The sequence below is a fragment of the Lactuca saligna genome, chromosome 8 (assembly GCF_052625555.1).
Source record: "Lactuca saligna cultivar CGN05327 chromosome 8, ASM5262555v1, whole genome shotgun sequence".
Taxonomy (NCBI): Eukaryota; Viridiplantae; Streptophyta; class Magnoliopsida; order Asterales; family Asteraceae; genus Lactuca; species Lactuca saligna.
In genome coordinates this window covers 12,330,464-12,402,552 of record NC_136424.1, presented here as the reverse complement: position 1 = coordinate 12,402,552, position 72,089 = coordinate 12,330,464, and the positions used below count along the sequence as shown (strand labels likewise).

The window sequence follows — 72,089 nt, the reverse complement described above, 5'->3', positions numbered from 1 at the left end:
GCTTGCAATAAATATAATTTTGTGCTCCTTACCATCGTGCTATGATCAATTCTGCATGACATATCACATGAATAAGGAAGAGGTCACACTCAGCAAACTTCAGGGACTTCTCAAGACCGCAGAATCAGGTCTTAAGGGGAAGTCGGTTGTTAACTCTCCTACTCCAAACTCCACTCCGGTTTTGGTAATCGGGAAAAGTCGAGGAAAGAAGAGAAAGAGTTCTTCGAAGGGTACCAAGGTTAGGACCCTTGATGGCTCTTCTTCAAGTGGAACCAAGAAAGGTTTCGTCACTCCTTCTGACCCAAAAGAGGCTGAATGCTTCTATTGCCATGAAAAATCACATTGGAAGCGGAACTGCCCAAAATACTAGCAAGATGTGAAGGATGGGAAAGCTAAACCCAACCATGCAGGTATTTACACTATCATTTCTAATAACTCACCCATTCGAAATCTTGGGTCCTTGATACCGGTTGTGGTATTCACATTTGTTGTGAATTGCAGGGACTAAGAAGAAGTGAGAATGTGGAGCAAGGAAGAATAAACTTAATCATGGGGAATAGGAAAGTTACACCTGTCACGAAGATTGGAGTTTATACTTTATCGCTAAGTAGTGGGTTAAATTTAGATTTGAATAATGTTGTTATTCGCCAGAAATGGCAAGAAATATTATTTCCTTTCATGCATTGTATAAACAAGGTTTCACCTTTTCATTTGATAATGAAGCTGGTTCGATTAATGCTTTCTTTAATAATGTTCTTTATTTTAAAGCATTACCTTGTGATGGTGTGTATGAAGTTGTATCTGTTGTAGATAACTTAGGAAATAATGTTTTGTGTATTGATTCTCTTAATAATAATAACTTGGATAAAGCATCATTATGGCATTGTCGTCTTGGACATATAAGCAAGAAACGCATAGGCCAACTCCAAAAGGGTGGAGTCTTGGAGTCGTTTGACCTAAAGTCAAATGATAGTTGTGAATCATGCTTACTTGGAAAAATGACGAAGTCACCCTTCACAGGCTCGTGTGAGAGGGGTGAAGGTTTGTTGGACCTTGTACACACGGATGTGTGTGGACCATTCAAACATGCTACAAGGGATGCTAATCGTTATTATTTGACTTTTACTGATGATTACATTAGATATGGATATGTCTACTTAATCAAGATTAAGTCAGAGACTTTCAAAAGGTTTAAGGAATTTAAACAGGAAGTCGAGAATCAATTGGGCAGGAACATTAAGATGCTTCGATCCGATCGAGGTGGTGAGTATCTTAGCTCAGAGTTCCTCGACTATCTAAGGGAATGTGGGATTGTCTAACAATTGACACCTCACAGGACACCGCAGTTGAATGGTGTGGCTGAGAGGCGTAATCGAACCTTGTTAGACATGGTTCGTTCCATGATGAGTCGAGCTTCGCTACCAATCTCATTCTGGGGGTATGCCTTAGAGACTGCCTCCCATATCCTTAATCTAGTCCCTACAAAGAAAGTTACCAAAACTCCTCACGAGATGTGGACTGGTAAAGTACCCAAACTAGACCACATCAAGATTTGGGGTTGCGAGGCTTTCGTGAGACGCGAGACTCATGATAAGCTCGAACCTTAAAGCGAGAGATGTATTTTCATCGGCTACCCACAGCAATCCTTTGGTTACCTCTTCTACAGACCTAGTGATAATGTGGTCTTTGTAGCAAGAAGAGGAGTCTTTCGAGAAAGAGAGTTTATAAGCCAAGGAGATAGTGGGAGGCAAATTGATCTTGAAGAAGTTCAAGAGTCAAGTGGTGAAGGAACTTCAAACTCTAGCCCTCAACTTGAGGAGGAAACTCCTGTTGAGCCAATTGACGAATCTGTACCTCTGAGGCGTTCCACGAGAGTTAGGAGTGCACCTGAGCATTACTATGGATTCCATATTACTGCAGAAGGTGAGACACTTATTAGTGATGGGACACTAGTAAGTCAAGATGACCCTAACAGCTACGAGGAAGCCATGGCAGGCCCCGAGTTTGCTAAATGAAAAGAGGCTATGGATAGCGAGATACAATCCATGTATGACAATCAAGTTTGGAACTTGGTTGAGAATGTACCAGGTCGGAAGACAGTAGGGTGCAAATGGATGTTCAAGAAGAAGATCGACATGGACGGTAATGTACACACTTATAAGGCTCGATTGGTCGCAAAGGGATTCTCTCAAATTCCTAAAGTGGATTATGATGAGACATTTTCTCCAGTAGCCAAGATTAAGTCTATTAGGGTTATGTTAGCCATAGCCGCATTTCATGACTATGAAATTTGGCAAATGGATGTCAAAACCGTTTTCCTTAATGGAAAGTTGGCTGAAGATGTTTACATGAGTCAGCCAGAAGGTTTTGTCAGCAGCGAGTACCCTAATAGAGTGTGTAAGCTTGAGAAATCCATCTATGGATTAAAGCAAGCACCTCGCAGATGGAATCTTTGCTTTGATGAAAAGGTCAAGGAATTTGGCTTTTCTAGGAGTGAAGATGAATCTTGTGTGTATGTCAAGGCTAGTGGGAGTATAGTTAGCTTTTTGGTATTGTATGTGGATGACATACAACTCATAGGAAACGACATTCCAACCCTGCAGGAAGTAAAGTCCTGGCTTGGGAAGCGTTTCGCTATGAAGGACCTTGGTGAAGCTGCCTATATTTTAGGGATAAGGATCTTGAGAGATCAGAGTAAAAGACTAATTGGACTTAGTCAGAGTACCTACTTGGATAAGGTGCTGAAGAGATTCAACATGCAGGACTCCAAGAAAGGAGAGTTACCCATCCAGAGTAACGCCAAATTGAGTAAGACACAAAGCCCTAGCACTGAGGCTGAGATAGCAGAAATGAGTCGAATACCTTATGCTTCGGCTGTAGGATCGATCATGTATGCTATAACGTGTACTCGACCTGATGTAGCCTTTGCCCTGAGCATGGTTAGCAGGTTTCAGGGGAACCCTGGCAAGGCACACTGGACTGCGGTAAAGAATATTCTCAAGTACCTACGAAGGACTAAGGATTGGGTCCTTACCCTCGGTGGGAGTGATGACTTGAGAGTTGCAGGGTATAGTGATGCTAGCTTTCAGACTAATAGGGATAATTTCCGCTCTCAGTCGGGCTGGGTCTTTACCCTAAACGGAGGAGCAATTTCTTGGAAGAGTTCCAAGCAAGAGACAGTGGCTGATTCAACTTGCGAATCAGAGTATATTGCAGCGAGCGAGGCGGCAAAGGAGGCTATATGGCTAAAGAACTTTATCGGAGACCTTGGAGTTGTACCGGCTATTAAAGAGCCAATGGAATTTTTCTGTGATAGTGAAAGCGCTGTTGCCTTAGCCAAGGAACCAAGGGATCACGGGAGATCCAGACACATCGATAGAAAATACCATTTTATTAGACATCGAATAGAAGAAGGACTCATCGTGGCAAAGAGGGTATCATCGGATGAGAACCCAGCAGATCCCCTCACAAAGGGACTGACTCGGGTTAAGCATCTCCAGCATGCTCGGAGCATAGGGCTGAAGGATGAAATTAGATTTAGTAGTTAGATAACCTCGAAATTTGTAAAGTGTAATTGACATTAGATGATGAATAAAAGGTGTTTTATTTATGAGTAAAGTGTTGCTATCTCTTGTCAATCGTTTACTATATTTCTTTTGCATGTTTTGACTTCCAGAATAATTTTTTTTGGTATAACATATTATTCAAACCTCCACAGTCGGTCGTATGTCGGAAGTAGGTATGAATCAAGACTGTCATGATTGGTTGCAGAGGTCTAAGGTGTTAGATAAGGCTACAACAATCAGGAGTGCTCATAAGCTCTGAGCATTGGACTCAACCCACACTCACTGGAATCACTTCATGGAATTCTATCTCGAGTGATCGTGAGACGGTAATATCATATAAGTCTTCAAACCTAGAGATATGATTTGTTACTTACAAGTTGGTTATGCATTGATTGTACGAAAATGCATTGGTAACTCGATGTTATAAATCGTGCTCTTGTGTGTAATTCAATGAGTGGTAGAACAAACATATGAGTCGAAGTTTATCTATTCCTTCTTGGATTAGAAGCTGATATTTGGGCCCCTCGATGATTTTGTTTTGACCTATGTACCGGGCCCGGTTAGAACTAAGTTGATGTGTTCAATTAAGTTCTTTGTCAAACAAATCGGACATCGGGAAACAAACTGTTGGACAATAAGTAAGACATTGTTCCATGTATTTGTCCGACTAATATCTAGAACAGAGGATTATATGATCACTTATCTTAAATGGCGTACCATCATCTTCTCAGTTCCGAGAAACCTTGAAAAGAGCTACGATTGCCGATCGGTTCCTGAAGTCATACTTGCAGTAATAGTTATTAGACTTATCCAAGTGGGAGACTGTTGGATAAGGTGTCTAAGTCCATAACTATTTCTGGTATGTACTTGACCCGACCTGGCATGGTCCATTTGGGTTGCATGGCACCATTCAATTGGATAGACTAAATGAGAGAAATAACACTTGGAGATTATTAATATATTATAAGTTCTAATATATTAATAATACTATTTGATTAGTTTGATCAAGAATTAATTAAGTGATCAAAAGAGAACTAATTAAATATATGGGTTGATTATGTAAATCATCCATATCTTGTATAGTGGGTTAAGAGGCTCCATGGATTATCAAGTTGGGTTCCACCCATAGGATGCTCCATGGGAGTTACAAACCCATGGGTCATGGAAATGAAGAGTCATGACACATTAGGGTTTACATGGTGTAACCCTAGATGTGTCAACACTATATAAGAATCATATTCTCCACCAAAATCGGTTACACTAAGGAAACAAGAGGGCTAGGCCGATTTCAAGAAGTGTGTATTCGCTCAAAAGGCTTTCGAAGAGCATTTGGTGTTGTGTGAAGCATTTGAGGCATCACACTTGGGGTGCTAGGCTCATAAGGTTTCAAGGAACACAAGCAACAACAAGGTAAGTTATTCTATCTATCATTCAAGTTAAAATTGTTCCCCATGTATGCTAGATAGGAATATAGCCTTGGAATTCAACTTTGCATGATAATTAGACAAACATAGATCTAAGGTTATTAGGGTTGCATGTACACTTAGGAAGTGTTAGAATGCTCAAAACCCAACATGAACAACACGTCAAGTCCGTCTTCATGGGTTGGGCGATTGTTTTGGACTCGCCGAGTGCGTTCGTACACTCGCCGAGTCCCATGGTTTCCAGGTCCATAGCTATGTCTATTTCCTTGAGTCCTTCTTCTGGACTCGTCCAGATCCCTTCTAAACTCAACTGGATTCCTTCGAATCAGAAAAGGTTGGGGAACCAAACCTCCGGCTCGTTGAGTCCCAAGAACGACTCGCCGAGTCGACTAATGTCCATGTCCATAACTCGTTTTTTGTTGTGAAAAACTCATATGAAAGGTAGATATAGGCTCCTAAGGTCGATATAACATGTAAAGTTATGAAATTGGGTTTATTACATGCATGGGGTTCTCATGACCATAAAGATGGCACATTTATGCCATGAGGACCCTTCAAGGTTCCAGATATGAAGGTGTAACAACTTGGGACGTTTAAGTCCCAAGAATCAAACTTCTTGGCCCAAAACTACATAAAAATAACCACAAGGAGATCTAAGAAACCACAAGTCAAATGTGAAACTTGATTACCAGAAAGTGAAGATAAGATGATGTTGTTCCTGGATCTGCAACCTTCTCTTGAAGCCTTCCTTCTTCCTTTTTTTTCACACAAGCTTCAAATTACACAAGATACTCAAAATGGCACTAAATAGCTTAAAGATGCTCATAACTGCTTAGGGTTTCGAAGACAAAGCTTGGGGAGATGGAGGCTAGGATGGAAGCCTCATAAGTTGTTTAAATAGGGTGCAAACCCTCCGATTTAGGGTTTCACTCAGACAGCTCCTACTCGCCGAGTCGGCCTTCCGACTCGTCGTGTAAGTCACTTAATCCCCCGACCCGGAGTCGATCCTACTCGACGAATTGAGCCCCCAACTCGCCGATTCCAAGAGTAAAATATGAAGTTTGACTTAAATTTAAATGTGTACCTGAGACCGGGTATTACAATATAAGTGACCTCTTTGATCCATGCATGAAGATAAGTACATTTTGGTCACTTTTGAGACCTAGTGTTCTAGATGTAGCTTGTTTGGACCATCAAAATGGATAAAGTTGGAAGCTTTCTGCATTAATACACTAAAGAGATTCAAATATGAGAATTTAGACTTTTGACTTAATGCAATAAGTCATTATTTAAGTTGAATAAGTCATAGGTGCGATACGCCTGGTAAGAGCATTGGGCGCCTCTGAATTTTTTTGTTTGCCCAATTAATTTTCCCATGTAGTGGATGTTGGTTGCCTGGGAGGGGTGTGGAGCTCTTTTAACCGAATATGTTGACCTTTTGACTTTTTTTACAAAGTTTGACTTTTGCTCAAACTTGTAACATTCCGTTAAAAATAAATTAATAATTATAAATAAATAATAATCCATAAAACCTCGAGATGTATTATATATATATATATATATATATATATATATATATATATAAGACCTAAATCCATAATAATTTAATAATGCTAGCCAACAGGAGCTAAATGTTATAATTTCCAGAGATTAGGATCTATATTGTAACTTTTGGACTTGGATTGTAATGAAATCTAGAAGCTAGGGGTTGTTTGGCAATTACTGGGATTAATTTGAAAATAAAAGGGGATGGAGGGACTAAAATTGTTAAAAAGGTGAAACATTTGAATTGGAGGAGGCGGGGCTAAAACCCATCACCCCTCCCTCGTTCCTCCTCATTTAAATGGTTACCCTTAAAAACCCTAACCCAAATCTTATACTTTAGTCACCACCCTTATACCCCCAACCTCCATCCGTTGCCGCCTCCATTGTTGAGGTCGCAAACCACCAAGCCAAGCTGTAACCGCTGCCGTCGGTATCAAGGACCAACGAGAACCGTGGACAACATCATATCAGTTTGGTGATCGGAAGAAACAAGCTGATGACCTCCGGCTGTTGCTTAGAACCACCAAGTGACCACCGACATTCCTTGTTGCCGACGACGACCGCCTAGCTGTCGCTGCTCGCCGTTGTCGCTGTTTGTGCTGCCAATCCTTCGTTGTCCTTCCACCACCGTCCTCTTCCTCCAAGACTGAAGTACAAGCAGGGTGGGTCTTTTATGATAATGTATGGATGTGTATTCAAAAATATGTTGGTGCGTGTGTGTGCTTTGGTCGGCCAGAAGTCGAAGAGAACCACAATGGTCGCCAACCATGGTGGCTATTGCCATTGGTCCCTTTTTTGCCACCACCAGCAGCCGTGTGGTGGTGGCTATGTGTGTGAGTTATGGTGTGTGAACGTATTTTGTTGGTTTGATGTTGTATGGCCTTTGTTTGGTCGGAAAACCAAAGAAAACCACAACCACCACCACAATGAGGTGGTGGTTGCTAACCACCGTTTTGGTGGTTGTATTGAGTTTTTTCGTGTTCTTTTGGTGCTAGTGTTTGTGTTTGTGTGTGTGTTATAAGAAACTGTATGTGTATTGGATTGTTGGGATTATTACTCAAACCGCCACCGTGTACGGGTGGCTGCCGCCTCCTGCCGCCATGGACCGCCGCCAACCACCACTAACCGAGGTGGCAGTGGGTGGTGCCCAATTTACTAATTATACATTTATTTAATTAGTTAATCATTTCACTTTAGGATTAGGAAACTCTAATTAGGGTTTAGAAAACCCTAATATTAAGAAACACTAATTTTAGAGTTGGTCGGGACCCACGTTAAAACTATTAATTGGACCTAAAATAATAATTTAATAATTCCCTACAATTAACTCGATGCAATATTGGACTTAACGGATTAAGTCCTTAATGGGTTAAGTGAGGAACACTAACCCTAGTTATCATTTTATGTAAAAACCCTAGAATCGAGGAGCCTTATTTTGGGTAATAATTAGGCACGTATTTGGGCTGTGGAATGGACTACTATTTCAACTGAAAATGACTAAATCAAACCTTAACCAATCATACCCTTAATTGATTAAGTCCATAATGGGTTAAATATTCTTAATGAACCATGATCGTCATTTCATGTGAAACCCTAATCGTCATTTCATGCGAAACCCTAATTGTCATTTCATGTGAAACCCTAATCGTTATTTCATGAGAAGTGGTCACCGTTGCATGTGACTATGATCTATGATTGGGTATTGACTCAAGTATCTTCCTATAGGTGATTGGAAGTGAGTTGAAGTTGGTAGAGTCCTTTATTGCTACAGTGGTTTTTTGCACGCACATCGAGGTAAGTTTCGCCTTACTGTATCCGTGGGTCGAAGGCACCAATGCCGGCCCATTAGTATTGATTATCTGCTAGTAGAGAGATGCCCTAGGGATTGTATATAGTCATGTAGGATAGATTGAGGACTCTTGATCTAAGCTCTCTTACCTGTTCCTTATTTGGTTGTGGTTTTAGAGTAGGATCACCTATCCAGGTGACTATCTCACCTTTGAGTATATACGGTTATGCACTCCTTGGATTGTTGATATTTAGTATGCCTTTTATGCTGTAGTGATCTATTAGATCTGTGTTCTGGTGTTGAGTATGTTGTTATGTTGTAGTGATCTGTTAGATTTGTGTTCTGGTATTGAGTATGTTGATATGTTATAGTGATCAGTTAGATCTGTCTCTCGATAATGAATATGTTGTTTTGTGGTAATAACATGTAGAACTGTATGTTATTTGTGCTTGCTGGTTATCATCTATGGAGTGCCCTTTGGGACAGTCGGTGGTTATTAGGATAGCCTGAGAACTCTTGGTCTAGGCTCTCTTGTTTGTTCCTTGTTTGGTTGTGGCTCTAGAGTAGGACTATCTATTCGGGTGGCTATCTCACCTATGGTTAATTATAGTTACGTATTCTATGGGGGTTAGCTGGTAGCGGGATTGTATGTTGTGAGAGGATTAGTAGGCAGTAGTGAGTTGTATGATTGTTGTTTGCATGTATTATGTGCCTACTTGATCATGATTTTTTATATGTTGATATATTATGTTTGGTTGGGTTGAGGCGGTCCTGCTTTGTGCAGTAAGTCGTAGGTACAGAGGCTCGTGAGGAGCGGTAGGGTTGAGGCGGTAGGCCAACAAACCCCGTGTATTCCAACCCGATGGTTGATTGGACTCGACATATTGGTATTCCAGCCTAAGGCTGATTGGGCCAATATGCTTATGATACGAGGGTATTCCACCCCGAGGATGACTGGATCCATCATGGACATGGTTGGTATTACAACCCGAGGCTTATTGGGCTAGGCATGAGTATCTGTGTTTATGCTTGTTTTGTGTTGTGGTATTTTGGGGGAAACTCACTAAGTTTGTGCTTACAGTTTTTTTTATGGTTTCAGGTTTTTCAGATGATCGGAGTGGCAAGGCGAAGGCGTGACTGTACACATCCTTGGTTTTACAGCAAATTGCTTGGGAAACTCTGATTTTCAATTAATGTTTGAGAACAGTATTTTTGTAAACATTTTATTAGTAAAATGATCGTTTTGAAAAGTTTAAAATTTAATGATAATTTTGGGACGTTACAAAACTTGTTGGGGTTAAGCTATAGGCTAAGTACGGACCTCTATTTGGTATTTAGGCGGTTCGTAAGATTGATCTATACGAGTATTCGTGCGTGCAATGGTGATTCTTTAGTCTTATGTTCAAGTGATTTTTCACACTATATTAAATGTGACGTTGTATATCCTCTTTATATCAGGATATATATATTGTTAGGCAACGACTATGCTTAGTTAGACTAGTACGGTTTTACTTGTTTGCTTGTATGTTTAATATGCTTTGTTTGGCTGATGATAAGAACTAAACATGTTGTGAGTCAAACATAACTTGTTGGGGTATTGTTGGTGTTGGTTGATTGTTGAATGAATTCTTTATGGGTTGTATGTAGTTTAAATCAGATAGCTTTAGAACTCTTGATTTAGCCTTATTGCCTATTCTTTTTCTGATAAAGGCATTAGGTTCGGAACACCTTTTTGGCTGACTATCTTATTTTCCGACTACTCATGAGGTGATCCTTCAATATTAGTAGTAGTGTAGATGACATTTTATGCATCTTTTATACTCCCTCCGTCCCAAATTATTGTCCACGTTTGACTTTTGAAGTCTTTCCAATTCCATATCAACTTTGACCATAAATAACTTTATTTGTGTTATATAATATTTTATGAAACTTCTAACAATGAAAATACATTTAAAAAACAATTAATTTATTCATATATCTTGCATAAAAAATTATATAACAAAAAGTAAATTATTCGAGGTCAAAGTTGAACAAAAGAGACTTAAAAAATAAAACGTGGACAATAATTTTAGAACGAAAGGAGTATTAGTTTTTATTAGTGTTTTGCATTACATTTTATGCTTTTTCATAGGCATTAGTTTAAATAATTTTCAACTCATGTTCATCTCTAGAATTCTCGTACAACTTGTGTTTTTATATTGCTTTCAAATATTTCAAGTGGAGCAGTGATTTGGAAGCAGTTTGGATGCATATTTGGAGCTTAATGGAACTAAAATACTTAACGAAGCTGGAACCTCGGTTTAATTTGTTGAAACTGAAGAGTTCGTGTCCGAAACACGTATTTTCGAAAAAACACGATCATGTTTTTTCTGCCATGATTGTGTTTGTGATCGTGCTTTCGATTTGCAACTTTTTCAAGCCAAAAATCAATTTCCAGGACCTTAAAGCATTTACACGATCGTGTTTTTGGTAAAAATGTTTGAAATGGCAACGTACTTCATTTAACGCGAAAAACAAGACTTCGAAGCATAAACACGACTGTGTTTCTTCAGAAAACACGATCTTGTTTTCTAAAAAAAATTCGTTTGATGTTGATATAAGTATTCCATATCTTATCATTTGAAACCATAAACGTTCCCAGACAAACATAGACAATTTTTTGGGCGATTTTTCTCCATCTCCATCAATTTCTAAGTATCTGACAATTGTGGATCGAATCTTTCATTTAGTTTAGTAACATTTAGTCATTTGATTTCTTTTTTTATTCTTCTAGATCTGATTTTAGGCATGTCTGGCTAAAACCATAGTTTCAATTCTACAAAGATTAGTACTTTTTATGTACTCAATCACCATACTTGGTTTTTATTATATGATTCTATCTGATTATTTTAGTTTTAGGGTTAATGAATGTTTGATTTTGATTTTTTTTAGCATGATCACCTAATTTAAGATTAAATCCGTTTAGTTAATCAGTTGTTAAAATCCATAATTGTTTTGATAAACTGGTAATAAGTAATAAGTAAAAGATTGGTTCCGTGTTGGGATTTGACTATGTTAATACACTGAAATTTCATATTTTTACACTTTCGAGCTTCTGAGAAGTATTGAATATTGTTGGGAATTTTACACAAATCACAATGTTGCTTTTCTAACTTGATTAAGAGTTTGTTTAATTAGGTTAGTAAAAAGTTAGGATTAATTGAAGAGCTTGTTTTAGTTAATTAACTAGGTAAAAGAAAACTTACTAGAGCTTGTTAGTAGTTTTTAATACCAGCTTAGATAGAACGTATCTTAAATAATCATGTTTATGTTGATTGCATAATTAGGGAAGTCGTAGCAAAACTGAAACACTTTTTATTACTAAATTTCATTTAGTTTCTTTTTACAGCTATTTTTAGTTCTAATTCACAATAAAACACCCCATTTTCTTTTATTTATTATTTTATTGACTAGTATGTGTCTTATGCAAAGAGGCATCGACTTTTAGGCTATGTCCCTACAGATTCAACCCTGATTCCCTGTACTACTCATTAGTGCAACGAAGCAGTCGTAATTTATTTGTTTAAGACATCTGCAATAGCGTTTTAACAAGTAGCTTTTGTATGGTTGTGGGATGATTAAGAACCAGTGGATGTATGATGGTTGGGATCCAGTAAGGATAGGATGGCAGGGTAGCAATGATTGTATATGTAATGTTGATATGCATGCTGGATAGGGATGATGGTGGATCGCCTATATAGCTGATAGTCTTGCTTGTATGCATTGTATGTATGGTGGAATATGTGGTATACTTAGGATCTTATTAAGCTTTATGCTTACGCTCTTAAGTTAAATGTTTTTCAGGTTGTTCGAGGGAATGACGTGATGTGACTGTACATTCGCATCAAAGATTTATTGTTATTGACTTCCGCTAGTTTTTATAAGTTAACTATGTTCAAACTTATGTTTTAGTAACTAATGGATAATATACTATGTTTTTCAGGAATGTACTTAAATGTTTAATTTGGTTTTAAATGAAAATTCTGGTTGAAATTTGTGACGTATCAGATACAACGAATAAAAAAATTATAATTAGGGGAAATGAGATAGATTCCCTATGAAGTTTCTATGGTTTGTCCATTTAGTCATTAATGTATTTTTGTTTCTTTATAAGGGCATAAGGTAGAAAACAACCTGCTTTTTTAGTCACCATAACTTGTTTTAGCCGATTTCAATGTCAAGTCTTTGGAAAGTCAACATCACATTTTGATAATTTCTTTGTTACCGGATCCAAACACAAATCCATCATCCTATCTTTTTTTTATCATGAGAAAATCTTTCATTTCTTCTCTCTACTTCACCACCAAATCGCCATCTCCCTCTTGAACTACCTGAATTATTCCATCCTCTTCCATGTCTAAATCCATTCCCCTTTCTAGAGATGAATTTTAATTAGTTTGCTTTGCTATCCACGAGTTTTGTGCTTCAACATCTGTTCACAGAGGTCAACGGTGTCAACCTGTTTTATTTGTCCCTCTAGCTTGTAGTAACCTGTAACTATCTGGAACCCATGGAGTACTTGCTTTCTTTGAGTCATCAACTCCTTTCTGTTGGTGATTTTAGTGTAACCATGTCATTTTAAATAACTGGAACTAACATGTGAGTTAAGGGGCTTTCATGGTTTGTACTCTAAGACATGTACGGGGTTATGTGGAGTGCACGCTTGTATAAGATCGAGTTAGAAGCCGGTTCGACGACTAGTGGGGGGTCTGGCGACAGCGCCCTCGGGTCCGGGGTTTCCAAAGGGGCAGCACCCCTTTGGCGGGGTCTAGGGGCAGCGCCCCTTGCTGGAAAATTTTGCATGTGGGAACATAATGGAAAATTCAATTTCTTGAGGGTGATTATGGTAAAACTAACGAAACTCGTTAGTTTTTGGTAACCCTGATCCGGATTAATATTACTAGCTTCCAAAGCAAATAATGACGGCCCAACCCTAATGAAACCCTAATCGTGTTTAGTATATAAACAACTCTTCCTTTCCAGAAGACGGTTGTTCTTTAGCTCTCGTTTTTCATCAGACATTCACAGAACCCTTTAGCATAATAGCTTACGTTTTCTATGCATAGAAACGTAGGTGTCCGCTTGGATTATCCTAGACTGAATTTCTTGTAACCCAGGCATAGGGTAGAAATATCAGTTCGGAAAGTGATATCACGATCCAAGCTGGTATCCAGATCTCCACCGCAAACCCTAAATTTCCCAACACTTTTTGCATCATTACAGCTCCACTTCCCCTAACGCTTATGGAAACGCTCCCCAGTGTTACCGTTGCAAATCCATGTTTGTCAAGATCATCAAAAACATAATCAGGTACTTAATCTCCATATCAGATCTCAAGCAGAAAGAATATAATCAGTTAAATGTAACTCAAAACTATTCTTTGATTTCTTTTCTCTCTTCTTTACCATAAAATCACCCTCACCTTCTTGAACTACATGAATCCTTCCTTCCTCTCCCATTTCCAACATCCATTCTCCTTTCTAAGCTACCTGAATCCTTCCCTCCTCTTAGCAGACCGACTTCATAACTGTGTTTGGATGCCCTTGTTGAAAACTGTAACTGTGATTGACTTATCAAATTAGGGAGCCTTAATTTTCTAGATGGCGAGGACGAATGCTACTCTAGTTTGTATGGAAATACCCAAGTTTAAACCTCGCGAATTTCGTGAAGAGATACCTCTCCGGTCTAAAACCAAAAGGTTCAACCACTACTACATCCATCAATCTACAAATCACAGAAATAGCCGCCTACTTCCTCCGACGCCATGCCTAAAGTTTGCGGTGATCGGGGACTTTGGTAGTTTGTGAAGGTTGAGGAATGAGAGGGAGGGAAGAACCAGGAAAACGTTGTCATGGATTTGTGTAAGATCCAATTTCTAGGTATTTAAAGAACTAAGGGAATATGATTTATCACATACATGGGTCAATGAAATGGGGTCCTAAGAAATGCTTATATGGTAAGGGCTAACCGGTTTACCCCTTCAATTCTTCCAAAAGGACCTAATAGACCCGACAAAAACTAGTTTACGCCCTTATAAAGCAAATCAAATACTTTAGGGGATAAATGGACAAACCCTAGAAACTTTGTAGGACATTTATGTCATTTCCCATTGTAATTACCATTATGTGATGGACACATGATATTACTTAAGGGATGGTGATGGACGATGTTTACCAAAAAGCACCTTCTATACATGATTTGAAAATCATAAAAAAAAAAAACATGGTACCAAATAAATAGATAGATGTTAGGATAAGAGATATACCGAACAAAAAATAAAAGGGGAAAATGATACAAATACCCTACGGAATTTCTAGGGTTAGTCCATTTAGTCCCTAAACTATGTGTGTTACTTTATTATGGAACAAACTTGTTTTTGTCGCTTTGATTGCGTCATTTTTGAAGTTTCGAAGGGGTAAGTTGGTCACATTTTTGCCACCTCATTTATTAAAGCTACATAAGCTTGTTAATTGTGTCCTTTGCTACCTGCCACCTCATTTATTCATGCCACATAAAAGCAAAATGAACAATTTATAGCAAAATGAGCCACAAGTAAGCATTTTAAAACAAACTCCTAAAAATTTATGAGAGAGAGAGAGAATGTGTGTGTGTGTGAGAGAGAGAGAGAGAGAAATAGAGAGAGAGAGAGAGAGGGAGAAAGAGAGAGAAAGAGTATGAAGTGAGGCTTACAATCATCATAGATTCTCTTTTGCTTCTCACTCAATCTAGAAACTTCAGTATTTATGAAATTGAATAAAAAAACAATCGCATCCTCTTCACAAGTTCTTAAGGTAGTGTTTAAAAATGGCACCCAAGAATCTGAAGGATATTGCAAACAGTTGCATCTTTCAGAGATTGAAGGTTTAGAAAATTATTTCAATGTTTTAAGTTTTCAGAAAATAGATTGTAGAAAGTTAGTGAAGACTTCTGAATCATAAAGCTAATGAGTTTCATGTTGGTTGATGATTGGAACCAAGATGAAAAAGCACATAAAATGAAATAAAGTTATGTTTATGAGATAGAAATTACTTACTTGTAGTGGTTCAGGAATCATGATTCATAATTATCAGCAAGTTCAAATCAACATGAACATCGATTTTCAGAGTTGAAACTATTGAAGGGGTGCTGGAGGTGGGGTAGCGTTAGTGGAAGGCGGTACTAGAGGTAGGTGTCACTAGTATTAGGCGGAGGAAGCAGTGGTGAGAAGGAGGAAGAATTGATGACGGTGACAAGAAGGAAGCCGATCAGTGGCGTAGAGGAAAGAGGAAGAAGTGGTTGTCTATGTGAGGAAGAAGAATGTCGATTTAGTTCAACAACATGGGTCTTGTTATTAAGTTGGAGACAAATTTTAATAGGGTTAATAAGAAACTGATTCCTAAAATAAAAGGATGTCACAATGTAATTAGTTATATTAGTTAATGGTAAATATTGTGGATGTGACCCTCAAACCAGATAAAACAAGGCTAGGGGATTAAATATACAGGTTGTCAACGAGTTTGTTCCCTTATAAAACAACAAAAATAGTTTATGGACTAAATTAACAAACCCTAAAAACTTCGTAGGACATTTATATCATTTCCCCAAAATATAATTACCGTCACCCTGAATGCAAGATTTGAAAACCATAAAAAATATGATGCCTAATTTTTATAAGATCTAAGATTTATTACTTGTAATATTATGTTATGTATTAATTATTTTTTAGTTTATCATATATATTAAATTGTTAATGTTATGTATTAAATTGATGTAAGATAATTTTGTTAAAATCTAATCAAGAAACATTTTTGAAAATCAATATAAATTTGCAAAAGAAATATGTTTGGAATATTTTTTTTTATCTAAAAGTAATGTAATTAGTTTGAGATAAATCATGTTTTCGTATCAAATATTATACTAGTATGATACTATGATATAAAAATCGGTTATGTATCAAGGCCATATAAGTTAATTTAGCACTACACAAAGCATAAAAAGCGTGGTACACCTAAAACGTAAAACCAACTCACTTCTATTATTTGAATCAAAATGGTTAATGACAATCACTTGAATAGTTGATTCAATGCGTGTTTAGTATTGATTTTAAAATAATTTTTGTCTTTTAATTTTTCCAAAAAGTTAAAAAAATGGCTAGATGTTTGAATAATGTAAAAGATCTTTTAAAATAATTTTTTGTGTAGGAAGAAAAGTTAGTGTTTCAAAAGTTATAAAATCCTATATTTTTATACTTGTAGCTGTCTCACACACACACACACACACATATATATATATATATATATATATATATATATATATATATATATATATATATATATATCGGAAAAATGAATATACCCTTAAGGGTATATAAGTTTAGGTACCTAAAGTCACTATACTATGTTCTTTGTATCATATGTATACATTGTAATTGTCTAATGTTCTTATAATTTAACTTCTAACTTGATTTACTTCTAAGTTTTTTATAAATTTCATATTTATCTTCATCTTACATAATTTTCATTTTCAACTCTAATATATATAACCTAATAGGTGTTCGGCAAAAAAATGTGATATAAGAGGAAAACAATAGTGAAATTTCGAATATCTTTAAAGTAAATCAAGTTAAGGTTGAAGTCTAATAACATTATAATGAATATATCAAACAAAACAACTAATTATAGTGAGTTTGGGTACTTAAGCTTATATACCTTTAAGGGTATATTCACTTTTCCATATATATATATATATATATATATATATATATATATATATATATGAATGTGGTGTCATTTGTCATTCTTGATTACATTGTTAATTAATACTATCACATTCGTGACTAAAACTTGCTGCTGCCAATATGGTGGTGGATACTCGAAATGTTGTCTTCTTTAGTGTCTTCTCCTTTGTTGTAAATTACCTTTTTATCTGGTGGTGTGATTTTAGAGACTTTTTAATATGAAAAGATGATTTTTACCCTAAAAACAAATACAAACACATTTTAAAGATTATCTTTTGAAAAAAAATCACTAGCTAAAAAGTCTTTTTTATAAAGGGAGAATTTCATATATGCCCCTCTTAAACTTCAAAATATCATATTTGCCCAATTTAATTTCTCAATATCATATTTACCTTTCATAAACCTTCAAAATATCATATTTGCCCAAATCCTTTTTTATAATGTTTTTAATATTTTATAATCATTTTTTATACATTAGAATTATTATAATAATTAAGAAATTTAACCATATTATCATTACGTCTATGATAATGAAATGCGAATTTCTAAATTGTTGGAATGTCGACCTCTTGACAGACAAACAGATTCATATTCAACTCTTTCTATGAAATGTATATTTTGATTGTTTAGTTTTTATTGTTGTTAATTGTTATTATGTTATAGATGGAGGATATTTTACATATTACCATTGATATTTTGATATTTAAAAAATGCATATACGATATTTTGATATTTAAGAAGGGCATATATGATATTTTGATGTTTAAAAAGGACATATATGATATTTAGAAATTTTATGAAGGGTAAATATGATATTTAGAAATTTTATGAAGGGTAAATATGATATCTAAAAATAAAGTTGGGTAAATATGATATTTTGATATTTAAAAATGATATATATATATGAAATTTTCTTTTTTATAAAAAAGATTTTTAACGTAATCCCAAACACCTTCACATCTACGTTTTGTTGACTGTAACTTTTTTTAATTAAATATAATACATTTTAAAGTTATATTTAACACGTGACAAATACTCCATATTAGAAAAAGCTTAAATGGTTTAATCATTTAAAATTTTAAACAGCCCGTTGGCCCAATGTCCGTAAGCCCAAGGTTTAATCAATTTGGGAATCAGTTAGTCCGTCGAAAGTCGATTGTGAAGACGTGAATTGAAGAAGAAGCAGAAGATTCCACTTCCTCAGCCCCTGCTCCGCTCAGCACTTCTGCCGGCGTCCAGCTCCACAGCCTCCTGCAAATTCTCCTCTTTCCGCTGCTCAAGGCCATATGTCATTCCCACCCCTTTGAAGCCACCGGCCGGAGACCTTCGATAGCCAGCCACAGCTAAACCGTCGCAACCCACCTCAGGTTCCATTCTTCTTCCTTTTTTCCGGCTTTCTTTCTTCTTGATATAAATTTATACCAAACTCATGGTTATCAATTAATGCTGGTCGATTTCTTCCTTTTTTTCTGCCTTCGATAGCCACAGCTACTTGTTTGCTACTTCTGATTTGCTGTTCATATATGATATCACATGTGTTTGTTGTTCATATATGATATCACATGTGTTTGTTGTTCATATATGATATCTGATGTGTATAGTGTTCTGTATCTTTAATTAGATGTTTGAATTTGTGTTGTTAAGGCCCATAATGACGGTTTTTGATTTGAGTTGAGACGGTTGGCATTGCAGGCAAGCTGTTTGATCAAATGCCTTAAAGGGTTTATACGGATTACAAATGCCTGAGAGGGACGAGTGGACATATTTGCCCTTGTCCCCTGTTTTTATCATGTTTTAAAGGATTACTAAAATGGTTCATGCTTGCTGTTTTATAATCCAAATATAAAACTATTAGTTGTAATAAGAAAAATAAATTAAAATGTGAAGGAAGTATTTTTTTGATCATTTTACACATATAAACAATTTTTTTTGGTTTGCCAAACACTAAAAAGCAGCTTATAGCATCCAAAACAATAATTTAATTTGTCAGATCATCTCCAACTATATTTAAAAAATTAAAATGGCTTCCAATCTATGGTAAATCATGATAATAAATTATGTTGACGATTTTGTGTAATTTGATCTTATAATATTCATGAACTATCGAATTTCATTTACATATGAATCGTTAATATATAAGTAAAATATTGAAAACTGACCTACAAAATATATTACAACAATTTGTGAGAGCTTTAAAAGGAATTCAGTGTTAGTCTATGATATATAAATGTATTATCCTATTTTATCAGTAATTAAATTTAATTAGAATTATATATTTAATTATTTGTATACTATGATTGTTATGTTTGAATAAAATAGTATAATATTAAATTAAAACAAATAATTTTATTATTCAAATTAGGTGTGAAACCCGTGTATTACACGGGTTGATTTAAAAAAAAATTGAACATTAAAGTGTAAATATAATTTTTTTTAATGTATAACTTTAAAATAAAGAAGATACATATTTATTGCAATTTAATATCATATATATCATATTTAATACTTTACATATATAAGTATATGATTTTAATTTTAAAAATTGAAATAAATCAAAAATTGACAAGTGGATAATATTTATTTTAAAAATACCACAAAATAACAAGTGTCAAAATTAATGAGAAGTTGACAAAAGATCTTAAAAATAATCTGTCAGCGTTATTTTAGTATATGGTTATAATATCATTTTTGTATATATATAGTTTACTAAATGTATGAAGCGACTAAATTGATTAAATATTCTTGTTTAAAGAAATAATAACAGCAAACGTTTGAGAGTCGATGGGGTAAACTCGTGGTGAATCAATAGTTTAGGCATTAATTCTGTGATTTGAGTTCAGAAATAAGAATTCGGAGATTTTATGTTACAAACAATGCCAACGGCTGATTTTATCCTTTTGTCGGTGCAGAAACTTTGCAATTAATCTTTTGTCGATCTTCATCCATTCAGTTTCACTGCGTAATTTCACGTTCTTTGATCTGCATTTGGGATCCAAATAATAAGATGATCACAGGTGCGTCTGCTTCTTCCATTGCAGTTCAACTGCTCGATCAAATGCCCCTGAGAAAATTGTTTTGCTTTTCATTCACTTACATTACTTTTCTCTCGAAAACTCTTCTTGTATTTCATTCGCGTTGAATTTCCTTTGACTCTGACACCACGTATGCCCTATATGGTGCAACGTAGGATGCCAATATCAGACTAGAGGCCTTCTCTTGCACAAATGGCAATACCCTGGTACGTTTTAATTTTATACTCTCTTAGTCACAAAAAGGAATATGAATTTGAAGTTCTAAACTCATAACAATTTCCACTATTTCATTTTTTTTGCAAATACAGGTTTGAGGACGACAACATCACATACATTACACGCAAGGTTTTTGAAAAAGAAACCAATAAGTTGTTCAATACATCAACCGATTGAAATCTCCCCTGTTAACAAGAAGAGGGATGAAAATAAGAGACCATTGGTTAAAATGTGTGGAATCACATCAGCTAAAGATGCAGCTCTAGCAGCAGAAGCTGGAGCTGACTTTATTGGAATGATCCTTTGGCCTAATTCAAAACGTTCAGTTTCAATTTCAACTGCAAAAGAAATCTCAAAAGTTGCACGCGAATATGGGGCAAAGCCTGTTGGAGTATTTGTTGATGATGACTCCAACTCTATTTTGAAAGCTTCTGATGATGCAGATCTTGAATTTGTGCAGGTAGATTGTCACCACTCACCATAAAATATATATATATATATATATATATATATATATATATATATATATATATATATATATATATATATATATATATATATATATATATAACATTCGGATTTGTATTCATTTGATAACATGCTAAACCTGTGTTCTACAGCTTCATGGAGATGGATCACGGGATGCATTTTCTCTTCTATCAAAGGAAAAACAAATCGTTTATGTTCTTCATGCGAATGAAGATGGTAAACTTCTCAATCATATTTCAGATGGAGATTGTTGTTTGGTAGATTGGATTCTGGTGGATAGTGCAAAAGGAGGAAGGTATTGTTTTGTTATTATCAAATATATCTGCAACATTAAATTTAGTAACAAGTGGTTGGGTGTGGGTGTACATTGGCAGTGGTAAAGGGTTTGACTGGTCAAAGTTCAAGCTACCACCAATAATGAGCAAAAACGGTTGGCTATTGGCTGGAGGGATCAAACCAGAAAATGTAATTTCAGCTCTTTCAATCTTAAAACCAGATGGAGTTGATGTGAGTAGTGGTATATGTGCTTCAGATGGCATTCAGAAAGATAAATCACGCATATCATCTTTCATGACATCTGTAAATTCTGTTCAATATTAATTATAATCCATCAAGAAAAAAAAAAAAACATGAAAATGTGCTCGGTGTCTGTAACTCTTTTTTGATTTCATGTCAAATCAATGGAAAGCAACAATGAAACCTTTCTAGTAATTGATATTGTTGTATTTTATTAATTTAAGTTGGGTATAAAAAATGACCCCACGCCTTTTATTATCATGTCCTTTTACTAAAAGTATTACGAAAAAAAATGGTTTCAGGTGGTCCACTTATCATGTATAGATTCATTTGTATCCAAGGATAGATAATAATGGTCCTTTAAGATAGAGATGTATGTGGACAACAATATTCCTTTTCCTCTATAAAAGCAAACGTACTTTTTAGCTTACATGTGTTACAAAATATTAACATAATAAATAACCCTCAACAAATTTATGGGGATATGAATGTAATTATACAAAGAGATTGGTTCAAAGCTTGGGGTCAGTTTGATAGTATACAACATCCCCTTCATCACTCACGTAATGATCTTTTTTCATACTATTTGCAACAACTCCAAGCAAATGGAATGGAATTGGCGATGATTTCTTTGGCTCCCTGTAATATTTCCCAAGCACTGGTTTTGCAGCTTCGGTCTACATTATCACAATTCAATTCCTGTTAATATTTGTTAATTAATAATATAATAAATTTTATAAAGAAAGAGTACTTACTGCCTCTATTAAGTTATAGTGTGGGATTTGAGGGAAAAGATGATGTATGACATGGGTTCCTATGTCATGATGGATGTTATTGATCCATCCATAGTCACGATCGAGTGTTGTTAGCCCTCCTCTTAGGTAACTCCATTCCTGTTGTGTTTCAAATTGAAAACAATATAATATAAGAAATTTATTCTAGTTTGTTATAATAATTAAAGATATAAAGAGATTGAAATTTGGGGTTTAGTTTAAAGTTCAAACCTTGCCACGGTACCATGGGAGCTTGTCTTCATGGCCATGGTGATGCAAGTAGGTTACTAAATCAAGCCACATCACAAATCCCTGAATTTAAATTCACAAATTTAGTTAAAATATTCATAATGGTAAAATGGTCATTTACTATCTCTGGATGTAGATTTAGATACAGACACATCATTCATTTGGATTTAGATATACATACATCAAAACATCATTATTCGGTTCAGTCAATTTATCCATATGTATAAACGGGTTTTTTTCTTTTTTTTTCTTTTGGACTAAATGAATTGTTTGAAAGTGAGTAAATGGCCATTTATGTAGTCGTGTATGTAGTGAAATAAACAATGGTATACAGTTTGAGAGTTTAGATTAAGTCCATTACATAAAAGAGAAAAGAGAAACTAACCAAATAGGGGATGCCATAGAGTTTAAGTACTTGAAGTGGGCCAATTACAAAGGACAAACCCACAAGAAGGGCAGCCATGGCTGTCCAACAAACGGTTGATGTGATCACATCTTTCTTCTCATTAGGCAGAAATAAATCGCTCTCTGGGTGAAAATGAGACCCTTTCTTTCCTGGACTTCGACCCCACTGATATGATATAATTTGAAACCCCAAACATAAGTTAAAATAAAAATAAAAACTAAATCAAATAATCAAGTTTTAAAAGTATCAAATATCAGATTTCTATTAAATATTATTATATGGTAAACTTGATAAGGCTCACCAGATAGAAAGGGTAAGCAAGCATAGGGAAAGGCAAAGTGAATCTCAACATCCGAGTTGCCGTATCTAAACTTCTATAAATCTTCTCAGATAACTTTAAAAAAAAAAAAAAAGCACAAATTTCAAGAAATTAGATTGTGTTATAGATATAATAAAAAATGAAAATATATATTACTAAACTTACTGGATGCCAAGATTCATCGTTCTCAACATGGCCATGGTTTTGATGATGAGTTCTATGGCTAATTCTCCTATAAAAACAATCACAACAATTAAAAAAGATAATAATAATATAATCTAATAAAAAGGGAATATGAGTAGACATGAATAAGGAATCATTTGTTGAAGTTGAATTCAATATTAAAAAAATGAAAAAGGAGAAGGAATATAATATACCATCCATGGTAAGGTACAAGAATTGAAGAATGAAGAAGATGACCAACTACACTATTGAGTTTTGCATTATTAGAAAAGCTTCCATGGCCACTGTTCAATCAAAAAACAGAATTATAAATACAGAATTAAAAGCTAAAAACAATCATTTGTTACACAGAAAGATGATTAAAAAGAAATTAAAGAATTAGTTATCATACCAATCATGGCCAAGAACAAAAAGAGCCCAGAACATTGTTCCTTGAGCAACCCAATACAGAGGCCAAACCACCATATTGTTAAAATAAGCCGCCGCCGCCGCCAACCCAAAAACCACCACCACATCTCTTAACACATAACTCATCGACTTCCATGGATTCTTCACCCAGCAATGTTTTGGGATGGCGGCTCTGATGTCAGCCAATGTGAAGGGTGGTGGTGCTCCGGGGTTGAAATCACTTTCTCCGACGTTAATCTTTTCGTCTTCTTCTACAAATTGGACACCCACCGGCGCACTCACCTTCAGTGCCCACCTCCTGTCTCTTGAAACCGATGAATTTGGCCGGAAAATCTTTGACGACGACGGAGCTATTCTGATTGAATTCGGAAAGGCGGAACTCGAGATTCGTGTTCTGGGATTAGAATAAAGTCTGGGAAGTGGTCTTAAACCACATTCTGATAACACCCAGGTAGCCATTGGAGATACCAGATGATGAAATCGAAAAACCAGAATCTTTTCAGTAATGGGTTTTTCTTTCTAGAGAGAGGAAGTGTGAAGAGAGGAACTGTGTCTGTGTGTGTGTGTGTGTGTGTGTGGAATTGAAGGTAATGAAAGTGTTCTTGAGGAGATAAAACGCCCACGTCTTCTGAATATATCAGATCTTTGTCCGTGTGGGTTTTCAATCACCTCTCTCCTACTCTATGGCTCTCCTTTGCTTCCAGTTGACATCTTATATGAATCTGGATACATACATATATATACAGACTTTATATGTAGTGTTTTTGTATATATAAAAATCCGATGGGTCTCTGTTTCTACCCAATTTCCTTACTCCATTAGCTCTGCTTTTAATAAGTCCTTTTTTTCTATATGGTGTGAAAAAGAGGAACGTGAATTTTGTGTGTGAAATTGGAGAAATACTAAATATGATTCGGTTTATTATAATTGAATTAATTACAAGTAGTTACCGATGACGTTTCTAAACTCTCATGGATTATACTTTATTAAGTTGTATTATCGTTTTATATTTGATTTTTTTATATTTGTCGTCAAATAGTTGTAGGTTTGTGTACACATTTTTTAAATTTAGTTATTTAACTATTAAGCATGGGTAATAAGTAATGAATTAATACCATTTTACATAAAATGAAATGCACGTTTTTCTCGATTATTGGAGGACGCAGAGTCCAAAATTAAACACGACCAGAAGTTGCTTTTCAGTCTCTGCGTTGCGGCTGCGCATGAATGTACGGGTCCAACCGTCCAAACCGTGTGAAGGACTGTTGAATTCAATCAAGCTTCCTCCAACTCCAACATCATTTTCTTTTCACTCGGTGATGACTGCCGAGAAATAAAAAGGGATTTTAAAGTCACCCAATAAAAAGTCAAAACCATTTAATTAACTCAAAAACATTGATAGTAAATTCAATTAAAAAATATACCGAATGACCGTCCACTTCTTTTCAAAACTATTTTAATGTTTTTTTTAAAGTGAATCTGGTCGTCGTGTTTTGGTCTCCAAATTTAAAAATTAATATATCCCTATGGTTTATAAATATTATAGGTTTTATCATTGTTTCGTATAAAAGACTAATATGGATGTCAAAAAGTCCCATGGAACCCTGGTTTTTGTGGGGTTCCGTCCAGTTTGGGGAAAAAAAATTAAAAATTGGGGTCGGGGATTGGGACGGGGTTTCATGGGCGGAGATGGGGTAGGTAATCCCGTCCTGAAACCTCCATGGGGATCCCATTAATAAACTACACATATATTAATTATATAAATATAATAAACAATAATATTATTTTGAACTTCCAAAATTCATCAGAAAACATTTTTTTTAAGTTGTTAATATAATGTTTTTAAGATGTCATAACTTATTTAGTTTTGACATGTAGAATTCTACGATAAATAATTATTTGTTACCTAAAAAGTAGATTCGTTTAGTCTAAATAACAACTTCTTTTAGCAAAAAAAAAACCCCAAAATCAATTGGTTGCGGGGTTAATAAAGGGGATTTGGGGCAAGGACGGAGGTAGGAAGGCTAAACATTTAAGGGGTGGGGGCGGTGTAACGCCCCGACTCTCAGGTATTAATTTTACAGCTTTATTTTTCATATTGGAAGGTCTACTCGCAGTGGCGAATTTAAAACCAAAATCAAAGTGGTTCCTTATATTAATGAAACGGAAAAAGTATGAAAATATAGGTCTTTTGGCAAAAATAAGGGAGTTCCTTATGTATTTTTATATATAACTGTTGTATTAAAAAAGAAAAAAGATAGGTCCTAGGACCTACCTTAACATAAGGTAGCTACGCCCCTGTCTACTCGATGAGTTTGATGCCCTGACTCGTCGAGTAGGAACTTTTGGAGCCACATGTTTAAATGACCAACTTGCCGAGTCGGAGAAATGACTCGACGAGTTGGAGCTGGAGGATGAAACCTTAATTTATGGGGTTTTGCACCCTATTTAAGGGTCATTGGCCTCCCTCACAACCCCTTGTGAGTCTAGAAACCATAAGTCGTCGTTTTTCTCACTTTTTGTGTGATATTAAGCCTTATGGTAGATTGTGAAAGGAAGATCTTTAAGTACTCAAGCTCCGGAACAAGAGGAAGGCTGTAGATCTTAGTTCTTCTTCATCTTAGCATCGTTTTTTAGGTAACAAGTTGTTACTTTGACCTTCTTCTATCTAGATCTATGCATGTATGAGATTAGGGCCACTTTGGCAATGTTGATATGTTATTTTGGGTATTAGGCATGATCTGAAGTTGCAATTTCAGATCTAGGCTTATCTTGGTATGTAAGATCATAAAGTTTCAGCCTTTGGGGAGTTAATACATTCGTAATCCCTTAGAACCTTTCTTTAGCTTGATTTGGGCCATTATCACCTTGCATGTACGTAAAGTTTGCAACTTTACGTAAGAAGTATGCCTTAGGAGCTTAGAATTATGGAGCTTTAAAGTCGTTTGGGTGGAGAAAGGACTGAAAGGACTCGACGATTTGCATGACCAACTCGGCAAGTCCGATGAAGATTGTCGTGCAAGGATTTTTGCATGGACTTGGTGAATCAGTAGGGTGACTTAGCGAGTCAGCTAGGTTTTCCTGACTTTTGGACATGCATGAACTCGGCGAGTTGCAGGGGAACTCGACGAGTCAACCAGGGATTTCACGACTTCTCGAGTTCAAGAAGGACTCGACGAGTCGGTGAACTGCACTCGACGAGTCGGGTCAACATGGACTGTTGACCTTGACCATTGACTTGGACCTTGACCAATGGTTGACTAGTTGACTTCTGGGGTATTTTAGTAAATTGGAAATTTATGGAAATGATCTTATGGTAAATATAGGTGGTGGAGTCCGTGTTTACAAGTATATATTATAGAACTATACAGGGATACTACAATGATAGTGAGTTATGGGAGAACGATTATTTCTTAAGCAGACCCGAAAAGTTGTTGAATGTCGGCCCTGAAAAGTCGTTGAATGTCGGTCCTGAGCAGCCGTCTCCGATTATTCAGTCGTCGAATGTAAAAGAGATTTCGCAGGATAAATGCAAAATATCGGCACAAGCACATCTTAGGCGTTCTAAATGCCAAAAGTTATGTCCATATGATATAAGTCGCCATGGATACAAATGAAGAGGAAAGGTGTTACACCGCAACAACCAACAACGTTGGACAATCTTGTAGATCCTACCGTATACAGTGTATAGAAAGAACGGGATGATTAATTTTTGTAGCTTTACATCACAATCAACGTACCACAAGCTCATCGGTTTTTTGTTTCTTTTGATTTGAAGACATTCAAAATGACTATATATGATAGTCAGTAGAATGGTGGCTACTGTTTAGAAAATGCGGATTGGTTTATAGGTATGACAACTCGCATCCACAAACTTCTATTAGGAATCAACTACTGAAATATCAAACCAACTTATTCAATCCCACTGGAGAGCTTCAAGATGACGTTGGAAAAGGCCCCAGACTTACCAGAACAGATTGACAACATAGAGGATTATGGGGTGTTTTGTGTTGTTTCCTGGAGGCGTAGATCGCCGGGAAATCGATTTCTATAAAGGGTAAAACCGGTTCATAGTCTTTGGGTTATCAAAAACGACTAGCGGAATTTATTTGGGGTACAAGAACAAAGATAATTTAAACATCATATTTATAATACCACCTACAAACACATCATTTATCTAGTATATGTATTTATTAGTTGTTTGTTGATTTTAATTGCATTTTATATTTGATAAAACCAAAAGGTATACAATTTATAAAAGCAAAACTTAAACATTTTATAAAAACAAACTTATACATTATATAAAACCAAAACTTACGCTAAAAGAGAAACCATATGGTACACGTAAAAAAACCCTAAGAAACTGTATTCTGGAACCTTGGTCCGAAAACCGTACTCCAGAATTCCAGAGAGCTCTCCGGAACAAGGTGTTCTGGAGAATGTGGTTATTTTTTTAAAAATAAAAAACAAATGCTCATTTATGTTTAGTCATTTATAAGGGTTAGATTACTCAATTTCCCTTAAATATAATTTATGATTAAGGAGAAATAAAAAAAGTTGTTCATAATAAAAAGGAATAAAATGTAATATCACAACAAATAGATTTGTGGCTAAAGAATATTGATTGGTTGATAAATAGTCAAGATTCTAAGTAACGTAAGTCGTAAATTAGCGACAATGTTAAACCTCAAGTTTTTCCCAGTATTGATGAGTCACATCGTTTGTAAGACGTAACTTAACGCGGTAATTTTGTATATAAATAATATTTTTATATGTAGTTTCAAATATTATTCTTTTATACATATATATGAGTTAAGGTTGCATTTTGATAAAACTTGACGGCAGACACAAGCCTTGGAGCCATGACAAGCTTTTTAGAACCTTGTGAATAGCAACAAAATAAATTATTTTAGTTGTTCAAAATAAGAAAGGAACAAAATAAATCATATTCTTCGAAAAACTATATTATAAATGATGTTATCAGAAATGATGTTAATGATACGTTGTTCTGGTTTGACGAGTGGGTAGGGGACTTCATTTTTGCTTCTAAATTTCCTCGATTGTTTTCTCTTGAGCGGCGGAAGTATTGTTTCGTCGAAGAGAGAATTTGTCCGGATATTAAGGGTTGGCCTTGGAAATGGCGACCAAATTGTCAGGAGGAGTCTGATGAGCTAATTATGTTAAGAAGTATTTTGTCTAACCACTCTCGATCTGGCGCGAAAGAGACTCTAAGAGCAAAACTTTCAAGTAACAGGAGGTTTTTGGTGAGTAGTGTTCGAAAGCTAATTGACTCTTACATCTCCTGTCCCATGCAAAATAGCACAATCTGGAATCACACGGTGTCGTTGAAAATTAATTGTTGTATATGGAGAGCTTGTATTGGTAGAATTCTCATTGTGTGTGCTCTATTCCGGTGTGGGATCAACATCAATGACCTTTCATATCGCGACTGTGTGGGGGTGTCGATGAAGTCGGGCATATTCTTGTCAAGTGCTCGTTCGCAATTGATGTGCTTCGTCAAATTTGGAATTGGTGTGCCATTGTTCCTCCTGCTTTTGACACAGTGTGGGAGGTTATCACCTTTGCGGCTAATTGGGGAAGCTGTCCTAAGAAAATGAATGTAGTTCTTTCCATTGTGTAGGGTTGCTTTTGGTGCATTTGGAGGGTGAGAAATGACTTGATTTTCAACAATATCCGATCTTCTTTGTCTAAGGTGGGTGATGGTGTGATTTCTTTAGTTTTCAATTGGGTGAGACTTAAGGAGAGTTTCGGAAATTGTAATTGGGTGAATTGGTGTTGCAATCCCGTATCAATTGTGTAATTGTGTTTTTTTTTCTTTGTCATTTCCCTGCTTAGCCTCTTTCTAGGCAGTGGGTTAATAAAATCTCGTCGTTTCCAAAAAAGAATAACGATCTTACAAAAGTCAACCTATCATTAATCATGTGTAATTAATTTTTTCGGAAAGCAACACATTTTCAACCAATACAAATAATTTAATAATTAGGCAAGGTGGTAAAATTGAGTTTCTTTTTAACCAACCCCATTCCATATACCCTTCCAATTTCCAAAATTTGAATCTTGATTATCCAAACCGTAGACCAAGACCAAAGGCTGGATGTAGTTGGGTCTTCACTCAACGTACATGATATACTTTGATTTCATTCATAAACATATGTATAACCACTCATAAAACATTTATTTATGTTTAATAAACAATATTTAAAAGAACCAATGATCGTATTTTACTCATTTAAATCAATATTTAATACCTAGAGCAAATTATTGCAAAATGTTTTTTTTAATGCTCTTTCACAAAAAAAATAAAAATAAATAAATAAATAAAAATAATTAATACTTTTTCTTGAAAAACAAATTATATATATTGGGTATATACATATTATGATGTTAATATCTTGAGAGATTCGAGATTTTTCATATATTTCAAAATATATGATTTTTCATTAAATTTTCATTCAAAGTTTTTTTTTTTGGTGCGTGTGTGAGAAGCAAGGTTCTAAATAACGTAAGGCGTGACTGCCTCAAGTTTTTTCGAGCCTTGGCGAGTCACAATGTTTGTAAGGCGTGACTTAAGGCGGCAATTTTCTATATAATTAATATTTTTATATGTATTTTCAACTATTATTCATTTTTATACACATATATGAGTTAAGATGGTATTTTGGTAAAGCTTGACAGCAGGTGCAAGCCTTGAAACCGTGGCACGCCATAACAAACTTTTTAGAACCTTGGTGAGAAGTGAGAACCATTAAAATATATATATTTCAGCCTAAAATCATTTCATAACAATTCACTGCAGAATAAATAGTTATTTTGTATAAAAAAATGTTTGGTGATACGTATTAGTTATGAATTCCATATACCCTTCCAATTTCCAAAATTTGAATCTTGATTATCCAAACCATAGACCAAGACCAAAGGCTGGATGTAGTTTGGTCTTCAGTCAACGTATATGATATATATTGAATTCATTCATAAATTTCTAATAAACATATGTATAACCACTCATAAAACATTTATTTATGTTTAATAAACAATATTTAAAAGAACCAATGATCGTATTTCCCTCATTTAAATCAATATTTAATACCTAGAGTAAATTATTAAACGTAATAAACTTCGCCTCCATGATGTGTTACCTAAATAAGTGAAATACGCAACACACCGCAAGACTATTTCTTTTGTTAATAGTTTAGTGGGTCCATGTTTTGTTTACAAACAATGTAATTTCTATAAATGGAAAGAAAAAAATACACAAATAATGCAATTGAACACGATATGCATATAATATAAACTTTGTAGACACATTAATTATTTGATAATAAAAAAAATGATGAGAAATGGATGAATGCCTGGAGTCATTAAAATCAAAGCTGCCACCACTTTCTATTTTCCATTTGCTTTGCAAGTTGTTCTGCCATTGATGCAAAATTCTCGGACCCACTTTCCAGTTCTTCCGCATTTTCTTTTAGTTTCTATCAAATAAAATGTAAGATTGATTACCACATCACATTAAATGATTAAAAAGGTAAATTGAGTGGATTAAAATTACCAAATATCAGACACTATATCTATTATCCAACATAAAATTCTTGGCACTAAGATAAGTAATAGTGGTGCCATTTTAAATGAATCATTAGCTACAAGTGGGAGGCTAGCCTTCCATCATTATATTATTGCTCAAAAAACATATTCCAATATTCACATAATACTATTGACAATACACATTCAAATACTAAATGTTTTTAAATTATGTACCCAAAATCCTATAAGAATCGATACCTCAAGTTTCATCTGTCGCTCTAGAAGCTTGTCTTTTGCTTCTTGAGCTGCAGCAGCTGCACCCGCTATATCCTAAATTATCAAAATTCAACAAGGTTACAAAATAATATTATTTTAATTAGTAATAAAATTTTAGTTTTTTAGATTAGACTACCGTTTTTCGATATTTGGCTTTGATTTCGTCTGTTGTCCTAGCTTTTGGTTCTGACCCACCTTCAAGTAATCTATCTCTCTCCACTTGCTTGTCTACATGCCACGACGAAACATTATTAATTATTTTCTTAAAATTTAAAAAAAAAAAAAATGAAACATTATTCTTCAGGGTTTGAATCATACTTTTCTCGGTTTTAGCTGGAGCCGGAGATGGTGGCGAAGGAGATTTAGGTTCAGCCTCTATTCTTTCAACAACTACAGAAAAAAAAAATAGTTATTAAAAAACAAAGAGATGAATAAAAATTATGAGGTGAGAAAGATAAATAATTAAAAACGAAGAACCTAATTTGGTTGGCATATCGAGCTCATTATCTCCCAAATCTAAATCTAAATCCAAATCCAAATCTGAAACTGAAAATGGTGTTCTTGAAAACAAGGTTTCAAGCTTAGGAACAAGAACATCTCGAGTTTCCTCTATATTTTCAGTTTCATTTCCCTTATCTCTCTTTATTCCCTTAATGATACCACCAAGTAATCCCGTTGGTGCATTCTGTAAGCAAGAAAGGTCGCATAAATATGTAAGCAGTTTCATCAAACAAATACCAATATACAAAATCACATAACAATTCTTTTTCAACCTGTTTTCTCTGGCTAAGAGCAAATTTATATGCAGCCTCTTTAGCTTCTGCCACAACTTCATCATGAAGGTGAGGTAAACCCTCCGGTATCCTAAATATCATATACCAAAACCCATCAATCAGTATGTGTGTGTGTGCGTGTGTGTGTGTGTGAGAGAGAGAGAGAGAGAGACCTGAAGTCATTTTCAGAGGAGAAAAGAGACAAAACAGAAGATTCACACCCATACACCTAATGAAGAAGCAAATCTTAAAAGTGACCAAATTTTTAAAAAATTGAAGAAACAATTGAAAAAAAAAAAAAACAGGTAATAAAAATTAGATGAGTAAAATGCTAACCATTGCAATATGGCCATTACCGAAAGAGCTCATGGTGTTCTCCATTTTAGTTTTAAAGTTCCATCTGAGAACGGACATTAGAGAAGTTTCTGCCACCACTTTAAGATCTGGCAATGACCTGCAGCAAAATAAGTTAAAATTACAAATATGCCCCTTACAGAAAAGTGAGAAAGAATACTTCACCTGATTTCAACAATTCCAGTCGAATACACTAAAACCACTCCAGATTCCACTTCATTTTTCTTGAAAATTGTAGTCCAGCGACATTGTTTCTCCAAATCAATTTTGCGGATGAAGTTTGGCTTCTCCTGATAGAACATATATATATTTTTTTAATAAAAAGCAGTAACATAAATTATATTAAAAAAAATGAAGATGATATAGAACGATGTGGGGCACCTGAAGTAGAGACTTGGTTGAGTATAAAAACAGTGAATCCTCACAGCAAATTAAAATGAGTGAATCTACAAAATTCTTCCATGGTTCAATGGGTTGACTCGTGGTATTTTCTTCAGCTTCTGTTGACTCATTTTCTGGCTCTGTTGACTGTAAAGAATCTTTTCCATTTGTAGTTTCCTGGGATGTGTTTGCAGGATTCTCTTCAGGTAATTCTGGGACAGAAAAACTTTCATCTGCATGCAAACATTTTCCATTAGAAACAAAGTCTAAAAAAAAAATCATATATAAATTACCTAATTACATTTACAGTTTATGTCATGAATTAGCAACCAACTACTTTGTATGTTTCATTTGGTCATTTTATAATGGTACATTTTGAACAACACTAGACGTTAAAATATATTAGTGACTAAATGAAAATATACGAAATAGTTGGTTGCTAAATCATGACATAAACCCTTACATTTATTAGTAGTGTAAGGAATGAAACTTGCCTAAAACGTATACCGAGATTGCAGTCGATTCTTTAGGGTTTACTGAAGAACAACAGATCTTGTTACCATTATTACTATCCAAAAAGATGATGTGTGAATCTTTGGTCAATAAGAAAGCCACTTCTGTTTCTGGACCACTTGTAGATGTGTTTCCAGATTGTTCCGGAACATCAGTGTCAGTTTGTAAATATGTTTTCATGGCCAGAGAAACAATTGAAGAACTAGGGTCAACTAAAGAGTCAGTAAGAAACAGTACTGATGATGATTGAACATCAAGTACAGCAGCCTGATATGTAAAAAAAAAAAAACGAGTTAGTAATGATTTTTAGTCAAATAAAAAAATTCTAAATACTGTTGTTATTATGATGCTTACCTTACCGCATTCATGTCCAACAATAATTTTAGCTCCAGAAAATGTATATTGTAGGGTTCGTATAGGTGAATTTAGAACAGAAATGACAGCTGTTGATTGCCATCCATTCCCATGGTGCAAATCAATTTCTGTTATGATATTCAATTATGTTATTAACTTCAAACCATTGGGAAATGTAATGATATTTTACAAAAAGGACCTTCACGTTCGGTTTCTGTCACAAGGGAAACATTCGTTTCTTTGGTTTCTCCAACTAACTTGAGTAGATTAACCTGTATATATAGAACATGGAATAAATAAACACTATACCATATCCAAGCATCTTTTAAAAAGATAATACCTCAAGATCTATTTCACACAAATTGACTAATGATTTGGAGTCAGAAGATCTATATCAGATATCCGATATATAGTCAAATGCTTTGTAGTTGCATGGATAGGAGGAAATAGTAATTGAGAAAAAAATTTATACCAGACCACAATGATTGCCAACAGCTAAACTGGATGTCTTTGAGTTAAAATCCAAGGCTGATATTGGTTCACTTGCACCTGGGACTTCGGTTCCTTCAGTATCTTCCACCTAAGGACACATGTTGTTAATCAAAAGATTGAATGATTTATGACATTCTTAACAAGACCCATGGCACTAACCTGCAACTCAAGTGTAAAAATCAGGGAGAAAACTGGAAATGTGGCGTTCCATATTCTAACAGAGCCATCTTGATACCCTGCAATATATATCCTCTCAACTCCAATATTTTCATCTGAAGATAGTTGACTTTGAAAGCCACCAGTCACAGGCCACTTTCCACTCCCTGGAGTCTTAGGTGATGCTAATTCACTTTTCACAGCCAAAACTGTCTTCAAACATGAAATTAATAAAAACAAAAGTTAGCACAAAAAAATATACAATCCTAGTAGTTATTTATCTACAAATGACAACCTCATTGAGAACTCTTTGAAAATCCCCATCTTTGGGTACAGAACAAAGCTTTGAAATAGTCATATTCGGTTCAACAGTTGGTATTGTTACAGGGCATTGAACTGGTTTTACAGATGGACCAGATGTTAATCCGGTCAAACATTCATCATCATACACATGGAGTTGACCTGGGTTGGTCAACACAAAGAGTGAAGTGCAATTACTTTCTGTTGCACCAACATTTGGTACCAATTCTATATCCGCATATGAGCCATCAAGTGTTAGGTCAAAACGCTTAATAAACTTCAAAGCTTCTATCCCTGATGACAAATCAAGGTTCAAAATCTGCAAAACCCAGAATATAAAATAATTAAAAAAAAAAATGAGGGACATTGAGTGGTATTTAGTAAAGTGGTTTGAAAGAAATGTTACTGTTAGGACTTCTTCAGATCCAATATCATCGCCTCCATAGACAAAGAGTTGACCGGATCCATTGCGTTGACTATTTGGACACCAATGAAGAACAATAACTGGGAGTCTTTTATCACTTGAAGAGAATTTTAACTTAACAGCATTTTTTGTATTTTTATTTGTTTTCTGATTGTTAGTGGATAAATTCCATAATATAATATCTCCATCTACATAACCAACAGCGAGTATTGACCCATCTGGAGAAACCCAACAGAGAGCACTTATTTCCTTTTCTATCTGCTCTTCATCTGATTTATAATTTATACTTTCATGCTTGATGTCGTTGTTAGAACGAATTACTATTTCGTCCTTCAGTTGGAGATCTTTATAGCCTCTGATGAGTAAGGCTTTATCTTCAGAAACATCCCATAAAATTATCAATCCGTTTTGATATGCAATCAGCACTCTGCAGATGAAGAAAACTAACGTAAATTATGACAGATTGAACTACTGATCATAAAGAAAGAAAATAGGTAATGAATTGCATTGATAAACCAAAAAGAAAAGGATTAATTATTTTCCATACCTTTTCCCAGTGGAACACGGTTGGGCAAGAAGTCCCACAACAGACTGATGCTCAGGTATTTGAACCCCACCTCCATCTACCAAAATGGAAAGTAGTAATAATTAATTATATGATTTATATAAAAAAGTTACCAACTATTAATTAGTAGAAGTCACTAGTGAGAAATTGCATTACCAGCTATGAGATCTGGAGGAATCTGATAGGACATGGGTTGGATATTCCCTTCTTCAATGTCATACTTCAACACAGACAAATATCCATACTCATCTCCAACATACCTGTTTGCAATAGTAGTCAATTAATCATGAACATTCTTATGATCCTTTTACAGTATATTGAAAATTTGAAATGTATGAAGTTAACTTTTTGGGAAACTCACATGTAATTGGTGCTACAAATTACAGAGAATGCACTTATATTGGATCCCCATTGTAAATTAGCAGCCAACTGCCTTCGTTCTAGATCCCAAACCTTTCAAAATCAGAAGCACTTTAGTAAGGGTATAAGAGATGAAATTAAATGGACATATAGATATTATACCTGTACTTCATTTTCATTTGAGACACTGACAAGAAACCCTTGGTTTTGTATGAACTGGAAGAAAACAGAAGAATGTTTGTGAAACAAGAGGTGACATTATTTCTATCTTCAAAAGGACATATTGCATGTAAAACAACAAGAAACATAAAGCCTGTTATGAGTTTAGACAAAGTAGTGAATGATAATCTAAAAGGCAAGTTACAGAAAAACCATTATATTTTTTGAACAGTTTTGTGGTTTGATCACTAGTACTTTTTTTTTCCAATCAAACCATAAATTTTCAAGAATTTTTCCAAATTAACAATTCTGACCTGTTATATTAGGTTTCACTGGTAATTTTGTTATGTTGGGTTTCACCGGCAATATAGTTTACTACCCATTATGACCTGTATATCAAGTCAAAATGGTTAAATTGGAAAAATGTCTGAAATTTTTATGGTTTGATTGAACAAAATAAAGTATAAGTGTTTAAAACGTAAAACTGTCCAGTATATAATGGTTTTCTGTAATATGCCCTAAGCTAAATGCACCAAATATAGACATCATTCATGCTTTCTGTAATGCCTACAATATCTAAGTCTATGTGGTTAATTAACTCCTGAATCCAGTATATCGCTATATCTAAAGGACAATAAAGAAAAATGAAGCACCAGAGTGTTGTGATGTAGACAATAAAATTCAAGCCACCAATATCAACACAAATTAAATATATTAAGGGTGTAGAGAAGCTCAAGAACCTCTAGGCTTTTCAAGGGTACTGGCTTTGGAGATATTAAAAGGCATTCAATGTTATCACCACCAATCACCTTTATCCTGCCATCCCTACAGTACCAGAAAAACAAAAAAAGAAATCAAGCAAATACTAGTAACGATTTTATGGGTGTATAGAAGCCAAGAGTGTTGCTCAGTATTGAAAAGATGAATATTACACTCACAGTGTGCCTATAGCTAGTAACTGCTGAAGGGGGTCAAAGGCCAGGATTGATGCAGTAGTTGGGATCCCATAATGAACAACAACACGTGGTTCAAAGTCTTTCAATCGTGGATCATCATCCTGCAAAAAAAGCATGTGTAGATTTTCAAAATTAAAGCAATTTGTAGAATAGATTAGCAAAACAGAAGATAGTTTGATAGATTTGAAGGGCCAGTATAGCAAAAATGCATTGGCAAATATGCTATTATGCTACAAACAACATAACATATGATAAGAGTAAATACTGTAGCAACCAGTTAGGAGAAATGGTATTAGAAAAAACTTAGAAATAAGATATGACTTGCAGTAGTTGGCAGGAGATTATATTGTCTATAAACACATGTTCCTAATGCTAAATGGTTTCACAAGCTGGCTTGTAGTTTTACCTAATGTAATTTGCTCCTAAACCCTTGTGTTCATGTACATATGTAAGGTTTGTTAACGAACTACATTGAATTAGGCAGACATCAATTTTACATTTCATGCCGAGATTTTATCCATAAACTACTGATGAGCATTAAACAACTCCATCTATCAATTTCAGTGGCTTCCTGTTTCAATTTCATGTTGTTTCTCAATAATTAAACAAATCGTAACAAGATCAAGCTCTACAAAACGAAAGAGACTAAATTTTGAGCTGATCAGAGACTAAGACACGGAAAAAATGCAACTGGTGAAGGAATTAAATTCGCTAACAAGCCATATATCGAATCTGAAATCTAGGGTGAAAATTACCTCCTGTTGTGATGGTTGCTGCGGAGTTTTGTGAAATAATTTAGCAAACATAACGCAAGATTTGAAGGTTTACGAGCTCCGTAGCTCCTATTGCTTCATAATTCTTCCTGTTTTTCTCTTTAATGGAGTCTTGCGTGTGTGCATGTTCTTAGATATATTTACGATTCCAATCCACGGTTAATCCGAAGTGGTTGGGGACGGTATGTCGTGTATCGCGTCACAGAAAAATATTTCCATCGCCGGTGGGCTGGTGGCCGGTGGCATCACCTTGATTTGGGCCAAATGAGGATGCTTTAGTTGGATTGGGTTTCAACTTTTCAAAATGGACCAAACCTTTTGCTTCTTTTTGTTTTTAGATAATGTATTTTATGTCAACAAAAAATTGTTTGTTTCAAATTAGCTTTAAATTCGAGATAAAAAAGAAGTGGATTACATACATAATACATAATTAGTATGAAAATTGAGGTTATCATTTTGTTGCACAGTTGAATTAAGGTGGAAAAAGAACAGTTGAGAACTCTATTAAAAAAATAAAAGGAATTCAAAGAGGCCATGAGGAGTAAAATATATACCTTATGCAGAAACCTAAAATGAGTAAAAACAAACACAAAAATGGTAATATAAGCAATCAAATAAAAAGGGTTTAAAGAAAAATTGAACCTTTTGAGTTTTCGAAATTAAACCCACCATACACCCTCTTTTGTTCGTCTTCTTGATGTCATCAATGTACAACAATGTCAATACTATTTTGATAACATGATATTGTGTAACTTCGAAATTGATTAATTTTATGAACGGAAGAAAGCACTAACAAAATACAGAGAAGAATAAGAAGTCAGATGGGTTTCGTGTTTATAGTTGGCTTAGTGACTGATTATGTCTCATCTAGTCTGTAATTAGAATTAGATTGACCACAAAAATGACCTCGTGTGAGGGGCATGTTGGTGGTGTAGAATGATATCGTTCTCGTTGATTTGGTAAACGAATGCAATAGCCTACGTATAGAAGATACATAAGGCCACTTGGGCCTAAAGCCTATAGATATACAAATATATGAGGTTATACAACATGTTTTATCGGGAGGATAATTTCGAACATTCGAACTGGTCTTAAAATTCAGAAAAAGCTTAGATAAAAGCCTTTTGGTGAAAATATCGGCGTACTGGGCGGAGGATGGAATGTGAAACACGCGAACTAACCCGCGAGCAACCATATCACGCACAAAGTGAATGTCAATCTCGATGCGTTTAGTACATTGATTTTGAACTGTGTTTAAGGACATGTAGATTGAGATGATGTTGTCATAGTAGATGAAGGTAGCTTTTTTGCGGAGGACACTGCAACTCTCGAATAAGATTGTGAACCCAACATGTTTCGGCTATAGTGTTGGCCACCTAAGATATTTCGCATCTGCACTAGATTGAGAGATGACACCTTGACATTTCAAAGACCATGAAATAAGGTTATCTCCGATAAATACTCAATAGCCCGAGGTAGAGCAACGAGAGACCGGACACCCACTCCAAACTGCATCAGAATACGCGACCAAATTAGAAAAAGGAGATACGTAAAGTTGAAGGCCATGATCAAGCATCCCTTTAACATAGCGAAGAATACGCTTACGAGCATGAAGATGAGGCTCCCATAGATCATGCATGTAGAGAAAGATATGGTGTACCGAAAATGCAATTTTTGGACGAGTGAATGTGAGATATTGAAGGGCTCCAGCAAGGCTGCGATACAAGGAGGGGTCTAAAAAATGGTGGGGGGGGGGGGGGGCATTGGCATTTAACTTATGATTCGTCTTGGCTGGAGTGCGGGCTAGGTTACACTGGAGCATGTGAGCTCACTCTAGAATCTCTGAAGCGTATTTCTTTTGACTTTTGAGGGAGAAATAAACATGTGGAGAACGAGTGGCCGATATACCCAGAAAGTAGTTAAGAGCTCCTAGGTCGGTTATGGAGAACTCTCGACTAAGTTAGGAGATAATCCGGTATAAGAAAGTTGTGGAGGAGGCTATGAGAACAATATCATCAACATATAAAAGTAGATATGCAGTATTTGAGCCATAATGATAGGTGAACAGTGAGGAGTCTGTCAGGCTGTGCTAAAAACCCATGTGAAGAGCATGGTGAGCAAATCCCTGATACCAGGCCTTAGGAGTCTGTTTGAGACCATAAAGAGATCTCTGTATATGAAAAACATAATTTGGATGTTGGGGGTCTCGAAAACCTGGTGGTTGATGCATATAAACTGTCTCTTGTAGGTGACCATGAAGAAATGCATTCTTCACGTTAAGTTGGTGAATGGGCCAGTGGCGTGATACTGCTAGGCTCATAACAATATGAATAGTAGCCGATTTAATGACCGGATTGAAGGTCTCATCACAGTCAATGTCAGGCTATTAACTGCGACCATTAACACTAAACGAGCTTTATAGCGCGAGAGAGATCTGTTTGCATTAAACTTCTGCTTAAATAACCACATAGATCAGACCACGTTGGCTCCAGGAGGACACAACACTAAGACCCATGTGCTATTTGAAATAAGTGCATTATATTCTTCATGCATGGCTTTTTGCCAATTTGGATCTTGCAAAGCCGGTAAGTGTGACCTCGGTACAGATGAGATAAAGGAGGAATGAAGGTTAAGACATTGGGTAGGTTTGAAAATTCCGCTTTTAGAACGAGTATTCATGTAATGAGTGGTAGGAGGGAGAGGAGTGGGAATTGAATCTTCCATTGGTAAATTATGGTTGGTTTGAGAATGAGTTAGGTCTGTATTATAAGGAGTGGGTGGGATATATGATAGATGAAGAATTTGACGAGATATAGGCGAGACTTCCATGCCAGAGAGAAAATCATAGGATGGAGGTTCGGTAGGGGTAACTGAACCGTAAGAGAAGATAGTCTTGTTAAAAGCGACACGACGAGAGATTATGATATTTTGAATGGAAAGGTCGTAACAACGAAACCCACAGTGATATGTGGAATATCCCAAAAAAATGCATGGGGTCACAGGGCTGAAGTTTATTGCTAGTATGGATTCGTGGAAAACATGTGCATCCAAAAACACGGAGATGGTCATATGTAGGATGATAATGAAATAGACGATAGTGAGGGGTGTCATTGGCTATGGGCAAAGACAAAATGATATTAAAGAAGTAAGTAGTCATGTGAAGAGCCTCTGCCCAAAAAGTAGCTGGGAGGTGAGAGTAGAGGAGGAGAGTACACATCATATTATTGACAATACGGGTCATGCGTTCATATTTCCCGTTTTGTTGGGAGATATAGGGGCAAGAAAATCAGAATGTAATGCCATGAGAAGCGAAATGATCATGAAATAATTGATTATTACATTCACGGTCGTTGCCACATTGGAAATGTTTAATTCTAGCCCCAAATTTATTTTTCACGGTATGGGAGAAATGTATAAATTTTTGAAAAGCTTCGGATTTGTTTTTAAGTGGATACACTCAAAGACAGTGTGTGTAATGATCGAGAAATAAAATATAATATTGCAATATGGCCACCAACGCTAGTAATAGAAGAAGTCCACAAGTTTGAATGAATAGTATCAAAACATGACTTGTGGAAGTTGTCATCGGGTAAAAAGGTCCAGAGCTATCACAACGGATGAGAGGTCTTCGTGTCTGATAATCAAGAAGAATAAAACCAAAAGGATCAAAATCAATAGAGCAAGTATTTTAAGTGGTAAATTGTCGGACATATATTAGACTTTTAATAATGATATGGAAAACATAAGTCCATACATATACATGTAAGATGGTTGACCAACATTATCATTAAGTTGTCATTCTCTTAAAACCGCAAGAACTAATTGTTAGATTCTGTCAAATTAAAACGACATTGTATCATTCATTTTTAATTCACAAAGGCATTATTATACTTGAGAATTCCTTGCATGTCATTAAAATTAATACTCAAGCTTTATGTATGTGTAATCTATTGTATGATGCTCATATCTTATACATTTATATGTATGTGTGACATTGTATTCCACTTTAAACTTTATGTACATTTCAATCCAATGTGGTTTACACCATTAATCAAAGCCTTAGTAACATCAACAAATCAACTTAGCTATTACATGGATCTTCATTAGTTTTATTTCAAGAGTAGAATCCTTTTAAACATATGCACATATTTAAGAGTAAATTACTAAAATTGTCCCTGCGGTTTGGTCAAAGTTGCACGTTTGATCCTTAACTTTTTTTACAATCGGATCGTCCCCGTGGTTTGATTTTGTTGCGTTTTTCGTCCCTATGGTTTGGTAAAAATTGCATGTTTGGTCCTTAACTTTATGTATGTAAGAGACGAAAAATGCAACAAAATCAAACCACAGAGATGAAAAACGCAACAAAATCAAATGACAGGAACGATCCGAGTGCAAAAAAAAGTTAGGGATCAAACGTGCAATTTTGATCAAACCACAAGAACGATTTTAGTAATTTACTTCCATATTTAAAGCACTTGCATTAGTTGTATTTAATCCTTTATTTTCGGTGTAAATAATATATTTCGGATCGAGTCCGTATCTCGTATGCGTTATTATGGGTCGAGAACCAAACTCAAAATTTGGCCCAGTTGGTCCGCTTAAATGGGGGATAAACATACACCATGGCCGATTGGTCCGGTTACGATCTCACCTCTCTTCGATTTTCTCTTCATTAGCCTCGGCCTCTCGCTGCTCTTCGATCTTCTCCTCGTCGATCCCTGTGACTCTATCTGTATCGGCCTCTTGCTATTGTCCTCTTCGATCATTCTGCACTCATTGGCTCACGCTCGCCTCTTAAGTAGGTATAACCTAATTTTGTTCATCTTTATTAATAGACCCTAATTTAATTGTTAATTGTTTGTTGTTATTGGCTACTTGGCTTAAAGCTGCTTATAATATGAGAAAATGACTTGCGTTGATCAGATAATCATCTAATATTACCAATTTTATTTTTCGACTCTTATGTAAAGCTCTGCGACTGCAGGGATTTCAACTTGACAGTGTTATAACATGCGAATACATAGGCCAAAGTTATAGTGTATACTAATTCCTATTATTTGAGTTGCTTATAGGCACACTATGTTAATTACTGTTTATTCTAATTGAATTTTAAATTTATGTTGCTTGAAGTGATCAGGTTTATGAATCATCCAATCGTTCAAGCAGGATCACCGAGTCATCAGATTTCTGCTGAATTCCTCTACTAAGTTCAGTGATTACCTGATTCAAGTCCATAGCTAAAGCGTAAACTCTAGGTGTTTTGTATTCGGATAATCAAAACATGAGCATAGAGCCATTTAACAAGTAAATATCTTATTTATTCATATAAAGCGATCTTTTTAGTTTTTGTTCTGTAAATTCTTTAAATTTTCATCAATTTGGGTTTGATTAGTTTATAATTATGATGGATTTAGATTGGTGAAGTTGGCTGCGAGGGCATTTTATGATGATATTACTGCAAAAGGAGATAATCAACCAAAATCAGGGAGGAGTGATAATAGGGGAATTGCTGTTGTAGTTCTTGATGCTCTCACGAGGTAATTTGGTTTTCAGTTCATAGCAATTACATACAAATGATAATTAAGCAGTGAATTATTGCATGTGGGTGTGAAAAGTAGATGGTTGTGGTATCTTCCAACATTTTGCTTTGGCTCAATTGTAAACGATGAATTTGCTCAACTCTCCATATGTATATCCATCCAGTTCTTTTAAACTGGATCCATGATCACATATTGTGTATCCTCACACAGTCTTGAAACACTAAATGATATAAACCAATAGCAGCATCCTAACTTTTCTGAATCCTTAATATGTTTAATTATTCAATCAGGGTTAGCAGTTATGCAAATAGGTTCAGCAGTGGCAATTAGGGAAGTGGTGAAAAATTTATATGGGAATTCTTTACCCATATTTTGATTTGAAAATCGTTTTCCTTTAAAACACAATTTTGGATGATGCATCTAAGAGAAAAGTACACTTACAAATGGCAATCAATAACATTTTGTGTAGTTTCTTGTCTGCATATGAATAGAAGTGTAGGGATTTCAAACAATTTTTAGTTTAAGGTTAGAAATATGAAATACATCATCTTTTATAATCTAAACATGCTGGGAAGAAATACCACCAATCAAAGAGTACGCTTTTCTATTCGTGAAATAACTTCTGCATTTCGGGTTTTAGTTTTGATAATGGTTGATTCATTGACTAGATATGCCCAACTCTGACTATTTAATAGGATGGAGGGTACATTAGGTGCTGCTTAATTTTATTATATCTCTCAAGACGAATTAGGTAGTTATCTCATTGGACAAACAGGGTGTAACTGGTTCCTGACCTGTCTGAATATAGAACCTATACTTTCCTTTACGAATTAGTCCTGTGAATCTTCTAGAATCTAGATTTTGCAAACAGGATTGCAGGACTTTCTCATCCCACAACAGCATACTGAAAACAACAAGAAAATCTGGTAAGTAAAATGAGATCAAATCCTGTATAGACTTTTAAAGATGTTTTTTTTTTTTTTTTTTTTTTTTTTTATAATTCTAGCCTATATTAGATAACCATTCCACCTTCAGTACTGAATGAATAATTTTTTGTCAAATCAACTTGACTTCTTGAAGCCAAAAGACTATTATACCGCTGCCACAAAAAGTCATAAATTTGGTATAAGATTCATCAAGATAGAGGGCAGCAGTGGAAAAGCATGCCTCTTCTGAGAGAACATAACCAGCTGCTGCCCAAAGGGTGACAGAAATCCACCATTTCGGTCTTTACATATTTTAGATCCATTTGCTAGGAATTGAGTTAACCAATCTCATGATGTCTCATCATTCCACCTTTCTGTGATTGGAAAAAGTTATCTAACCAAGGGACATGTCTTGGTTCAAAATTTGAGTCAAAGATGAAAATATGGTCAATGCTTATATGGACAAAATATTTGTCCGTTGGGATTGCTTTAGTGTTTTGGACAACTTAATAGTAACATAGTTAATATTCAAGATTCCCAATATGCAAAAACGCAACCAAAATAGCTAGATTCGAGTATATGGCAAAAATGATCCCTATTTGTATATATATTTTTTTGGTTTGGGTCCAAAAAATATTCTTTTCTATTGTTGCTCTTTAGGGCATCCACAATTCATTGTAACTCCGCAAAGTTTAATGGATTGCCATATCAACGTTTCACTTTCCATACAACTTTGTCATTTAATTCATACAGAGTTTAATGGAATTTATTTATGTAAAATAATTAAGAAACTGGGCCCCTTTTTTCCATTCAACTACAAATCCGTTATATACCAACTTGGCATCCCACTATGGTTGGGTTTACTTCATTATATGCCAACTTGGCATTTCACATCATTCAACCCATCCATTGAACCATGCATTGTAAATGCTCTTATGTCAAGGTTTGGTAATTTTTTTTGAATCGAATATAAGGAAGGCCAAAAATAATGTGTTCGACTTGGCCAATACAAAAGAAGCAAACAGCTTAATCATACTATATAACCTTATACAATCCCTTCTTGTAAATATAATCAACCCTTTATTACAACATTTATTTTGATAATACATTGTCTAGCAATCCCCTCTCCCTTCTTTATGGGAAATATAATTAACATATGGTTTTATAAATTTTGTCTAATAGTTTTGCATTAATCTTTTGTTACTTAGACGCCAATGGGTCCGCGAAGAAGATTTAGCAAAAGATTTGAAATTGCATTTAAAACAACTTCGGAGGACTTTGCGGTTTTTTGAAGAAGAAAAACTGGTAACCAGGGATCACAGAAAAGAGGTTAGTTTCATATTTTTTTAATATGTTTAAAACATTATATTATATATAAGTGTAGTTGGATATTGATGAATAGCTTTTATATTATAAAATATTACAGACTGCCAAGGGTGCAAAAGCCTATAGTGCTGCAGTTGCTGCTACTGCTGATAGTCTTACTGGAAGAGAAGGAGAAGAGAAAATTAAACTTCACACTCACTCTTATTGCTGTCTTGACTATGCGCAGGTTTTTCTTCTACTACCAAACTTTGTTTCTCCTTTTACTAGAATTTGTGTTTATTTTGTATGATGGAATGAAATTTCAGAGGATAGGAATGAACAAGGTAATGGAATAGGTTATAACATTCTGTTATCATGTTTGGTTGGGTTGAAGGAATATAATTAAATCATCAAAAATGTTGTTTGTTATGTACAATTAGAAGTTTGAGAAGAAAATTTATTATTCGAGTAAATGACACGAATGGTCCCTATGATTTGGGATAATTTGCGCGCTTGGTCCCTAACTTATTTTTTTAACTCGGAAGGTCCCTACTGTTTGTTTTTGTTATGCGCGGTCTCTATTGTTTGTTTTTGTTAAGCACTTGGTCCATGTCTTACCTAAAAAGACTATTATTTAAATAGAGAAAAATGGTGGGGTAGGTAAGGTAAGGTGAGTGGGGTGGGATTAGGGGTGTGTTTATTTAAATAAATTAAAAAATCAAGGGAAAAATAGTCTTTTTAGGTAAGACAGACCGAGCGCGTAACAAAAACAAACAGTAGGGACCTTCCGAGTTAAAAAAATAAGTTAGGGACCAAATGCGCAAATTACCCTAAACCATAGGGACCATTCGTGTAATTTACTCTTATTATTTTATGAAAATAGTTTTAATCAAATAAAGATGGTGTTACATAAATTTCGTATAAAAGTAGTTTATTTTATCTGAAGCATATGGTATCTGTATTTGAAATAGTCAAAAAGAAGTTTTTTTTTGAGAGGCTTATTATTTATCACTCTAAATGGTTGCTTACAAAAAAAAAGTTAAATGTAATGTGGTATCATGAAATCTTATGATAAAGTTATAATCATAATATACTTTTAGTTGTTTTTAAAAATTAGCCAAATGAATTCTAAATGAAGCTTTGTTTTAAAACATATTATTTTTATTATAGATTGTATAAGTAAAATTAATTTGTAATTGTAATATATCATTCCATTCCTATGTGGCAAAAAATAAACAAGAGTTTTTTCTCTGATTCCATTCTGTTTTGTTGTTGCAATGCAGATACATGATGTGGTGAGGTATAGATTGCACCGGATGAAGAAAAAGTTAAAAGATGAATTAGACAACAAGAACACAGTCCAAGAATACGTATGCCCAAAATGTGGAAAAAGGTTTGATAATATTTTTTATCGAAAGATGTGTAAAAAATAAGAGTCAAAAATATTCATTCTTAACCTACCCTTTTTTTCAGATACAATGCTCTGGATGCTATTCGGTTAATCTCATTTGAAGATGACTCTTTTCATTGTGAAAGTTGTGATACCGAATTAGTAGCAGAAAGTGACAAATTAGCTTCCCAACAAGATATTGGAGATGGTGATGATAATGCAAGAAGACGACGTCGTGAGAAATTAAGGGATTTGCTTCAAAAATTGGAGGTAAATAAATTACTTTTATTTATATACCTTTAATAGCACTAAACGTTTTTAAAAGAATATAGAATTTCAATTTAGTTATATATCTGTATTCCATGTATACTAATTCTATTTCAAGATTTCATGGTATTTAAATTTTTATTTTTGGTACCAAATGATAAATCAGTTTTTTCCTTACTATTTGAAAAGCATGTTGTTTAATGTTTAATGATATGAATTATATTTATGTGCAATCTATTCAACGATAATAGACTTTTCTCTAATTATACATAATAAGAAATAATATGCTTCCATTCCTTGGAGCCAAGAAAGCATGAGAATGTGAGTTGTTTGTAATGATCCATTACTTTACACTTATTAGTCATTACATCTGTGTGTGGTTACATTATTACAGGTGGAATTGAAGCCGTTAACAGATCAGCTTGGAAGAGTAAAAGACCTTGAAGCCCCTGATTATGGAACTCTTCAAGCATGGGAAGTACGTGCAAGTGCTGTTGCACGTGCATCTAATAATGATCCTGGTGGCAACGATGCTTCTAGATCTGGACAGGGAGGGACACCTATGCCCTTTCTTGGAGAGACAAAGGTAGCTTTTTTTTTTTATCACCATTTTGCCCTTGCCTTGATTAGTAATTAATTAATTGAAATCATATCATGCTATGTTTATGTTAATACATACACGTACATACAGGTTGAGGTGGCCTTTTCTGGTGTTGAAGAAAAGGGGGATATAAAACCTGAGAATGCGCCTATGAAAGTGTTGCCACCATGGATGATTAAAGAAGGGATGAATCTTACAAATGAACAGCGTGGAGGTGTAAAGCAGGAAGAATCAAAAATGGAAGGAGGAACTTCTTCTGGAGCTGCTGCTATGGATTTCAAAGATGACAAGAAGTTGACTAATCAAGAGGATGATGTCAAGAATCTTCAGGTTGGTTTCGTTTCGTTTGGTTTGGTTTAACAGTATGTATATAAATAAATAATAGAATGGTGTTTTTTGTAATAAAAGCTGATGATATGATACTTTTGTATTGTAGGATGAATATTTCAAAGCGTATTATGCTGCTTTACTTCAGAGGCAAAAAGAACAAGAAGAAGGCACCAAAAAGGAACAAGATTTGCCTGCTGCTGATGTGGAGGCCTCAAATTCAAGAAAACGCCAACGTGATGACGATGATGATGTGGAATGGGAAGAGACTCCAACTGCAGCAGGTAAATTAATAATAACATTTGGATATATTTATTTCTTATCTTGTTCAAAATTCAAATAATTAAGTAAGTATATTTTTAAAAAGATGAGCATGAGGGTGTAAGTAAAATCAATTAATGCATGATGCTTTATGAAGTCTGAACTCTTGTTTTATAAACAACATTAGATCAACTCTCACAACTACATATCAGTCAAAAATAGCAGCAACATACTTTTCAAAATTCAATTTCCCAAATTAAGTAAACAAAACAAGTCATTGCCATTGTTGTTGGAGGTTTTGCAGGTGAGACTTTCAAGGTTGACTTGAATGTGGAAGCAGCGGAGCCTTCAGGTGATGATGAAGATGATGATGATGATGGAATTGATTGGGAAGAGGGTTAACTACTTACTAGAAGAAGAAAGCTTCTTCCTAGAGGTCTATTTTCTCACTTTAATTTGTAGTCATCATCTAGTGGTGGTTAACAGGAGAAAAAGACTTCCTGTTGTACATCTTATGAATGTGAAATGCGTAGTAAATTGGATTTATATAAATGAAGTTTGTTTTGGGAATTTCTTAATCAACTAACTAGTATCATTTGCTGCTGCTTTGTAATTGGGTTTTAATCAACGATGTGAATGAGAGGTTTAGATCCTAAATTAACTCCATGGAAGATTGGAGATGAAAACTGTATAGTGTAGGGTTGTAATGTGATGGGAATGCAAGAGTCATGTCTAGATATAAAAAGTTTTATTCATCAAAAATCATAACTGGACAAGTTTTTGTGTTACAAATGGGGAACTCCTTCCTAAAAGCAACAAATGTTCCTCTGGTTTTTAACTCATATTTCTTGTTGCATCATATAATTTGATTAATATTTTATAGATATAATACAGTTGATATAATTTAATATTTCATGAATGGTCCTTTCGGTTTAAAAAGTTTCTTTCAAAAAGTCCTTATGATATTTTTTCTTTCCATCATTGGCCTCTTTCAACAAAAATTCCCATTCCCATGTCAGTGGTCCTTATATATAATGTCCGGTAGAAAGGGATGTTAATTATAAGACCATACGGTATACTCTTAACAAGAGCATCCGTGGTCCATGTGGCCACGAGGAAAAATCGTGCACACCACCCCGACAAATCCTGGTCGGGCATGGTCGTTATCGTTTGTGTTCCCGACGACGAAATCAAACGGAGAAGATGATTGGTGCTTGTTTCTTCGACCGTGGAATTCTTAAAAACTTTTGACTCGGATGACGGCGTAGAATTCGTTGAGACATTCTTCAACGTTGCGTAACACATTCATGACGAAGAAAGTTCGAATTAGTACAAGGGCGGTCATTAATCGTGATCGCCAAGCTGCACATGACTTATTGGTATGTGATTACTTTGCCGATGATTGTCTTTATAACGATGATTCGTTCGAACGTCGTTTCCCTCTGAATAAATGCTATATTTTTACGTATTAGTAATGCTTTAGAATTTCGTTATGATTTTTTCAAACAAAAATCCGAATTTAGAGGAAGAATGAGTTTTTTAGGATACAAAAAATGTGCGGCTGCTCTTTGGTAAGGCATAACATTTGATACGGTATATACGGTATAACATTTGATGCATCTGACGAACACTTGAAAGTATCCGAAAGGACCGCAGTTGAACCACTTGGGTTGTGGTGACTTGGTAAGGCATGTGGAAGATATGGTGGATAACCTATTGACCCATGTTCAAATCCTGACACCACTCAGCCCTTGTGGCCATGGAGGTTCGCCTGCAGTGACTCTAGGACATGAAGCAAAACTTTATGTTTGCAGCGGGGGATTAGTCGGTGCGCGAAAGCTGGCCCGGAAACCCTCGTTAGGGAAGATCCCTTTCAAAAAAAAAAAAAAAAAAGGACCGCAGTTGAATGTGTAGATTGGTTTTTTGCATGTGTGTACGAGGGTTTTCACGAAAAATATTTGCGCAAACCTATTCAACGTGATATTGAGAGATTATATTCGGCTCATGAAGAGAGACATAGATTTCCGGGTATGCTTGGCAGTCTAGATTGTACGCATGTGGCTTGGGAAAAATATCCAAATGCATGGCGCATTGGCGTGGTCAGTTCACTCGAGGTGATATAGGTGAACCAACTATCATCCTAAAAGCTATTGTATCTCAAGATTTGTGGATATGTCATGCCTTTTTTGGAGTAGTGGGGTCTAACAACGACATTAATGTTCTTGGCCAATCTCCACTTTTCAACGATATTTAGACCGACAAAGCACCTGATATGATGTTCACGGTGAACGGGCATGCGTACAAATACGGATACTACCTTGGTGATGGGATATACTCGGATTATTCTACATTGATGAAGGCATACTCGGTTCCTCGAAGCGAAAAGACAAAGTTGTTTACAAAAAAACAGGAGTCGGTGAGAAAGGATATCGAGATGGCATTTGGAGTCCTTAAGCAAACATGATATGTAGTGAAATATGCTACACAACTTTGGGATAAAGAAAGAATTAAACGAATGGTCCTAGCATGTATTATAATGCATAATATGATTATTAAAGATGAAGGTCGAACGATTTGCACGTATGATCCGAACAAAGTTGTCATTCCAATTGAGGAGTTCGTACCCGGAACAAATGAGTTTTTAGAGCGAGTTGTTGAAATTCATAACAGTGAAACGTGTTTCAATCTTCGAAAACATGTCGCGGAACATTTGTACCAACGTAACATGAACGAATATTAGCTTTTTTATACGTATGTTTGTTTGTTTTTTTAATTAATGTAATGTTTTTTTCTAGATTAATTAAGTAATCTAGTTTGAAGTTGTAATTTTATTTTTATAATTAATGTAAAACTAGTCTAAAAAAATGAATGTTTTTTAATTATACAAAATGTAATTTTATTGTATTTTTGAATTAAAAAAATAAAAATAATGATGTGGAGTGGGGTGTTAGTGTGACATCCCCAAATTCTCGGCCAGAAAAGACCGATTTTTCATTTATGCTTTTAAATATTTTCAGAGTAAATCCTTTTGATTTGAAAGAGTTGCGGAATTTGTTCCCAAAAACAAAACATGATAAAACAATGTTTACCAAATCATTTTATAAAAGAAATGTATTTTCATTAAAATCAAAACTCGGGGTGTCATGTTCCGATACAGACCAATAAGCATAAACGAATACATTACAAGTCATATAACAAATATAAACATATGCAGACTTGTAAACAAAACAACTTGATGGTTCATCCATCTTACGCCCTTGGGCCACTTCCTGTAATACAAATAAAACTGAGTGGGTCAGGTTTGGGAGCCTGGTGAGCATATAGGGTTTTCAACCCACAATAAATAATTAAAATTAATTATTATCAACCAACAATAACCCAGTTACCCATTCCCGTTATTCTCACTTTACGTCCCTAAAATAACTAACACAAGGGACCTAATCTAAGAATATTTTCATCGGGGTGACAACACATGCTGCGGGGTTTCCTCAGCAATATAAGTCAAATAAGGCAACCATGAGGGGGATGGCATACAGCGAATGAACACCCAAGTTCATTAACACCTACAGGTTATGAGCCTGCTAGCGTTCCACATGACTATCTAGAAAAGTCCGTGGTCGTCATCTAAATTCCGCTAGATGACTGGATCAAACAACAACGAGGCCTCTCATCTGTTTATTACACACCAACTATCTACCCATGTTCTACCCAACATATTAGTAGATAAAAACATACATTTTATACATATTTTCAAAACCTGTATAGCATGCTTGATCAAAACATTTTCCATATAACAGATGAGGCACACGCACATAACACGTATTTCATATAGAAATAATCATATCTGTAAGATAGAAGAAAGTGAATATACATTCACACACATAACAACAAAATATACACATAACACGTATCTCGTATAAAATACTTCATAGTTATACGTTATGAGAAAGTAACAACACATTCACACGTATAAACGACAATAAACTTAATACCCTCGAACCATACTTGTATTATTATTGCGTTTATGAAAGGTAGTATACACTCACTTGATCAGAAGATGATCGGACAACACTACGACTTGCAGAAGTAGTAAGCCTTCGCAGATCTGGAAGATCTCTACGAAAATCGAACTTTTCGCGGGCCGAGCTTCGGCTCGGAAACCGCACTTCTCGGGATCTTCGGGATCTCGGGACTCGCTTCGGGACCCGGGAATATTACCGGGGCTTCGGTATGACTTTGGGGGTAAAAACGCAGAGCTTCGGCACAAAAACGAGAGGAAATTAGCAAATAAACCCGGACCCCTCGCATCCTATTTATAGGAGGCTGGATCTGCGATTTACGCGGGGCGTAACGGGGATAAGGCCGGTGACTCCCCCCCCCCCATGGATAATATCAGCGAATTTTTATTTAAATTAAATACCGAATTTATTAAATAAACTTCAAAAATTCATATCTTCCTCATACGAACTCCATTTTCGACGCTCTTTATATCCACGCGTAGGTGAGACTACGATCTACAACTTTCGTTTAGACTCCGTCGGCTAATTTTGACTTTATTTTTTATTATTTATTTTTAGTAGGCCGGGACAGGAAAACTCCGTTATAAAATCATAACTTCTTTATCCGACGTCCGTTTTCGCCTATCTTTTTATCGTTTTACTACAATTAATGAGATCTTCAATTCTCATTTAGATTGTTTCGGCTAAAAACCGCTCGGTCTCAAATCGAGCATTCGGGCTGCATACTGCTAAGTCGAAACTTCGAAAAATCATAACTTCCTCATACGAAGTCAGATTTGGGCGTTCTTTTTATGCACGCTCATGGTTTGACGTACTCTAAGACTTTCATTTAGATTGCTAAGGCTAAATATCGCTCTAACATAAATTCACTTTTTACGTCGCGCTGTGTCGTGCCGGTTCTGTCGCGAAACTTCGACAGGTCATAACTTCCTTGTTATAACTCGGATTTTGACATTCTTTATATCTTCGAAAACCTTGTTTCAACTGCTACAACATTATCTAAAGATATCAAGTTTATTTTACACTTAAATTTTGACGCTTATTTTTATTCTTAATTAATCAAACCACATAATTAAGCAATTAAGCACAAAATGGCAAAAAATGGCAAAGGTTAACCTAGACCATTACATTGCTAAAAATGGCAAGCCTGGAAACACAGACGTTACAATTCTCTCCACCTTAGAACGATTCCGTCCCCGGAATCACACATCAACAAACAAATGCGGATAGCGACTCCTCATGTCACTCTCCGTCTCCCAGGTGAGATTTGGCCCATTCGTGTGTTTCCATCGGACAAGCACTAACTCGACCATCTTGTGTCGCAACTTCTTAGTCTTTCGGTCAACAATTGCCTCTGGTTCTTCAATCAACCTTTTGTTCTCATCGATTCTCAATTCAGAAATTGGAATTATATCGGGAACTTCTCCCGTGAACTTTCTCAAATAACACACATGAAATGTGTTGTGAATTCCATTCAGTTCTTCGGGTAATTCGAGCTTGTAAGCTTGGTTCCCAATCCTCTGAAGAACTTTAAACGGTCCAATAAACCTTGGACTCAACTTTCCCCTTTTACCAAATCTTATAAGTCCCTTCCACGGCGAGACTTTAAGCAAAACCGAATCCCCAACCTCAAAAGTCATCGATCTTCGCTTCTTGTCAGCATAGCTCTTTTGACGATCCTAAGCTGCTAACATTCTTTCCCTAATTATTTTCAACTTTTCAGCAGTTTGATGAACCATCTCCGGTCCCATAAACTGCTTTTCCCCAGCCTCAAGCCAACAAGACGGCGTACGACACTTTTGTCCATACAAAGCTTGGTAAGGTGCCATCTTAATGCTCGAGTGAAAACTATTGTTATAGGAAAATTCTACCAACGGTAAATGTTCATCCCAATTACCTAGGAATTCCAAGGTACATGCTCTCAGCATATCTTCAAGTGTTTGTATCGTTCTTTCACTCTGACCATCAGTCTGCGGATGGTAAGCTGTACTTAAACATAACTTGGTACCCATTTCCTCTTGTAGACTTTTCCAGAACCTTGAGGTGAAACGACTATCACGATCCGACACAATTGTTAGCGGAACACCGTGAAGTCTCACAATTTCCTTCACATAAGAATTCGCAAGCTTTTCCATAGACCATTTCTCCCTGGATGCTATAAAATGCGCACTCTTAGTGAATCGATCAACGACCACCCAAATCATGTCGTGACCATTCTTTGTTCTGGGTAGTTTAGTGACAAAATCCATAGCAATGTCTTCCTACTTACCCATAAGCACAGGTAAAGGTTCTAAACTCCCATACGGTTTATGATGTTGTGTCTTGACTCTCGCACAAGTCACACACTCGGCCACATACTTTGCAACATCAAGCTTCATCGTCGGCCACCAGTAGAAGGGTTTCAGGTCCCTATACATTTTAGTGCTACCGGGATGAATCGAATACATGGTCTTGTGAGCTTCTTCCATCAGAAGATCTCTAATTCCTCCTGACTTAGGTACCCAAATACGATCTTGGAATACCTTCAGTCCATGACCGTTTGAACCAAACACCAACGTTTTACCCAAACGTTCCTCCTTTCGGTCATTCTTCTCAGAAGCTTCCTCTTGAGCTTTCTTTATACTTTCCACAATGGTCGAGACAACTTCAATTCTCAACGCTCTTGGCCTTTTCCTTTCAAGATTGACTTTCCGACTGAGAGCATCAGCAACAACATTAGCTTTACCGGGATGGTAAAGTATCTCACAGTCGTAGTCCTTGAGTAATTCCAGCCAGCATCGTTGCCTCATATTCAATTCCTTTTGATTAAAGAGATATTGGAGACTCTTATGATCAGTGAAAAGTTTGCACTTCGTGCCATAGAGGTAATGCCTCCATATTTTCAGAGCGAAAACTACCGCTGCCAACTCCAAATCATGAGTCGGGTAATTCTTTTCATGCTCCTTCAGCTGTCGAGACGCATATGCTATCACCTTTTCTCTTTGGGTCAAAACACAACCCAATCCAACCCCAGACGCATCGCTATAAACGGCGAAGTCTTCGACTCCATCGGGTAGAGAAAGTATCGGTGCCTCGCATAGCTTCTTCTTTAGCTTCTCGAATGCTTCTTTATGCTTCTCACTCCAAGCATAAGCAGCTCCTTTGTGGGTCAAAGCTGTCAATGGAGTAGCAATCAAAGAAAAGCCTCGGATAAACCTTCGGTAATATCCGGCTAATCCTAAAAAGCTTCGAATCTCCGTGGGACTTTTCGGTTGTTCCCACTTCATTACAGCTTCGATCTTTGCTGGATCAACCATTATCCCTTCTTGGTTGACCACGTGACCCAAGAATTGGACTTCACGAATCCAAAAATCACATTTGGAGAACTTAGCATACAGCTTCTCCTTCTTCAAGACTTCTAACACTTCTCGCAAGTGTCTGCCATGCTCCTCCTGGCTTTTTGAGTAAATCAGAATGTCGTCGATGAACACTATCACAGATTTATCAAGGAACGGATTACAAACCCTATTCATTAAATCCATGAATGCTGCTGGAGCATTGGTTAGTCCAAACGACATAACCAAGAACTCGTAGTGTCCATATCTAGTTCTGAACGTAGTCTTCTCTATATCCTGCTCTCTTACTTTCAGCTGATGATATCCTGACCTTAGATCGATCTTCGAGAAATAGCTCGAACCTTGCAATTGATCAAATAGGTCATCAATCCTTGGCAACGGATATCTATTCTTTATTGTTGCCTTGTTCAGCTCTCTGTAATCAATGCACATTCTCATACTTCCATCTTTCTTCTTCACGAATAACACCGGAGCTCCCCAGGGCGATGAACTAGGTCTAATGAAACCTTTGTCCAAAAATTCCTGAAGTTGCATCATTAGCTCCTTCATCTCCGTCGGTGCTAATCGATAAGGTGCTTTTGCTATTGGCGTGGTTCCTGGTAACAAGTCTATTCTGAACTCTACTTGTCTATCAGGTGGTAATCCAGGAAGATCTTCGGGAAATACTTCCGGATAATCACACACCACAGGAATACTCTGCATCACCTTCTTTTCCTTCTTAGCATCAATCACGAATGCTAAGTATGATGTACATCCCTTGGTCAAACACTTTCTGGCTTTCATTAGGGAAATGATTCCAGAATTCACTCGGCGTTTGTCCCCATACACCATAAATGAATCTTTTCCAGGCGGGTTTACTTTAACTATCTTCTTCTTGCATAAAATTTCGGCATCATTGGCGCTGAGCCAATCCATTCCCAACACGATGTCGAAACCATTAAGTTCAATAGGCAATAATTCCTCGCGGAACTTATTCCCATTCAAGTCGATTAAGATGTTTTTCATACGATGGCTAACAGGTACAAACCTGCCACTAGCAACTTCGACTAATAAAGCATTATCTAGTCTATCAACAGGCAAAGCTAGTTTTCTACCAAATTCATGCGATATAAAGGAGTAGTTGGCTCCAGAATCAAATAAAATTTGGGCAGGCAAATTGTTAACGAGAAAGGTACCTGAAGCGACATCAGCTTCATCCTTAGTAGCTTCCAGTGTCATCTGGAATGCTTTCGCCTTCGGCTTTGGTGGAATGTTGGGCTTAGCTGCCTCCTTCTTCTTCGGACAGTCTTTCAAAATGTGCCCCTCTTCATTACACCCAAAACACATCCTTTTGTTGTTCGGACATTCATTGGAAAAATGTCCAACCTTTCCACACTTGTAGCAAGTTACATCCTCGCTACATTTCCCGAAGTGCTTTTTCTTACACTTATCACACCACTTCGCTTCTCCTCCTTTTCCCCCACCAAACCTTTTCGAATCAGATTTCGAAAATTTACTTTTCTTACCGGAACCAGATGTTCCCTCAAACTTCCTCTTCTCACCAACCTCAACCTTGTTGGTGGTTCTCCCCTTGATCATGTTCTCAACAGACTTGGCAGCCCAGATAGCTGCCTCTAAAGTATGTGCCTGACGTACTGGCACCTCATACTCCCATGGAAGTCCCTTCGCATATCGATCCACCTTAGTCAGCTCGTCTGGAACGATATGCAAGGAAAAATCCATCTTATCGGTGAAGTTATTGGTGTATTCATCAACTGACATATTGCCCTTAGTCAATGTCAGGAACTTGTTCTCCAACTCCAACAGATTTTGAGCCGAGCAGAACTTGCGCTTAAACTGCACCAAGAACTCTGCCCATGACAATTGCAGTGGCTCATTAGGGCTCAAAGTCTTCCCTAGAGTGTTCCACCAACGAACGGCTCCACCTCGGAATTGACGCACGACATAGATAGTTTGCAACTTACCTCTGCAGCCACACGTCATGAAGGCTAGCTCCATTTCGGAGATCCAATCCATAACCCCAATCGGATCCTCCTTTCCATTGAAGGTCGATGGTTTGCAAGTCAAAAAGTCCTTGTACTTGCATCCCATTCCATCATTCCTTCGATCGCGGTTGTCTTGCCTAACAATCGGTGGTTTGGCTGGACCAACAGACCCACTAAAGTTTCCACCTTCCGAGTGCCCTTCATTCAGTTCAGGCTCTTCCACACGAATCGACAGTTCTTCACGATTTTGTTGAAGCAACCGTCTAGTTTCATCCATCTGACGATCCAACATCGTCTGAATCATCAATTACACACCAGCCATGGTTATTGGCTCAGGTGCTGCTGCTACAACAGGTCTTTGTTCAATCACTGGTGGTTGATTCCTGTTTTCATCAGCATTTCCAACTCCACTTCTTGTTCTCACCATTTTGATCTACACACCGAATAAGGTGAAATTAGATCCTTATTCACGATAGATATTCAAATCATCCTTATCACTCCGAAACGTTTACATGCTAGTTCTAATATCGTAGACGTACGCTTAGAATCCTACACACATAAAGTTTCTAGATCCGGTCGGCAACAGACCATAGATCCGAACAAATAATATCATATATGGCAACATACAACATTTAGCACATAAAGCATTTTAGGCAACTTTCCTAAAATAAACTAGTGCTCGTGTCTAAAACATAACAGACACACATCTCAAAATTCCACTTAGCATTCTAAGTTTAAGTCTAGAAATCCTAAAAATTCCTAGTTCGCTTAAACTAATGCTCTGATACCAACTGTGACATCCCCAAATTCTCGGCCAGAAAAGACCGATTTTTCATTTATGCTTTTAAATATTTTCAGAGTAAATCCTTTTGATTTGAAAGAGTTGCGGAATTTGTTCCCAAAAACAAAACATGATAAAACAATGTTTACCAAATCATTTCATAAAAGAAATGTATTTTCATTAAAATCAAAACTCGGGGTGTCATGTTCCGATACAGACCAATAAGCATAAACGAATACATTACAAGTCATATAACAAATATAAACATATGCAGACTTGTAAACAAAACAACTTGATGGTTCATCCATCTTACGCCCTTGGGCTACTTCCTGTAATACAAATAAAACTGAGTGAGTCAGGTTTGGGAGCCTGGTGAGCATATAGGGTTTTCAACCCACAATAAATAATTAAAATTAATTATTATCAACCAACAATAACCCAGTTACCCATTCCCGTTATTCTCACTTTACGTCCCTAAAATAACTAACACAAGGGACCTAATCTAAGAATATTTTCATCGGGGTGACAACACATGCTGCGGGGTTTCCTCAGCAATATAAGTCAAATAAGGCAACCATGAGGGGGATGGCATACAGCGAATGAACACCCAAGTTCATTAACACCTACAGGTTATGAGCCTGCTAGCGTTCCACATGACTATCTAGAAAAGTCCGTGGTCGTCATCTAAATTCCGCTAGATGACTGGATCAAACAACAACGAGGCCTCTCATCTGTTTATTACACACCAACTATCTACCCATGTTCTACCCAACATATTAGTAGATAAAAACATACATTTTATACAAATTTTCAAAACCTGTATAGCATGCTTGATCAAAACATTTTCCATATAACAGATGAGGCACACGCACATAACACGTATTTCATATAGAAATAATCATATCTGTAAGATAGAAGAAAGTGAATATACATTCACACACATAACAACAAAATATACACATAACACGTATCTCGTATAAAATACTTCATAGTTATACGTTATGAGAAAGTAACAACACATTCACACGTATAAACGACAATAAAATTAATACCCTCGAACCATACTTGTATTATTATTGCGTTTATGAAAGGTAGTATACACTCACTTGATCAGAAGATGATCGGACAGCACTACGACTTGCAGAAGTAGTAAGCCTCCGCAGATCTGGAAGATCTCTACGAAAATCGAACTTCTCGCGGGCAGAGCTTCGGCTCGGAAACCGCACTTCTCGGGATCTTCGGGATCTCGGGACTCGCTTCGGGACTCGGGAATATTACCGGGGCTTCGGTATGGCTTCGGGGGTAAAAACGCAGAGCTTCGGCACAAAAACGAGAGGAAATTAGCAAATAAACCCGGACCCCTCGCATCCTATTTATAGGAGGCTGGATCTGTGATTTACGCGGGGCGTAATTCATGTACGCGGGGCGTAACGGGGATAAGGCCGGTGACTCCCCCACCCCCATGGATAATATCAGCGAATTTTTATTTAAATTAAATACCGAATTTATTAAATAAACTTCAAAAATTCATATCTTCCTCATACGAACTCCGTTTTCGACGCTCTTTATATCCACGCGTAGGTGAGACTACGATCTACAACTTTCGTTTAGACTCCGTCGGCTAATTTTGAATTTATTTTTTATTATTTATTTTTAGTAGGTCGGGACAGGAAAACTCCGTTATAAAATCATAACTTCTTCATCCGACGTCCGTTTTCGCCTATCTTTTTATCGTTTTACTACAATTAATGAGATCTTCAATTCCCATTTAGATTGTTTTGGCTAAAAACCGCTCGGTCTCAAATCGAGCATTCGGGCTGCATACTGCTAAGTCGAAACTTCGAAAAATCACAACTTCCTCATACGAAGTCAGATTTGGGCGTTCTTTTTATGCACGCTCATGGTTTGACGTACTCTACGACTTTCATTTAGATTGCTAAGGGTAAATATCGCTCTAACATAAATTCACTTTTTACGTCGCGCTGTGTCGTGCCGGTTCTGTCGCGAAACTTCGACAGGTCATAACTTCCTCGTTATAACTCGGATTTCGACATTCTTTATATCTTCGGAAACCTTGTTTCAACTACTACAACATTATCTAAAGATATCAAGTTTATTTTACACTTAAATTTTGACGCTTATTTTTATTCTTAATTAATCAAACCACATAATTAAGCAATTAAGCACAAAACACATAATACTCAAATAATACAATCTTATTATTTCAAAACGGGTTACAAAGGTTAACCTAGACCATTACATTGCTAAAAATGACAAGCCTAGAAACACAGACGTTACAGTTAGACCAACTAATCAACCTTTAAAAAACACCATTTTAGTGTTTGGGATAGCTTCACACACCAAATATGAATGTTAAGCTACATGACCTCTAAAAACCACAATTTTAGTGTTTGGTTGGAATGTAAAGACCACTTTAGTGTTAAACAGTCACCAATTTAGTGTATTACGGTTGGAGTTGCTTTTAATGGTAGGTATCATATGTTAGTGGTAGGAGAATGTGGTGCTGATATGGCATCCACCATATATGTGGTATGTGATGGGTATAACGGATGACTTAAGAAACATTTGTGAAATTTAAAAAAAGTATTATAAATGAAGCATCAAATCCATACAAGGGTATTAAATATGAACGCTTTACAAGGTGGCAACGATATTATAAAAAAACATTGTATTATAAAAAAGCATGGCATCAGTAGTGTGTGTGCATATATATGAACATTTTTCGAAAAAAAACCGTCAAATCTTTTTTAGCTTAAATATGGCTTATACGTTGCATTTCGTTAATATTTATGGTTTTGATTTGAGATATGATGATTAGATTAGTAGTTCTCAAGTTCACACAAATATTTAACTTCTCAAAATAACTTACATGTGTGTGTGTCTATATATATATATATATATATATATATATATATATATATATATATATATATATATATATATATATATATATATATATATATATGAACATTTAAAAAAATCGTCAAATCTTTTTTAGCCTAAATATAGTTTAGATGTTGCATTTCGTTAATATTTATGGCTTTGATTTTGAAAAATAATGATTAGATTAGTAGTTCTCAAGTTCACACAAATATTTAGTTTCTCAAAATAACTTGGGATTATATATATATATATATATATATATATATATATATATATATATATATATATATATATATATATATATATATAGAGAGAGAGAGAGAGGTTCAAATGTTTCTAGCAACTATTGTGTACATGTGTGCACCAATAAGAATTCAGGAAATAACAAATCATTAAATTAATTAAAAAATGGTATAATGGTAAACTTAGTATATCTAATTATTGTAAAAAAATAATTCAATTAATCCCTCATTAATTAGTTAAACCTTACAAAACCAACATCCTTTATTAGTCAATCGTCGATCACAAAATCATCTCGTCTCAAAACCCTAAGCCCCTCCATCGAATGTCTGAAATTATTGAGATTCATGGTCGAAGTTTGGAGATTTTTAAACCCAAACCACCCCATATGATGTTCATTATCACCTCCTCACCGCCGGTTCTTCAGATTGGTTGTGTTCGGAGCTCCTTCGATCCAGGAATATAGTTTGCCTTCGTTGTTCTCGATTTCTCCATTGTGCAACACCGTCGCTCCACCAAACGCTGTTGATTTTGTCACCGCCACCATTGTTGGAACCCTAAATCGACACCATTTTCGGTCCGATATAGTAAAACCCTCTTTCTTTCCCATATATTTTCTGTAAACCCTTGCAGGTTTTCTGTTTGTAGCAGCCTTGTTGTCAATTTTAGTGGGTGTTAAGCCCTCTTAATATCTTGCTAATGATGATTTGTAAGCCTTTTAACACTTGAGATCAGGTGTAGTCTGCTAGAACCAAAGAAATCACCTAAAAAATACATGTGAACTCCCAAAACCGAACATGTTGCGGATTTCCTGTTTTGAGATCTTTGCTATCAGGTTTTATGGGTTTTAGATATTCTTACTTGTCTCAAATGATATATTTTATGTTGTTTAACACTTAGGATCAAGTGTGCTCAATTGAATCAAGAATATGGCTTACAATTCTTCCTCTGAATTTTACTGATTTACGATTCTTCACATGGATTTTCCATTTAATTTATTCACTAATTTTCGATTCTTTGATTTTCGATTATCCTTCCTGTTGATTTCCGATTTCACCAGTATACCCACTGTGCTCTTATTCTTCTTTAATATTAAATACCCATCATTCAAGTTGATTTTGTAATTTAGAATCCGACTTAAATAATGATATATTGTTCTTGATTTTCCATTTGTTCTTGATACTTGATTGTTCTAAATTTGTCTTTGATGAAAATGGTTAAAGTGACATTCTGTCAGAATTTGCATGAAAAGGGTTAAGCTGGGGATTTTTTATTTTTTTTTCATATTAGAATGCAAACACATGTTCATTCTATGATAATATAAATATTACATAAAAAATGTGTTGCTAGTAATTCTGACAGAATACATGTATACATGCTTTAGAATGTTTATGCTTTTAGAAGAAAAGACTATTATTTAAGTACATTCTGTAATGTATTATGTTAGTATTTATTTATATAAATGCATTATGTTAGAATGTCTTTTAAGAATGTTTGTTAACAACAAATATATTTGTTTAACTAGTAATACTAACGAGTAATCTATCTTATTCTTTCAGAATTGCATGGAAAAGGAATTAAATATTGATCATACAAGAGAAATATTTGGAATCGAGCTCAACAACAAGTATGTATGCAACGATCAAGTGGATTATATGGACCACCGAAGAAGATCAAGTGTATTTGTTCAATAATTATATATTCAAGAATCCTAATTTTTTTAAGAATTTTATTCATTTTTATTGATATTCTGTTAGAATATATATAACTATATTAAAATGTATAAGGATATTAGTCTGTAAGAATATGTATGAATTTGTATTTTATTTCAGATATGTATTAAGAATAAAATTATAGACCCAACTTGGATATATATGATTAATATCTAGAATTCTTAAATCAAATATCTACATTGGAAAAATATTCTGCGAAAATAAAATCGAAAATATATTTACGAGTTTATGGTTGACATTCTGTCATTCTGATAGAATAAAATCGGATTTTTAAATTTGAATTAATTTGAAATATTCAAATTTTAAAAAATAAAGGAATTAAATATCCCTAAAAATCTGAAAACTTCCTTTTTTAATATAGGTTAATTGACTAAAATGCCCTTATGCTGACATTTGTGTGATTATATGATACATGTTACCTTAATGTAATATCATAGACCCTCAGATCATGACCATTGATTGTATTCCATCCAGTGGTCCAGATCTATGCATTATGACACACAATAGTTAGTAAAAACAAAATAATCTAAGCCTATAATAAATTTGATTGTATTCCATCCAGTGGTCCAGATCTATGCATCCAGTGGTCCAGATCTATGCATTATAAAAAACCACCCCACATCCAGTACCCCCTACCACCACAAGCTTTTTCTCTCTCTTTCTTGTGGAAACAAAAGAAACCATATTCATGGATATTCAAGGTCATTAGGAGCATATAATAAATTGGGTTTTCAAGATCTGTATATCCACATAAGAATCAAAACAGATCTCCACAATAATCAAAGTATCAAACCAATTTGAAGAAGTTAGTGGTTGCTATAGGGTTTAGCTGTTAGGGTTTATAAACCCACTTGACTCGCCGCTGATGTGGTCGTCGTTCCATTCCTGATGCTTCCTCGATACTTGCTCGATTCGACAATTGGATTGTCGATGAACACATACAATCGATAAGGGTGTGAAGATGATGAACTTGTTGGTGTGAAGATGACGATGACTCTGTTCCCATAATTAGGAGATGGGGGATCGAGGTTAAAGTTCTGTTTAGCTTCATAATCATAACGACGACTCTTTTAAGAAGAATTGCATAGAATCAAACTCACACACATAATGAAGTCGCAAATTTTAGGTGTAAGTAACTGAACTCAGAATCAAATAGCACCCTTCATGGGTTGTCTTTTAAGAAGAATTGCACATGTCTGGAGAGTAATTAACATCATTGACGGACCTTTGTTCTTGAAAACTTGTAACTAGTGGGTACATATCAAGGACATACTTTTCACCCTATGAGTTTGAGAAATTTGATTTTAGTTGTTGATGAGGAATTTATTCATCTATTGGGTTCATCCTATGGACATGATTTTGAAGTCTGTGGGTTAATCCAAATTGTAGGAAAAATATAGAAACATGTGCATAATCCAAATGCCGAAACCATGAAAGGGATACAATCCAAATGCAAGAATCGGTTATTTGAGAAGAGAGTAATTGGATATTTGTTGTTGGAATCAATTAAGAAATCAAATCCTTGTTGTTGATAATGATGTTGATGGAACTTTAATGGAATGTGGGCACAGTTGTGAACAAGGGTCGGATCACCGGTGGCTTTGCCTCAAACTGAAGCTTCATACCTGAAAATTGAGATCCCATGGAACAACGTCCTGTTTTCTGTGTGGTGTGTGTATATGTGTGGTTTGAGTTTCAGGTATGGATAATCTAAGTATGTGTATATGTTTTTTTTTTAATTTTCAGGGAAGATGAAGATGGTGATGAGAGATGACGTATATGTTTGTGTGTGTATGTGTGTGTGTGAGTGTCTGTGTGTGTGAGATAGATAGATAGATAGATAGATATATAGGTAGATAAAGAGTGTGTGTGTGTGTGTGAGAAAGAGAGAGAGAGAGAGAGAGAGAGAGAGAGAGAGAGAGATACTCGTAAGGAGGAATGGGTGGGATTTTATTTTTACTTTTTAGATAAAATTGTAGAAATGGTCCTTGTGCTATGCATTTTTCTGAGGTTTAGTCTAAGCCTCGACTTTTTTTTTGCTTCATGGTACTTTTGAGCTAGTTTCATTATGGATTTGCCCCCCCCCCCCCCCCCCCCCCCCAGTTAACTGAAATGACTTTAATACTCTTGGGGTATTTATTTTCTATTTTTCTTTCATTTTTTTAAAATTTAATACTTATTTATTTATTTTATTAATTAAAAAACAATAGATGACCTCTCTCTCTCTCTCCATTACTTTTCCTTTACTAAGCTCTTTAATGGTTTCTTCCCCAAAATTTCATCAAGAACATCAAATTAGATACAAGAATCTGCCATCAGAACCAAAACAACACTAGATCTTATTTCAAGCTTTTTCCAACAAAACCTAGATCTCATATCAAGCCTCTCCTTATTAGCGTATATTTATTTTATTATGTATAGTCCATATATTTATTGTACAACCCATATATTGATACAGGGCCCATACATGTATTATTGTATTTATTTTATTGCAAAGGCTTGAAAGCATTTACATGGGAAAATACGACTCAACATGGTATCAAGATTTATTGGCTAACCCTATCGATCCCTCCTGACATCGTTCCCAGCTTCACCCTCTACCTCGCTCCTTGTTTTGCTTCTTGTTGTTTTTGTTATGCTTCATCATGCTAGACACAGATACGTCTACTCCTCCAAGCGGCCCTTCTGACAAGATTTTCGGTATCACCAACATAAAATCGTATGTTCCTTTTCTCCTTGAAAGAAGTCTTCAAAAACCCACTGTGCTGGATACTCGGTTTTTGATCATCTTGACAGTTCCTCCTCTTCTAAATCGTCTAATGACCCTTTATGGAATACTATTAACAATAGTGTCAAACAATGGTTGTATGGTACTTTATCTCAGTCGGTTCTACAAGCTATTCTTATCCCTGATACTACAAAAACAGAAGTATGGAAAGCCGTTGAGGATCTCTTTCATGAAAATAAAGAATATAAAGCTCTGGAATGAGATGATGAACTTCGAAACCTCGCCATTGGGGACTCCACTATTATGGAATACTGTACATGTATTAAGTCCGTAGCCGATCATCTTCGCAACATTGGTGCCCCGGTAACGAAACATAACCTTGTGATCTATACCCTAAATGGGTTGTCTCCAAAGTTTGCTCACATTGTCATGACCATACACCATCAAAAACCTTTTCCAACATGGTTGGAGATGCGGTCCATGCTCACTTTGGAAGAACATGCCATGATCAAAGATCAAAATAGGATTGTACCAACTTTGCACCTTGACAACTCATCTGCCCCGACAATTCTTAACACCGAACATCAACCTCCACCATCCAATAATTCCAGTCGTGGATCCTCTCCTAGTGGTAGCGGTGGCAGTCGCAATTCTCGTGGACGTGGCGGTCGCACCGGTGGTTGGAAAAACGGTGGTCGGGGTGGCCGATTCAATCGGAACAATGGTGTTTTTCATCCTATTGGTGCTTGGTGGGGGTTGGATTCTTTGCATGGACCATGTCATCTCCACCTCAAGGTGGCCTCCTGCCATAACCCACGATGGCCCCTTTTGATGGGTTTTGTACATAAGAACTTTCCTATGTGCGCATACAAACCCTAATGCTTGGATCTAGGTTTCTCTAATTAAACATGCATTGAATCCAAGACTCCTAATGGCTAATTAGGTATAATAACAACACAAAACCAGGGTTAGAATCATACCTTGAAACACTTGTTTGATCTTCTTGTTCTTGGAGATTTAGAGTCACAATTGTCACTCCTCTAATGGCTTACAAACACCAACTAGCAAAGAGAATGATTTGAGAGAGAGAAGAGAGGAGGAAATCAGCCAGGGTATCCTTGCTGTAGAGGAGGTGTCGATTTCCTATCCCAAGGGTTCTATTTATACTTGTAAGGCTCCTAGGGTTTCATCCTTAAACCCTAATTGGATAACTTAGACTCTAAGCAATCCCAATCCTTTCCATAGATAAGCCATGGACGAATTTGAGGCTATCCCAAGCCCTATAATTCGTCCAAGCCATATCCTAAAAGGATTTACAGCCTAAAGTGCAACTTTCAAACAATTGACAGTTTATACCCTCTTATTTAATTAATCTCTTTAAGTCACCAAATTAATACTGATTAATCTATGACTTATATTAATCAAATAACAATAATATTATTCATTATATTATTCTCATAATATATTAATAATATCTATTCTATCATAATAAATCATCCTACCAAGTTGCTATGGTGAAGGCAACCCAAAAGGACCATGCACAATCGGGTCAAATACTTGCCTAATATAGTTGCAGCCTTAGACACTATTCCAAAAGTCTCCCACTTGGATAAGTCTAGTAACTATATGCACAAGTACAATCCAATTTGGAATCGTAGCTCTCAAAGACGCTGTCAAACTCTGATCTAATAAATCTTGTCCTTTAGATAAGGGATCGTACAGTCCTCTGTTAGATATCATGCTGACAATTCAATGGAATGATTAGTCTAGCATTTGGTTTCTCGATCTCCGAATTATTTGACATAGAACTTAATCGAACACATCAATTCAGTTCTGATCGGGCCCGGTACATAAGTCAAATCAAATCATCGAGCGGCCGAGATATCACTTTTTCCTTCTTAGGATAAAAGTTACAGATAAACTTCGACTTATATGCATTTGCTTATTCATTAATCAACTATACACAACAATGTGTTTTATAACATTGAGTTATCAATGCGTTTTTGCATTATCAAGTTACAATCAATTAGCAAATAACAAACCATATATCTAGGTTTTAAGACTATATGATATTATCGTCTTGCGATCACCCTTTTATCACATTCCATAAGGCGATTCCAGCAAGCGCGGGTTTGTTCCAATGCTCAAAACTAGCTCATAAGCACTCATGAACGTTGCAGCAAACTTTTGCTATGTCTAATACCATTTAGACAATCTACATACCAATGCATGACAATCTTCATTCATACCTACTTCCAAAATATGAACGATTGTGGATTGTTTGAATAATTCGATTATTCTAAATAAACTCAATTATTCGGGAAGTCAAAACATGCAAAGTGAAACAATAGTTAAATATTTAACATAAGACAGTAACTTTACTTATAAATAATACTCCTTTATTTAATCATCAAATGTTAAATTACATTTACCTATTATAAGTTTCTAAAATCATCTAATCTAATCTAATATCATCTCTCAGCCCAATACTCCTAGCATGCTGCAAATGCTTAACCCTACTCAGTCCCTTCGTAAGCGGATCTGCTGGGTTATCTTCTGATGATATCCTCCTCACCACGAGGTGTCCTTCTTCTACTCGATGTCTAATGAAATGATATTTTCTGTCGATATGATGAGATCTACCATGATCCCTCGGTTCCTTGGTCAAGGCAACCACTCCTTCATTATCACAGAAAATCTCCATAGGCTCTTTGATGGTAGGCACAACTCCAAGATCACTGATGAAGTTCTTCAACCATATTGCCTCCTTCGATGCTTCGCTTGCTGCAATGTACTCTGATTCGCATGTTGAATCAGCTACGGTTTCCTGCTTGGAACTTTTCCAAGTTACTGCTCCTCCATTAAGGGTAAAGACCCAGCCCGACTGCGAACGATAGTTGTCCCTGTTGGTCTGAAAGCTGGCGTCACTATACCCTCGCACCGTCAAGTCATCACTCCCTCCGAGGACTAAGAACCATTCCTTCATCCTCCGAAGGTACTTAAGGATATTCTTCACCGCAATCCAATGGGCTCTGCCAGGGTTCCCTTGATATCTACTAACCATGCTCAAAGCAAAGGCCACATCAGGGCTAGTACAAGTCATAGCATACATGATTGAGCCAACTGCGGAAGCGTATGGAACTCGGCTCATTTCAGCTATCTCGGCTTCGGTACTCGAACTTTGAGTCTTACTCAACTTGGCATTGCTTTGTATCGGTAATTCTCCCTTCTTCGAGTTTTCCGTACTAAAACGTTTTAGTACCTTCTCTAAGTAAGTGTTCTGACTAAGTCCTATTAGTCTCTTACTTCTCTCTCTTACTATCCTTATTCCCAAAATATAGGAAGCCTCTCCGAGGTCCTTTATAGCGAAGCACTTCCCGAGCCAGGACTTAACCTCCCGCAGAGTCGGGACGTCGTTTCCTATGAGTAATATGTCATCGATATATAGAACGAGGAAGCTTACTACACTCCCACCGGCTTTGACATATACACACGATTCATCTTCGCTTCGTACAAATCCAAACTCTTTGACTTTCTCATCGAAGCAAAGATTCCATCTGCGAGACACTTGCTTTAGTCCATAAATGGACTTCTCAAGCTTACACACTCTTTTCGGATGCTTCAGATCTACAAACACCTCTGGCTGAGCCATGTAAACATCCTCAGCTAACTTCCCGTAAGGAAAGCGGTCTTGACATCAATTTGCCAAATCTCATAACCATGAAATGCGGCAATAGCTAGCATCACTCTAATAGATTTTATCTTCGCAACTGGTGAGAAGGTCTCTTCATAGTCAACTCCGGGAGTTTGAGTAAAGCCCTTCGCAACCAATCGCGCTTTAAACGTGTGTACCTTTCCATCCACGTCGATCTTCTTCTTGAAGATCCATTTGCACCCAACGGTCTTACGTCCAGGCACATTATCAACCAAATTCCAAACTTAGTTATCATACATGGATTGGATCTCGCTATCCATTGCCTCTTTCCACTTTGCAGACTCCGGGCCTGCCATGGCTTCCTTATAGCTATTAGGTTCATCAAGGTTTATTAGTGTACTATCACTAATATACGTGTCCCCTTCGGTAGTGATATGAAAACCATACAACTGGGGTTGAACTCTAACTCTTTTGGAACGTCTAATAGGTAATGATACGTCAATCGGTTCAACCGGAGTTTCCTCCTCGGGTTGAGTGCCAGCGGTAGAGGTTCCTTCATCTATCGACTCTTGAATCTCTTCAAGATTGATTTGCCTCCCATTGTCTCCTTGGCTTATGAGTTGTCGCTCTCGGAAAACTCCTCTCCTCGCAACAAAAACAATGTTGTCCTTCGGTCTATAAAAGAGATATCCAAAGGATTTCTGTGTGTAGCCGATGAAAATACGTCGCTCACTACGAGGTTCGAGCTTGTCGTGAGTATCTCGTCTTACGAAAGCCTCGCAACCCTAAACCTTGATATGTGCTAACGAAGGAGCTTTCACCGTCCACATCTCGTGAGGTGTTTTGGCAACCTTCTTAGTAGGGACTCGGTTAAGGATATGGGCGGCAGTCTCTAAGGCATACCCCCAAAAAGAGATAGATAGTGAAGCACGACTCATCATAGAGCGAACCATGTCCAACAAGGTTCGATTACACCTTTCTGCCACACCATTCAATTGTGGTGTCCTAGGTGGCATCAATTGTGAAACTATTCCACACTCCTTGAGATCATCGTGGAATTCAAGACTTAGGTACTCTCCTCCTCGATCGGATCGAAGCATCTTGATCTTTTTGCCCAATTGATTCTCCACTTCATTTTTGAACTCTTTGAACTTTTCAAAAGTTTCTGACTTTTGCTTGATTAAGTAGATATACTCATATCTACTATAGTCATCGATAAAAGTCACGTAGAAGCGGTTTCCATCCTTCGTGGTAGATCTAAATGGTCCACACACATCGGTATGTATGAGGTCCAATAGACCCTCACCCCTTTGGTACGTACCAACGAAGGGTGACTTAGTCATCTTTCCAAGTAAACAAGACTCGCATGTGTCATCTTCCTTAAGGTCGAATGACTCCAACACTCCATCCTTTTGGAGTTGGGCTATGCGTTTCTTGTTGACGTGTCCAAGACGACTATGCCATAAGGATGCCTTATCCATACTATTGGAAGAATCCATGCATAAAACATCATTTCCTAAGTTATCAACAATCATAACAGTTTCATAAATTCCATTACATGGTATAGCTTCAAAGTAAAAGACACCATTCAAATAAGCTAAAATAGAACCATTCTCATTATTAAAAGAAAATCTAAAACCTTGTCTAAACAAACCATGAAATGAAATGATGTTTCTAGCCATTTCTGGCGAATAGCAACAATTGTTCAAATTTAAAGATAAACCATTCCTAAGCACTAAAGAATACACTCCAATCTTGGTCACATGCAACGATCTTCTGTTCCCCATGATTATATTTATTCTTCCATGCTCCACGTCTCTACTTCTTCTTAGTCCCTGCACATTAGAACAAATGTGGTAACCACAACCGGTATCAAGAACCCAAGAAGTATCATGAGATGAATCGTTAGATTTAATTGTGTATATAGCTGCGACAGATGGCTTGATCTTTCCTTCCTTGATGGCTTGCAGGTACTCTGGGCAGCTTCTCTTCCAATGTCCTATCTTGTGGTAGTGGTGGCACTCTGCCTCCTTCAGGTTAGGGC

The 72,089-nt window shown here is 36.0% G+C and overlaps 4 protein-coding genes across 8 annotated transcripts; 2 read left to right on the top strand and 2 right to left on the bottom strand.

Moving 5' to 3' along the window:
• Positions 1-18,214: 18,214 nt before the first annotated feature.
• On the top strand, positions 18,215-21,550 carry LOC145008881 (N-(5'-phosphoribosyl)anthranilate isomerase 1, chloroplastic-like). 2 transcript variants are annotated; one of them, XM_078967506.1, is made up of 6 exons: positions 18,215-18,446; positions 20,030-20,093; positions 20,267-20,317; positions 20,420-20,787; positions 20,948-21,111; positions 21,191-21,550. In XM_078967506.1, the coding sequence occupies exons 2-6, from the start codon at positions 20,084-20,086 to the stop codon at positions 21,414-21,416; spliced, it is 819 nt and encodes a 272-aa protein (XP_078823632.1). In that variant the 5' UTR covers positions 18,215-18,446; positions 20,030-20,083; the 3' UTR covers positions 21,417-21,550. The 2 variants fall into 2 exon arrangements, with proteins under 2 accessions (XP_078823632.1, XP_078823631.1); XM_078967505.1 differs by having other exon boundaries at positions 19,989-20,093.
• Positions 21,551-21,710: 160 nt separating this feature from the next.
• Positions 21,711-24,432, bottom strand: LOC145008880 (omega-3 fatty acid desaturase, chloroplastic-like). Its single transcript, XM_078967503.1, has 8 exons — positions 23,654-24,432; positions 23,457-23,546; positions 23,245-23,311; positions 23,062-23,154; positions 22,740-22,925; positions 22,337-22,417; positions 22,088-22,225; positions 21,711-22,009 (listed from the first exon to the last, which is right to left on the bottom strand). Exons 1-8 carry the CDS (start codon positions 24,127-24,129, stop codon positions 21,845-21,847), a joined length of 1,296 nt encoding a protein of 431 aa, XP_078823629.1. The 5' UTR covers positions 24,130-24,432; the 3' UTR covers positions 21,711-21,844.
• A 6,418-nt stretch (positions 24,433-30,850) lies between these two features.
• Positions 30,851-38,233, bottom strand: LOC145011093 (uncharacterized). The gene is made up of 24 exons (XM_078969723.1): positions 38,031-38,233; positions 37,258-37,376; positions 37,060-37,144; positions 36,323-36,376; positions 36,162-36,253; positions 35,957-36,060; positions 35,783-35,858; positions 35,218-35,662; positions 34,807-35,130; positions 34,515-34,724; positions 34,336-34,443; positions 34,063-34,135; positions 33,864-33,991; positions 33,491-33,776; positions 32,997-33,229; positions 32,781-32,905; positions 32,598-32,715; positions 32,435-32,490; positions 32,262-32,352; positions 31,966-32,173; positions 31,807-31,878; positions 31,625-31,716; positions 31,471-31,542; positions 30,851-31,163 (listed from the first exon to the last, which is right to left on the bottom strand). The coding sequence occupies exons 1-24, from the start codon at positions 38,079-38,081 to the stop codon at positions 31,056-31,058; spliced, it is 3,330 nt and encodes a 1,109-aa protein (XP_078825849.1). The 5' UTR covers positions 38,082-38,233; the 3' UTR covers positions 30,851-31,055.
• A 4,426-nt stretch (positions 38,234-42,659) lies between these two features.
• On the top strand, positions 42,660-49,247 carry LOC145010740 (Transcription factor TFIIE, alpha subunit). Of its 4 annotated transcripts, none has more exons than XM_078969262.1 (11): positions 42,660-42,846; positions 43,186-43,352; positions 43,463-43,585; positions 45,723-45,843; positions 45,941-46,066; positions 47,103-47,212; positions 47,293-47,479; positions 47,871-48,062; positions 48,168-48,407; positions 48,514-48,688; positions 48,970-49,247. In XM_078969262.1, exons 2-11 carry the CDS (start codon positions 43,330-43,332, stop codon positions 49,065-49,067), a joined length of 1,395 nt encoding a protein of 464 aa, XP_078825388.1. In that variant the 5' UTR covers positions 42,660-42,846; positions 43,186-43,329; the 3' UTR covers positions 49,068-49,247. The 4 variants fall into 4 exon arrangements, with proteins under 4 accessions (XP_078825388.1, XP_078825386.1, XP_078825387.1 ...); XM_078969260.1 differs by having other exon boundaries at positions 43,179-43,352; XM_078969261.1 differs by having other exon boundaries at positions 42,660-42,850.
• The last annotated feature ends 22,842 nt before the right edge of the window (positions 49,248-72,089 follow it).

Bases quoted from the DNA above. Each gene is read 5' to 3' on its own strand.
- LOC145011093 (XM_078969723.1), bottom strand. From the start codon at position 38,081: ATGTTTGCTAAATTATTTCACAAAACTCCGCAGCAACCATCACAACAG. The intron at 35,131-35,217 runs GTAACATTTCTT...TGGGTTTTGCAG, and splicing joins GATCTGAAGAAGTCCTAACA to ATTTTGAACCTTGATTTGTC. The intron at 34,444-34,514 runs GTTAGTGCCATG...ATGTGTCCTTAG, and splicing joins TTTTTACACTTGAGTTGCAG to GTGGAAGATACTGAAGGAAC.
- LOC145010740 (XM_078969262.1), top strand. From the start codon at position 43,330: ATGAGCATAGAGCCATTTAACAA. The intron at 47,213-47,292 runs GTTTGATAATAT...CCTTTTTTTCAG, and splicing joins TGCCCAAAATGTGGAAAAAG to ATACAATGCTCTGGATGCTA. The intron at 48,689-48,969 runs GTAAATTAATAA...GAGGTTTTGCAG, and splicing joins AGAGACTCCAACTGCAGCAG to GTGAGACTTTCAAGGTTGAC.
- LOC145008880 (XM_078967503.1), bottom strand. From the start codon at position 24,129: ATGGCTACCTGGGTGTTATCAGAATGTGGTTTAAGACCACTTCCCAGA. The intron at 23,312-23,456 runs GTATATTATATT...TTGTTTTTATAG, and splicing joins CTTGTACCTTACCATGGATG to GAGAATTAGCCATAGAACTC. The intron at 22,226-22,336 runs GTTTGAACTTTA...GAAACACAACAG, and splicing joins TCCCATGGTACCGTGGCAAG to GAATGGAGTTACCTAAGAGG.
- LOC145008881 (XM_078967506.1), top strand. The intron at 20,788-20,947 runs GTAGATTGTCAC...TGTGTTCTACAG, and splicing joins CAGATCTTGAATTTGTGCAG to CTTCATGGAGATGGATCACG. The intron at 21,112-21,190 runs GTATTGTTTTGT...GTACATTGGCAG, and splicing joins GATAGTGCAAAAGGAGGAAG to TGGTAAAGGGTTTGACTGGT.